The 72,089-nt window shown below is 43.5% G+C and overlaps 1 protein-coding gene across 1 annotated transcript; it reads right to left on the reverse strand.

The window, feature by feature from the left end:
* Positions 1 to 15,545: 15,545 nt before the first annotated feature.
* On the reverse strand, positions 15,546 to 45,033 carry LOC142656977 (uncharacterized). The gene is made up of 2 exons (XM_075832028.1): positions 44,992 to 45,033; positions 15,546 to 16,361 (listed from the first exon to the last, which is right to left on the reverse strand). The coding sequence occupies exons 1-2, from the start codon at positions 45,031 to 45,033 to the stop codon at positions 15,546 to 15,548; spliced, it is 858 nt and encodes a 285-aa protein (XP_075688143.1).
* Between the last annotated feature and the right edge of the window lie 27,056 nt (positions 45,034 to 72,089).

Consider the following 72,089-nt stretch of genomic DNA (forward strand, 5'->3'; position numbering starts at 1 on the left):
TCTGCGGGGCGATACGATTACGGCGATACCAGATGTTTATAGTTTTTTTTTATGTCTTATGGCGTTTGCACAATAAAATACATTTTGTAAAGTATAATTTACTTTTTGTGTTACCTTATTCTAAGAGCCATAACTTCATAACATCAATAAAGCCGTGCGAGGACTTATTTTTTGCGTAACGAACTGTAGTTTCAATCAGTACCATTTTTAGGTACATGCGACTTTTTGATCTCTTTTTATTCCATTTTTTGGGAGATGAAGTGACCAAACAATTGTGATTGTGGTACGGTTTATTATTATTTTCTTTTACGGCGTTCACCGCGCGGGATAAATAATTACATCGTTTTGTAGTTCAGGCCGTTACGGACGCGGCGATACCAATTATGTATAGTTTATTTGTTTATTTATATATTTTTATTAATAATAAAGGACTGATAAGGGAAAAAGGGGGATTTTTACTTTTAGCACTTTTAAAACTTTTATTTTCTTATTTTTACACAACTTCTTTTTACTTTTTTACACTTTTGTTACTTTGTCCCACTAGGGGACATGAGGGCAGGAGACTCTGATCGCTATTCTAATACACTGCACTACATACATAGTGCAGTGTATTAGAGCTGTCAGCTGTTCGCTGACAGCAAGCATAGTGGGTCCTGACTTTGTCAGGACCCACTAGGCTTCCGTCGATGGCGTAGCCAGAGTCCATTGTTAGGATTCTGGTTGCCATAGTAGCCATCGCGGCCCGCTATCGTGTAGCAGGCCGGCGATGGCAGCTTAACCCCTAAGAAGCCGCGATCGCTATTGAACGCGGCTTCTAAGGGGTTAATCGGCGGGGACCACCGCGATCGGTCCCTGCACACTAAGCTGTGATAGCCTGCTGTCGGAAACAGCAGGTATCACAGCTCAGACACGCGCCGGGGAAAGATGGCGCCGTGTTAACTCAGGTCAGTACTATTACTGAGCTGAGCGCGAACGATGCGCTCAGCAGGACGTAATAGTACTGACCTGAGCACGAAGGGGTTAAGGCCCAAACTAGGCTGCATCATTAATGGGTTAAAGTGGTTTTACATCTCATAAAGTGGGGGGAATACTATTAGGATATGTCATCACTTTCTGATCGTGGAGTTCTAACTGCCATGACTACTTGATGTTTAGTAAAGCCAATCCCTGTCTTTACAGTTTACCAAATGGGCCATCAATTGTCTTAGAAATGACCCAGATGAAGAGACTATGAAGGAATTCTTCAGTTCTCTAGACTATAAATGCAGCAGAGATTGTGGTATCCATAAAAATATAATGCAGCCGTTTTTAATGAATACATATGGTTGTTGGCCTTCTACCCTCTCTGGTAGGCCTATGATATGTATAATTTATGCTGCATTCGTTCACATCAGGTATGACCGTCTTGTCTCAGGATGCCTAGATCGATTCTTACCACCTCTATTACCTTTCCAGGACATGGTACATGAGGTAATGGCTGCCCACAGCTGTTCTGATGCCTATTACAAGCTGGTAGGGGAATTGTGAAGCAGTATGTATTCAGGATTGTAAGGAGTAAGAGGGCTGAGCACAGGAGATGCAGCATGTAGCGTGTTCTTACTGGTGCAGAGTCACATCCTCTAATTGGGGTCTTTAGGGTTTATTAAAATTCAAAACTAAAATTATATATTTTAAGATAATATAAATTATTTCCCCCATGTCACACAGACAGAAATGATCATTTATCACCTATAAAGAATTCATCAGAGAACGTTCCCATTAAAAACTTTAATTTTATTATTTTCAATAAAAAAAATACTCTATACAGTAAAGCAATTGATGAAAACACCCGGAAAAATTACAGATCACACTAAACTTTTCTAGAGGTACAAATCATACAGTATCATCAAATTCATATTCCCAATGGTAAAGCCATACTGATATGTGTAAATTATGGGTGAGGTCAAAAAAGCAGCTCAAACCGGTTATAGCTATTGTGATGTCACAGAGCTTGGGTATAAACAATGATGTTGGTCACAGAGCTGTCACTATCAGTTGGATGTGACCGGTAAGTAATCTATCAATGCTACATCTGTACTTCACACTAATTAATTTGTTTTATTAGGAACATTGAATTATTCCATCTCTAGAAGATATTGTGTGATAGTGGTAGTAATATGGTATTAGTATTAGTGTGCAATTAAATTGCTCAAGTATCTTAGATTTGCAGGGTAAGTGGCCAAAATTTGAGCTCCCTTATTATCATTATGTTTACCACTTGTAAAAGAGAAATTTCAATATGCTCATATTAGAGGACTGTATATTAGGGGACTATAATTCCTTATATTATTTAGGTTCACCAGAAATAATTACAATTGAATTCAATTCTGAATTTTGATCAATTGATATAAACATTATTAGTGGGAAATTGATACTGGTCTGGGGCTATTTATCATGGTTTGGGCTAGGCCCTTTATTTCCAGTGAATGGTAATGTAAAGACTATTTAGACCATTGCATGCTTCCGACTTTGTGAGACTAGTTTGGTAAAGACCCTTCCCTGTTTCTGTATGACGTTGCCCCTTTGCACAAAGCAAGGTCCATAAAGACATGGAGTGATAAGTTTGGTGTGGAGGAACTTGACACTCTGCACAGAGCCCTGACCCCAACATCAGAGCCTGAACTCACAAATGCTCTTTTAATTAAATGGGCAAAAATTCCAACAAACACGCTACAAAATCTTGTGGAAAGCCTTGTCAGAAGAAGTTATAGCCACAAAAGGGGGCCCAACTTCATATTAACATCCATGGCTTTGTAATGGGAAGTACCACAAGCTTATAATGGTGTAAAGGGTCAGCTGTCCACATCTTTTGGCCACATAGTGTATTTTGGGCTTATGTATTGTGATGTCACTACTATTAAAAATAATGATAAATCCATATTGAAATATGCAAATTATGGGTGAGGTCATAAAAGCAGCTCACCCCGGGTATAGCTATTGTGATGTCACAGAGCGTGGGTGTATACTATGGTGCTGGCCACAGAGCTGTCACTCATCAGTTGGATGTGACCGGTAAGTACTCTGTCAGCACTACGTCTCTAGATGAGTCTCATCTATCAGTTTCTTTATGAATATTTTATTCTTAGGTATAATTCTGCTGTGTCTGCCATTTAAAGTTTAGTTTATATTTGGAATAGTTATACTAATATACTAAGAAGTTGCTAAATGGCAATATGGCGGCCTGTGACTTCTGCTCCAGAGACAGAATGCAGCTTGCAGACAAAAATTGCCATCTGTATTCTGCTGGTAAATTGATAAAGCAACCTCAAAGAAAAGGAATGTGAATGTCCTGCAGCCCTGAGAACTTATTATTGGAACCCTTCAGTTTATAACAGGAGTAATTCACGTAATAAATATTTACTAGGGAATTACTAATTATGCATTTGAGGTTTTCTATTTGTGTAAAATACACAATTATTATTATTATTATTAATAATAATAATTACTAATATAAAAATGTTAGGGAAGTGATTTCTTAACAACAGCCCTGACCCCATAATCCTGTATCCTCAAAAGCAATTGTCATTTTTCATTAATATATGTATATATACATATATATATATATATATATATATACATATATATATATATATATATATATATATATATATATATATATATATATATATATATATATATATATATATATATATATATATATATAAAATGTAATAATGTCTATAACAAACTGCAGAGGTTCTAAATTATGGTTAGTATCTCATATAAAAATTACATAAAATATCTAACCGTATGGTCAATTCAACAACCAATACATTGTTCCAGAATCCAAACCCCAAGCAATCTCATTCACAGGGGGTCCAAGCCCCAAGACCCCAAGCAATGTGATCTTCAAACACTTCTGATTGTCTAGATCCTGTACTTGGAATACCCCTTTTATAACTAATTTCTCCAGCTGGTTTTCTTTAAGTTTTCCCTAACTACTTCTTTTTCTGGTCATTCTAGATCTTGCTGTTGGATTGACACTGTTGGATTACTGTGTTGCTTTTACGGTCAGCGATTTGTCCTATTTTCAGAGAACTAGAGGCGATTAGTTAAATTCAATCTTTACTGTCGCCTGGTTTTCTACCACGGACATTGGTGCAGTTTTGCACCCGGGTTATTAACCAACCATGCCCTTTTGGAAAAAATCAAAAAAATATCATGTGTCTCAGATTCCTGATAATGGAAATCTGATGAAAGAGATACCAACTATGGAGGAACCTAACATCTCACTCCAGAAGTTTTCCAACATCAAAGATATGCCAGCCGAAAAATGCAGCGATCCAAGTCACAGCAAACCTTGTGACATTGGCTCAAAGAACGCCAAGAAGAGCGCAATCAGGAGCTTGGGCAGCAGCGCTGTGATTGGCGCTAAAGAACTGGATCGCTGTTTCCCAAATAGACGGCTGAGATTATACGTTGCCACCTGGAATATGGAGGGAAAGGTGAGAAGTAATATACAATATCTATTGTGAACCATGAGTGTATCTGATCTAAGGCTATGTTCACACTGAGTATTTTGCCGAGTTTTTTTACGTGGAAACCGCGTCACAAAACTCGGCAAAAACGGCCCGAAAATGCATCCCATTGATTTCAATGGGAGGCGTTGGCGTCTTTTTCCCGCGAGCAGTAAAACTGCCTCGCGGTAAAAAGAAGCGGCATGCCCTATCTTTGGGCGCTTCCGCCTCTGACCTCCCATTGACTTCAATGGGAGGCAGATAAAGCGTATTTCGCAGTGTTTTATGCCCGCGGTGCTCAATGGCCGCGGGCGAAAAACGCAGCGAAAAACTCTGCGAAAATCGGCGTGCAGGGAGAGGAAAATCTGCCTAAAACTTCCAAACGGAATTTTGAGGCAGATATTCCTCCTGCAATATACTCCGTGTGAACATAGCCTAAAGTTGGATAAATTTGCAGTTGGATATGAGATAGACATATTATATACTACCCTAGGACTAAATTTTCTAAACATTTGGGCCAATCAATGTTGCTGCACACACTGCAAACTGTCAAACTAATAATCTATGTCATTGGAATGGCAATGCCTCTGATCCTAAGACTGCAGCACTGGCCATAGTCTATAAAGACTAAAATCCAATTCGATCAGATATAATTTTTTGTAGGTGATATAGAAGATGTCAGTTTGGTTGGTGCTCTGTGTATACATTATTAATATCTTCATATTTTGAGCAGGAGTTCCCACAAAATCTAGAGGATCTGCTGTTGCCATCAGATGACACCAAAGATATTTACGTAATTGGCGTTCAGGAAGGATGTCCAAACAGGTAAGTCTTCTCAGGTTGTCTTACAACAGTCTATGTCTGCAGATGGACTACAGGTCGGCTGATTGAAATTCTCTCTTGACCTACTACTTATTGTAGGATCACTCCTAAATTTTCCTATTTAACCCCAGAGGTTATAATATTGATTATTTAATAAATGAGTTCAATATTTTAATCTGGTGTCATTTATTAATATGTAAACTTGAAATTGTGTCTTCTTGTAGACGGGAATGGGAGATAAAATTACAAGAGACTCTTGGTGCACACTACGTGCTATACCATTCATCCGGGCTCGGAGTCCTGTATCTCACCATCTTTATTCGACGGGAACTGATCTGGTTCTGCTCAGGTAAGATTCACTTTCTTACATTTACATAATAAGTCCTAATTGAAGTCATTAGTTTGAACTTATTATTTAGTCATTAGAACTAGATGTCTAAGAACCCAACTCTCAGATTCTTCACTGTGGAGTATTGGAGATCTGATAGTTTACTCCACAGTTACAAAGTGTGAAATGGTGTTGTAGTAATATTTCCGGTACTTAATAGGAAACTATCTCTGTTTCATTGTTGCATGTTATACTATTAACCACTAACCCTTCTTCTTGTCTTTCATTTCTTATACAGAGGTAGAGCACACCCATGTAACAACCAGGCTATTCCACCATGTCAAAACTAAAGGAGCCTTGGGTGTTGCCTTCACCGTCTTTGGGACATCATTCCTGTTTATTAATTCCCATATGAGATGTAAGTATGTCTGTTTTTAATATAAGACTATGTACAGTGTTATTGTGTATAAAAGTGCTGCTGTTTAATAATAATAATAAGCTGGAATATATGAGATGACATGAAAAGATCTACATGTACTATTGATGTTTTGGTGTAAAATTAAAAGTTCTTCCTCATTTGGTCAAACTTCTTCTAATCCATCAAACTTATTCTATATAATGAGAGAATAATAGTGGTAGGATAAACGGCCTAATGTCCTCTACAGACTGCTATAGAAATACATTATCCTCTGTCATGAAAATGATTGTGTCTTAGATTTACAGTAACAGAAATATCAGTGTGTCTGGTGTACAGAGTGCGGACCCAGATCATGGAACTCCACCAGTCTCATCTTCTAAAATGTCAATAGAAATCCAATTAATATAAATACTATTTGTAAAAAATTGATTGTTGAGGGAACATTCAGACTACACAGCCCAAGAAGTAGATATAATACCTAGATAATATAAGATAAAGAAACCTATTGTCAAAGAAAACTTAAATATGGTGGTTGTCCTAAATTCCAGGAGGTCACATTTACTGATATGTATATTTTTGTTGGCAGTTGGGGCAGTCTACAAGAGGATCCAGGACTATAAAACTATCACCGAGGGTCTCCGTCTGCCTCAAATTATTCCGGAAAGAATAAACTCCAATGCCTGTGAGTATTACTTATGTGGTTGAACCTATCGATTCCTTTATCTCTCTATTTATCTCCATTGACTCTAATGCAGTCACGTCGTCTAACTGTGTCCTGTGTTTATCTCATTCTACAGTGGACGTCACCAGCCGCTTTGATCGAGTTTTTTGGTTTGGGGACCTCAATTTTCAACTGAAAGAGGACAGAAAAAACGTGGAATCTCTTCTGAAGAACATTAAAGGAAGAGATATGTCCAGTCTCCTCAAACATGACCATCTGAATGAAGCCAAGAACAACGGTACATTTACTAGTAGACAGATCTCTATCACTTCTCAGCCTGTATTATTACCACATACACCTCGACAGATCAATACAAATCACTGTCATGATGGTTGATATGTTCTCCACATTCTTATATAGCCCTACATCTCTTGCACATGTTTTTAATACTGACATGTTTTTTTTTCTTTTAATTTAAGGGTCCATATTTGTAGGGTTTAAGGAGCACACCATTGAATTCCTTCCTACATATAAGTTCGACATTGGCACAGACACCTACGATACATCAGAAAAGCAGAGAGTCCCATCATATACGGTAAGATATCTTATTTCCAGGTCTACAGAGCTAAAGAGAGAATACATTTCATGATTAGATTTTCATATAATAAATCCCCTCGCCCAAGGTAATGAATTGTTATTATAGATGGAGGAATAATTCTTAAGAACAAAGCATCCAGTCCATTTTACTTGTAGTGAGTTTGTCATCGTCTCCCAGTGTAATATGTCTTCGCCTAGCATGGCTCAAAGATACTTATTTCATTAAATCTGTGTGACCAAGTCAAACCTTAAATGCAAGAAAGTCTCAAAATGTATATTTCTTAAATAAAATAGGCCGAAATGTTCAGTCTATGATGCTATGAGGTTTATCAATAAATTATAATATGATTGCACTGATGATATTTGTTATTTTTATGACCTCTACAGGACAGGGTGTTGTTTAAAAGCCAATACGAGGGAGATGTGCGAGTCCTGAAATACGACTCTTGCCCTGTTTTGAAGACCTCAGACCACCGACCCGTTTTTGGTATCTTTGAAGTAAAGCTCAGACCTGGTTCAGATAAGTAAGTCATGATTTCCTCCATGTTGTTGGTATGATCCTTTCAGTAGCCGCCATTACTACATGGGCCTTATAGCCAGAGCTCACAATTTGGGGCAGGTGGCTGTATACCTGGGTGACAGTACTGGAGTAATCTAGGATGTGAAACAAAACAATTATTGTGTGGTTACCTGCTAACATTATCATATGTCTTACATCAATATATTTCTCATTCCAGCATCCCATTGGCTGGTGGACGCTTTGACCGCAAGATCTATTTGAAGGGCATTAGGAGGTTAGGACAAAAAAAGTAGCTGCGTCTGTTCATGTCCTTACAGCACATAAGGTGAGAGCATTGTACTTGTCTATTATGTTTGCTGTGAGAATGTTCTTCCATCTCTTAAGTCTTCCTCTGTATCAGTAATTTATTTTATCAACCAACATAAAGAAATTGTAAATAAGTCATTCTATCTTCTAGTTCAATTTTCTTGTATTCAGATATTTATTTAATTTCTAAATGAAGGTTATGGGTTTTAGAAGAAAACTGAAAGCATGTATGTAGTATAATAGATTGGTGCGAATTCATTAAGACTGACGTTTCATACACCGGTCTTAATATAAAAAAACTTGGAGTAAAATGTGCCTAATTTATTAAAAGGCACACACCTTAATAACTAATAATCAATGTTATTATGATAAATGTGTTGGCTGCTGGTGGCTCTGCTGCTTCAGCTACTCTCTGTACACTTTTTTAGAAAAGTGCCGTAAGCGGCAGAAAATACATGATAGATACAAGGAACATTGTTATTGATGTAAGACATTACTTGGCATCTTGCAGGACTCCTAAGGAACATTTACCATCTTAGGTGCATAAAACAATGATTCCACCTTTGCGAACATCAGAAAGTTCCTGTAACATCCTGAACAGCGCAGCTTTAGATCAAACCCATCGCTTGGATCAATCATCTTCAAGGTTTGTAGTGTAACCCCTAGGATCAAATAGGAAAATCCACCATAAAACCTCTTCTAGATTTTGTCACTGCCAAGAAACACACATTAGTAGAGCATTAATAGCAAATATTTCTCTTGCAGCATAAACATCAATTCCGCAGTATATCTGGCGAGAACTGCGCTCCCTGTGACCGGAGGAGCCGTCATCATTGCTGATAGAAAGGTAAGTTCCTCTAGATATGTCCCCTCTATATTTGGCAAGCAGCCTGAATGATGAATATTTAATAGGATTGTGTGCTTCTCCCCCCAGAAAAAGTCAGCAGATACAAACAGACCATCAACATCAATGCCAATAACAACCGAGGGCAGAACCCGCCATCTTACAAGTATTCCAATGGCGAGACTTAAAATTTTCTACATCTGTCACAGAAGAGACCTCAGTGTGGTTACCGGTGCATCAATGTTACCCAGAAGACCAGGCCCAGAACAGGAGAACATGTCATCTCTTCCTGTGTCTCTGGAATACAGATTTCCCACCACTTACTGATACTACAGTATATACTGTGACATCTTCCATTGTTTTTGCTGGATCTTGTATAACATCATCTTTACCATTATATATTTTGATCCACATAAACCTTAAATAAATCTTTAACATCAATTCATAAGTGTGACTGGTATTTATTAGTGTGTTCAGTGCCCGGCTACAACTTACAACAGTGTATACAATTCACTTATCCGACCCTTCACAGCGCTATTTGTGTGACATCGCGTTTAATCCAGTGGTAGGTGACGGGACTTTGTATCATATGTACACAATACAGAGAGTATGGAACGTGCCGCCATATGTACTGGATTAGATCCTGTGTTGGACAAAAAGTGACAGGAGATGTAAAATATTGATATATTTGATAGTTGTTTAAATTTCAGTTCCATAAAATGTAATGTTGGGCTCTCTTTACAAGTGGAGACAATCTCATTAAGCAGGGAAGCCGCTAGGGTGACACAATCCCCACAGATCTCAGATTGGACAAACGGGCATGGTGAGAGCTGCCAGTTGAGATTGCCAGTTAGGGCAGAAGTTACAAAGTGACTGATCAACCAAAAATACTTTGTATTGCTAGCCTGAATGGCGTATCGCTAGCTCAGCATTTCATATGAGAACAAAGACCCTCTGCAGCACAAGTTTAAGTTGAGACTGAGCCATAGCAAACACATTGTCCCATTCTCACAAGTTAAATCAGAAACCGCCAAGTATAGAGCCTATTTATTAGTGAAACCGTCAAGCTTATGTACTAAATATTATAACTGTGAAGACTGTGCCTCTGTTGGAGTAAAGTTCTGTTCAGCATCTTATACCTGTGTCGTCTGAAGTTTTTGCTGTGCAATTTCCTCTGCGGGGCAGTAACCCTCCTAAACCCCCTCCCACCTGTTACATTTGTCCATACTAAAGTCCATTACTCCATTGAAGTCGCCAATTAGTAGCAGTGGATAATCTGCAAGGGCTTTTTATCAATAAACTCCTGTACCACACCCAAGACAGAAGGATTAAAGGGTGGCGGTAAATAAATTGAGACAATGATACATTGAAGATTTTGTATTGTACAGTCCAGGAGCACAAACTTTCCTTCTTTTTCTCCCCAATATGTATGGCAGGTTAATTTGCAGTTAGGGTATGTTCACACGCAAACTCAAAAACGTCTGAAAATACGGAGCTGTTTTCAAGGGAAAACAGCTCCTGATTTTCAAACGTTTTTTAAGCCACTTGCGATTTTCGCTGCGTTTTTTACGGCCGTATTCGGAGCTGTTTTCAATAGAGTCTATGTAAATGGCTCCAAAAACGTCCCAAGAAGTGACCTGCACTTCTTTTTCGCTGCCGTTTTTAAAAAAAATGGCCCGTCGGAACAGACGTTTTTCCTATTGAAATAAATGGGCAGATGTTTGAAGAAGAGGACTTACTCCTAAAGCGAAGCAGGGATGAGTTAAAGCTCCGTCCAACAAACAAAAGAAGCTGGTGTGCCACCCATGCCGCATTGCGCCATTATTTGTGTAATGTTTGAAAGAGATTGTGCCTCTTTTTTGTAGAGTAGTGTTTACATCCCCTTGTGGATGTTTATACACCACTGGTCAGTAAAGAATTTGTTGTTTGCATTACTTGGGTCTACTGTATTTTATTGCTTGCGACTAACCCTGCGGTCCTTGCCGGTACTTGGCCTTACATAGGGATACATTCTATAGACACGGTGAATGCTAACACTCAATTGCTATTTAGGCTAGGACTTCACAGAGACTGATTGATTTTAATTGATCTTATTTTTAAATTCTATTACTTATTTAAGGGTTGCATGCGACTCAATGTATAGCTTTGTACTGCGGCTGTTGATTTGTAGCTAAAATCAATTAGTTGCATGCTAATGCGTTTCCATGATGGCCTTATTTTCACATTTCCAGGAAAAATAACAGAAGACCATCACAACACAGAGTTCTGAGTAAAGATGCTCCATATAAGGAGAGCTGACAGGTCCACCTTAAAATGGGTAAATCACAGGTGACGTCTTTTCTGATTGTAGACTTTCTCTTTCCATTTTATCTCCACCCAGCCAGGACCGCTATGATGGCTTCTCCTGACATAACATTACAGAGTTTGCTGCTGAGATATCTTTAGTTCTTCACTTCTGCAGCCATCTTCAGCTTCTAGAGCAACGTAAAGAATTCAGACCACAAAATAGACCCCTTAATTCATGCAGACCCCAGACCAGACCACCAAATAAATTTAGACACCAGCCTAAACCCGTATATAAATTCAGACCCTAGACCAGACCCCAGAACAGACCCAATTAACTGCAGACCCCAGGCAAGACTCCAAAATGTAAACCCCAAAACAGAGTAAATAAAATGAATGCAGACCCTAGACCAGACATCTAAATAATGTCAGACCTCAGACCAGACCCCTCAATTAATTGCAGACCACAGACCAGACCGCTAAATTCAGACCCCAAACCAGAGTAAAGAAAGTGGATTTAGATACCTGACCAAGACCTCTAAATAAATTCAAATCCCAGAACAGACCCTTAAATTCATGCAGATCCCAGATAAATGAGTTGGTCGATTGCAAGCAGCTTGTAATGAGGGCGAGCCGTATAACCTCCATTTCCAGCTTATAAACTGATCATGTTATTAAATTGGTTGCCTGTTTCTTTATATTAACTGTTTAGGTGCTCACTGTTAATGTATATTTGTGTATCTGTTGTGTTTCACTGTATAGAAGGTTTTGTCTTACAGGTTGGCAGGAGGACAGGCCGCAGTTCCCAGTGGCACTGTCTTATGTGCGGTGCTGTCACTGTACATAGCAATGAGAGGCTGCTGGACAGTCACAGGGGAGGTACAGGGGGTTTGGAAAGAAAGAGCCTGGTGCTGGCTGGGATCAGAGTGTAATGGCAGTGATGCGCTGCGCCACCATGAAGTCAGGTGAGACGGTGAGAGTCAATAACAAAGCAGAAAATAAGCTAAAAAAATGACCTCTTATGGTCTGTAGGCTGATAGAGAAGGCCTATCCTACGTAGGGGTAGGCCTATAAGTGTAGGCTGTCACTGAAACCGTCAGCCTAGAGTGGTTCGCTCTGAGGAGTCTACTGGGGCTGTGAGAATAGTCAGCCTGGCATGGGAACCAGTGGTCAGTAGAGCAGTACTGTGCTCAAACCCAGGAGAGGCTGTAACTAGGTCCTGATTAGGATAAAGAACATTCCATGTATTAGAGGGCCGCTTAGATAGCTGCAGTGATGAATGGTTGCCCTGCAGGCCTGAGATGTGGCCTAGTAGTACACTCCTGAATTGTACTGGACTGGGTGCAGTAGTCACTATGACGAGTGGTGTGGTAGGAGCCCTTCAGCGTCAGGACCCTAGTAAGAGTGCATAGGAGCAGATATTTAATATAGTAAAAAGTATTAAAACTTATAAAACCCACTGTGTCAGTTGTATCGGGGCAGTCCCCTTCATCAGGAATACTATGTTTCACAGCATTTAAACAATTTAAATGTCTCTATATTATATAAACAAACCTTTCTACGTTTACTCACGCAATACTGTAAGTGACGTTCCGAACTCTAAGGCCCTGTTCACACAGAGTTTTTTTGCAGGCAGAAAAATTTTGAGGCAGACTTTGACCTGCCTGCGATTTGCGCAGCATTTACCATTGCGGTTTTCGCCGGTGGCCACTGCGCGCCGCGTGCAAAAAACACTGTGAAAAACACTTTCTCTGCCTCTCATTGATTTCAATGGGAGGTCAGAGGCGGAACTGCGAGCCGCTAAAAGCTGCTGCAGAAAAGAAACGCCTCCGCCTTCCATTGAAATTAATAGAAGACAGTTTTGGCCGTTTTTTGGTGCTGATTCCAATGCGGTTTCCGTGTCAAAATCAGCGTAAAAAACTCAGTGTGATCTGGGCCTAAATCTCTTTATACTTCCTATAATGGACATATCTCTCTATGGCAGATGTTTCGGAAGAGGTTCTTTCTCGCTCTTTTACCCTTTCTATTCCTCTAATGCTTCATCCCAATTACATTATTTAATACAGGGAATTTCTTATATTTCTTTTTCCATGCAAAAATACATATATTAATAAAATAGGATAAAAACAACCAATATGAATCTATGGGGAATAGTAAAGACTCATGACTTGCCTAAGTAGAGTCGTGTGCTATTGAACCTTCACTTTATCCCTTCTTTTCCCCCACCCCTACCTTTGAGAAAAGACACGTGACACCGAGGTTGGATGTGAAATGGCCACAGCAGCCGTTTATTAATTTTCATAGTTTTATAAAATGCAATTTTGATCCGAAACATTCGGATAACTAATTAGGAATCCAACCAGAGATTTCCTCCTAATAATTCACATGACCCAACATGGGTCAGAATCATAAATAACAATTAACGTTAACATTAATCCTAGCAGGGGAAGTCCTTGAAGCCATTTTTAGATATTCCTTTTTTTCCTCGAGTTAGCCATCTGCAACACCACCAACACATTACCTCCAGCCGTAAACCAGCTCGGAGGCACCGCTCACCTCTGAAGATGGCTCCAACCACCAGAAGACCACTTCAAAGGGATAACACCCTATGAAGTCTTCAAACCATGTACCTTTTTTGGGGGACGCATACCCCCGATGCGACCCCCCCACCACTTCGTACTGACCGACCTCAAGGACTCCCCCCGCCAGCTGCTATGACACCTGGACCTGCTCCGAATAAAAATAAAACAATATGTTAGATAAGCACACAGTAAAACAACACAATCATAGACGAACCCACATAAAGACCACAAGAGACAAACCAAACAAAGGGCGGGAGGGTGGGAGCTTATGAAAATAAGTGTTTCTCCTCCCGCTGCTTCCGGCTCAATGCCGAAAACAGCGGGAAGACTAGTAACGTCCCCTAACTCCTCCCTACCTCTCGTCTACCTCCCCCTGCATCTCCCTCTTGTTAACCCTTTCCCTCCTAGGTCCCGTCATGGAGGCTTCCCCCTGAAGCCCTGCGGGCTGCGTCCAGCCTCTTCTTGACTTGCCTAAGTAGAGTCGTGTGTTATTGAACCTTCACTTTATCCCTTCTTTTCCCCCACCCCTACCTTTGAGAAAAGACACGTGACACCGAGGTTGGATGTGAAATGGCCACAGCAGCCGTTTATTAATTTTCATAGTTTTATAAAATGCAATTTTGATCCGAAACATTCGGATATTTAATTAGGAATCCAACCAGAGAATTCCTCCTAATAATTCACATGACCCAACATGGGTCAGAATCATAAATAACAATTAACGTTAACATTAATCCGAGCAGGGGAAGTCCTTGAAGCCATTTTTAGATATTCCTTTTTTACCTTGAGTTAGCCATCTGCAACACCACCAACACATTACCTCCAGCCGTAAACCAGCTCGGAGGCACCGCTCACCTCTGCAGATGGCTCCAACCACCAGAAGACCACTTCAAAGGGATAACACCCTATGAAGTCTTCAAACCATGTACCTTCTTTGGGGGACGCATACCCCCGATGCGACCCCCCCACCACTTTGTACTGACCGACCTCAAGGACTCCCCCCGCCACAGCGAAACAGGCCTTGACCACCTTAAGCCTGTGAGTTCCGCCACACCACCACCGCCCTTTCAATTCCTTCTGCTATTGCCAGACTCCACAGATCAATCCCAACCTCGGTCAGATGAACCCCATCACTCCTCCAGTAGTTCCCCACTCCTGACTCCAAATCCCTGTGCCGCACACAAATGCCCCCATTCTTGGCCACAAAACGGGACACCGCCCGATTTACTTTGATGCAAGCCTTATTGACCCTCTCCACTGACCTAGCCAACCGCCTATGCTTCCTCGGAACAATGTCAGACCACACTATCACTAAGCCGGGATAAGAAACCCACAAACACAACATATCGTGTTTGATATCCCGCACCAACTCACGAAAAGGGCGAACCCCCAAGTCATTTCCACCCACGTGCAACACCAAGACTTCTGGAACCCTATCCAGACGAGAGTATGTCTGAAATTCCGCTAACACCCTGCTCCACAACATACCTCTAAATCCCAGCCAATGCAAAACCTCGTCCTGCCGCAGAATGCGCAACTGGCGACCGTCAGGGCGGACGTCCGCCCTCAAAGCCCCCCAATGCACGTAAGAGTGGCCCAACAACCACACAAGACACGGAAGCTGATCTGAAACGGAAAAGAAAGTTAAATACAAGCACACAAACGTTTTCGCCCACTAACAATATGACTCATAACAAATGGGGGCGCATGTAGGACCTAAACCTGTTGGACTCCCAACGGCCAATGCGCCGCACCCCCTCGTCATCCAGCCCCCAGCGCCCCGCCTCGGTTGCTGCGCCAATCCTGAAGGAATGAGATGAGTAAGGGCCCACCGCGATGCCGACCGCCGCCAAGCATTTTTTAAATACTGAGCCAAATTGAAATCTGGACAAGAATGACCCATCCTCGTGACATAGCAACGGCAACTCGGGAGACCCCACTTGTGGTTTAAAAACACGCATGCAAGCGACCGGACACATCGCCGATCCCGGGAGGGCAAACAAAACTATCCGCTTTCCTTTACCCAGTTGGTCAGTTTTTGACCGCCGCAACCATACCTCGAGCCTATCCCCATATAGGCTCACCCCCTCCAGTCTCAACCCCCCTGCCCGCTTGGTACTAGGTGAAACCAGCTCGCCAATTCTAAGTGCCCCAAAGAACGCTAAGGAAAATGCTAACTGAAATAACTCCACCTCGGACGAAGAACGACATACAGACACTAGCGATACGCCCAAAGAGATGAGAAGAGAAAACGACACGGGCCTTCTACAATCCGCTTCGACCCTACCTCGACGCAGACCCTTTAAAGCCTGTTCCACTAAAAATTTGTTAGACACATCCCGAAAGCCCCGCAACTTAAAACCAAAAGCCAACGCAGAAATGAAACGATTGACCTTTGCCAACGAAAACCCCGCCTCCCAGGCGTCCCCCAACCAGTACAAAAGTGCCACCAACCTGTCTTGATCCGTGCTGACGTTACCCAACTCTCTTACCCACTCATCCCACTGCTTACAACAAGCAGAATAAGCACTCCACGTCGTACGTGCCAATGACCTTTCCACCAATCGCTCTACGGGACCGAAACCAGATCCCAGAGATGTTCCGGACAAGCCAAACCGAGACGCTCCGCTCCCGGTGCCAATTGACGAAATCGATCCCACTGCGTGCGAGAAAGAGCATCAGCGATACAATTCCGTACCCCCGGCACATGTACCGCCACCACCCACGCGTTCAAAGACAAACACACCAAAACCAAATGTCGCAACAACTAAACTACCGGAGGAGAGGATGCAGTGATGTTATTAATGGCCAGCACCACCCCCATGTTGTCGCAGTAAAACCGAACCTTCTTATCCCTGAGCCTGTCCCCTCAAATGGTCGCCGCAACCACGATAGGGAACAGCTCGAGCAGGGCCAGATTCCGCGTGAGTCCACTGGACACCCAGCTAGCCGGCCAGTTACCTGCACACCAAGGACCACCCCCGTACGCTCCAAACCCACCTGCACCAGCCGCATCCGTAAAAATTTGTAAGTCACTCGTATCCTGCGCTGGAGCCATCCATAGCGAGCGACCGTTATACTGACCCAAAAATTCGTCCCAAACCTGCAGATCAGCCCGATGCTCTTCCCTGAGCCGCACAAAGTGATGTGGCGCATGAACGCCCGCCGTCGCCGCCGCCAGACCTCTACTAAAAACCCTCCCCATTTGCATAATCCGGCAAGCGAAATTCAACTTCCCCAGCAGCGACTGAAGATCGCGCAACGTAATTTTTTTTAACCTACAAGCCCGACGTACCTCCTGATTCAATGACCCTAGCTTATCCGCAGGGAGACGACATTCCATTGCCACCGAATCAATTTCAATTCCTAAAAAACAAATGGTCGATACCGGGCCCTCAGTCTTTTCTGGCGCCAAGGGGATCCCAAAATCCCTCACAACCTTCTGCAATGAATGAAGCAAATTACCGCAAATAGGCGAACCCCCCGGGCCGACGCACAAAAAATCATCCAGGTAATGTATCAAAGAGTCGACCCCGGCTACTCCCTTCGTCACCCATTCCACGAAGCTACTAAATGCCTCGAAATACGCGCAAGAAAGGGAACACCCCATCGGAAGACACCTATCCACATAAAAAGCCCCATTCCAAAAACAACCCAACAACCGTTGGCTTTCTGGATGAACCGGCAACAACCGGAAAGCCGCCTCAATGTCGGTTTTTGCTAACAGCGCACCGGGCCCCGCAGCGCGAACTAGCCCCACCGCCTTGTCGAATGATGTATACACAACGGAGCACAACTCGTGATCAATCCCATCATTCACCGACGGACCCTTGGGAAACGATAAAAGCTGAATGAAACGAAATTTTCGAGGCTCTCGCTTTGGCACAATACCCAATGGGGACACCACTAAATCCTTTATTGGCGGATCAACAAAAGGCCCCGCCATGCGACCCAGCGAAACTTCTTTAAACAGTTTTTCCGACACGACCTCGGCATGCAAGTAAGCCGACTTAAGATTGCGCCGCGTCACCGGAACCTCATAAGGAGGCGGAGGAATAATGAAACCAACACAAAAACCTTCATAAATTAACTTGGCCGCAACCTTATCTGGATACTCATTTAGATACGGGACCATCCTTTCCAACCTCACCGGCGACAACCCCTTGACCAGCCGAGGAGGACTGGTTCCCTGACCGCTTCTTCCGCATACATTTTGCAGCCCCGTGGGATGAACCATTACATTCTGAACACACGTGCTTGAACTTACACGTGGCCCCGAACTTACACTGGCCATCGTTAAATTGCCAGCAGAATCCCAGTTTTGCCCCTGAGCCTTGCCCGGCCTGGCTGGACTGACCTCCTTGGCCAACGCTCCCGGGAAAGGACTGCTTCACAGGAGCCGTAACCCTCAACCAAAGCGCAATATCCTTCTGGTCCCACCGAATCGCCGGCCGAACCGCCTTTCGCTGACGGAATTGCTCATCATACCTTAACCACGCCTGCCCCCCGTATGCCCTGTGAGCTTCCCCGATGGCATAAAAATAGCAAAATAACGCCGAACAATTTTCCGGCGCCTTCTCTCTGATCACGCTGGCTAATATGGCAAACGCCTGCGACCAATTGACGAACGTCTGCGGGATAAGCCTATACTGCCGACGTTCCTCCTCCTCCTTCTTACTCTCGTCCCGCTTGCCTTTATCCAAATTGAATTTAGCAAGCGGCAGAAGAGAAAAAATCTCCACACACTCGTCCTTCCAGATCCGCTCGCGTACCTCCTGTTTTAAGTGCGCCCCCAACGGACCTTCGAAGCAAACATACACCTCGCCGCGAGCACGATCGTCAAGACGCACCCTATCGCCATCTTTTTGCGCCTCGGTCTAAACTGATACCGCGACCGCCTCCTTAGACGCCGCCAGCCCTTCCACAATCCCGGGACGTGACTGTAACGATCCAACCTCCCGGGGACCTTCCCAAACCACCGCAGGGGACACCGCCGTACTTACCGGCGCCGCCGCCCTATCTAGACGCCCGACCAGCTCCCGCAAGCAACCTACTAAATTAGCTAAGCCCGCGCCGTCGCGCCCTACCGCGCCGCTACCGGCAGCCGATGCCACGCTTGCTGCCCCCCCACTGACACCCGACATAAAAATCGCTGGATATGGCAAAGAAGGAGTTATGCACTCACCGGGCTGCACAGGCGCTGTGTTCCCGTCAGCCGGACCATCCTGACCTCGCCGAAAATCGTCCAATTCGCCTTCTTCCAAATCCTCTCTCGCAGACGACTGGCCATCCCACCGACATCTCCTAAACGGGGACAACGACGTGCTGACAGATGGGCCGGCCACCTGCCGCCCGACCGCGGGGACCCATACTTCCGACCGGACCTGTTGCCTCGTCGCCGCTGCAGATCAAGGCGTCCTCCTCGACGGTCTTGAGGAAGCTTGCCCCCTGGCCGGAACATCACCATGTGGGGCGGCCGTAGACTGTTCTCCCGTTCTTGCATCCGATGGAGGAGGGGTGACAGGGAGCCCGGCCTGCGACCCCCTGTTTACCGCCGAACCTCGTCGCGGCTGGGGATTCCTGCCAGGACGCAGGGCCTGGGAAGAGGCGGCCCTCCCAGCTGCCTGGCCTGCATCGTCCTTTGAAGGTCTCCCCTTGCGACGCCGTGCCCGCGGGACCACCTCCGGGCTGAGGCGTTCTGGAGGGCGGGACCGCCGGGAGCGATGGGGAGACCCGGCCCGAGCTACCGTCGCCCCTGACGACGCTCTCTGCCTCATGCGAGCAGGAGCGCATATTGCCAACTCCCCCCCCGCCGCCACAGTACTAGCACTAGGGAGGGGGCCGGGGGAGGGGAGCCTGTCCCCCTGAGCAACAGACCTCGAGCGCCAGGCTTGACGTGGAGACGATTCAGCCCCCGGGATCCTTGCCAGTGCAGCCACGGTCTCCTCTAGCCAGCCGGGACCGTGGAATGCAGCTGCCGCACGCAGCTGCTCGAGCATGCCGACCTCCGACATGGCAGGTAAGCACAGAGCGGGGCAGTAGTGGGAGCTTATGAAAATAAGTGTTTCTCGTCCCGCTGCTTCCGGCTCAATGCCGAAAACAGCGGGAAGACTAGTAACGTCCCCTAACTCCTCCCTACCTCTCGTCTACCTCCCCCTGCATCTCCCTCTTGTTAACCCTTTCCCTCCTAGGTCCCGTCATGGAGGCTTCCCCCTGAAGCCCTGCGGGCTGCGTCCAGCCTCTTCTTTTACTTTACTCGTTCTCAAACTCTAATATTATTCCCAAACCCTATTCCTTTCTTTAGTATTTCTTATTTTTTGGATAGGATGGTGTGACTATATCATTTATTATCCTTGGTCTTTTTACGATCATTTGTGGGGCCCTTCTTCCTTCATCTTTCAAAAACAGATCACTTAATAGTATTTCCCAATTTCTCTTTAGGATTCTTTTAATTTCTTCAATATTACCATTATATTTAGCAAAATAATGTCAGTCCAAATTTATCTTTCTCTTTTTTCCATCTTGCTTTTTTACAAGGTATAACTTTTCCCTGTTCCTTGTTATCTAGGAAGTCTTTCTGTTTCGTTTTTGACACCTTTTTCTTTACTCCCTCTATAATATATTTTTTGCTATTTTACGCAAGCATACATCATAAGCACAAGAAAATAGACAAACGCACAAAAATCAAACCCAATCCCGAAAGACACAACCCAATTTTAGCTAACTTTTTTAACTGTTATTCCTCCCGCTGCTTCCGGCTCAATGCCGAAAACAGCGGGAGGAACAGATACCGAACCCCAACTCCTCCCCTCTCCATCTCCTCCCTCTCCCTGCCTCCACTAACCCTTTCCCCCCTGATTGGCTAACCTTCCCTCCTATGGCAGTCATGGAGGCTTTCCCTTAAGCCCTCCGTGCTGCCGTCCAGCCTCGTCTTGACTGGCCTAAGTAGGGTCATGTGCTATTTTACCTTTTATTCCCCTTTTCCACCCATCCACCAAATAAGGATATGTGACAACCGAGATTGGATGTGAAATGGCCACAGCAGCCGTTTATTAATTTACATTATTTTTTAAATACAATTTAATCCAAAACATTCGGATAACTACTTTAGGAATTCGACCAGAGAATTCCTCCTATAATTCACATGACCCAACATGGGTCAAAATCATAAATAACAATCAACATTTCAACACTAAACAGAGCAGGGGAAGTCCTTGAGGCCAGTTTTTTTTACAGATTTTCCTTTTACGTTAGCCATCTGCAAACCACCAACAACTATTTACCTCCTGCCGTAAACCAGCTCGGAGGCACCGCTCACCTCTGCAGATGGCTCCATCCACCAGAAGACCACTTCAAAGGGTTAACACCCTATGAAGTCTTCAAATTATATACCTTTTTGGGGGACGCATACCCCCGATGCGACCCCCCACCATTTTGTACTGACCAACCTCCAGGACTCCCCCTGCCACAGCGAAACAGGCCTTGACCACCTTAAGCCTGTGAGTCCCTCCAAACCACCACCGCCCTCTTAATTCCTTCTGCTAAGGACAGGCTCCACAAATCAATTCCAACCTCGGTCAAATGTACTCCATCCCTCCGCCAATATCTTCCAATTCCTGACTCCAAATCCCTGTGTCGAACACAAATGCCCGGACACATCGCCGACCCCGGGAGGGCAAACAACACTATCCGCTTACCCCGTCCTACTTGATCAGTCTTGGACCGCCACAAAAACAACTCGAGTCTATCCCCATATAGACCCACATCCGCCTGTCGCAATCCCCCAGCCCTCACCGCACTAGGATAAACCAACTCACTAATTCTGAGTGCTCCAAAAAACGCTAGAGAAAAAGCCAAACGAAACAACTCTACCTCATAAGGCGAATTACAAACAGCCCCCAGCAATGCGCCCAACGAACCAAGAAGGGTAAAAGACACGGGTCGCCTCTGATCTGCTTCAGCCCTGCCGCGACGCAAACCCTTCACAGCTTGCCTTACCAAAAAATTCTTGGACACATCCTGAAAACCCCGTAATTTAAATCCAAACGCCAACCCAGCAATGAAACGATTCACCTTAGCCAGAGAAAACTCTGCCTCCCAAGCATCCCCCAACCAGTATAACAATGCCACCAACCTGTCTTGATCCGTGCTGACGTTACCCAACACTCTTACCCACTCTTCCCACTGCTGCCAACAAGCCGAATAAGTACTCCAAGTCGCACTAGCCAACGACCGTTCGTTCAACCGTTCCACGGGACCGAAACCAGATCCCATAGATGTTCCGGGCAAGCCAAACCGAACAGCTCCGCTCCCGGTGCCAATTGACGAAATTGATCCCACTGCGAGTGAGAAAGAGCATCAGCGATACAATTGTAAACCACCGGTACATGCACCGCAACCACCCACGTGTTTAAGGACAAGCACACCAAGACTAAGTGACACAACAACTGAACCACATGTGGAGAAGATGCTGATACGTTATTAATCGCTAACACCACTCCCATGTTATCGCAGTGGAAACAAACCTTTTTATCCCTGAGAATGTGCCCCCAAATGGTCGCCACAACCATGATGGGGAACAGCTCGACGCCGTGCCTGCGGGACCACCTCCGGGCTGAGGCGTTCTGGAGGGCGGGACCGCCGGGAGCGATGGGGAGACCCGGCCCGAGCCACCGTCGCCCCTGACGACGCTCTCTGCCTCATGCGAGCAGGAGCGCATATTGCCAACTCCCCCCCCGCCGCCACAGTACTAGCACTAGGGAGGTGGCCGGGGGAGGGGAGCCTGTCCCCCTGAGCAACAGACCTCGAGCGCCAGGCTTGACGTGGAGACGATTCAGCCCCCGGGATCCTTGCCAGTGCAGCCACGGTCTCCTCTAGCCAGCCGGGACCGTGGAATGCAGCTGCCGCACGCAGCTGCTCGAGCATGCCGACCTCCGACATGGCAGGTAAGCACAGAGCGGGGCAGTAGTGGGAGCTTATGAAAATAAGTGTTTCTCGTCCCGCTGCTTCCGGCTCAATGCCGAAAACAGCGGGAAGACTAGTAACGTCCCCTAACTCCTCCCTACCTCTCGTCTACCTCCCCCTGCATCTCCCTCTTGTTAACCCTTTCCCTCCTAGGTCCCGTCATGGAGGCTTCCCCCTGAAGCCCTGCGGGCTGCGTCCAGCCTCTTCTTTTACTTTACTCGTTCTCAAACTCTAATATTATTCCCAAACCCTATTCCTTTCTTTAGTATTTCTTATTTTTTGGATAGGATGGTGTGACTATATCATTTATTATCCTTGGTCTTTTTACGATCATTTGTGGGGCCCTTCTTCCTTCATCTTTCAAAAACAGATCACTTAATAGTATTTCCCAATTTCTCTTTAGGATTCTTTTAATTTCTTCAATATTACCATTATATTTAGCAAAATAATGTCAGTCCAAATTTATCTTTCTCTTTTTTCCATCTTGCTTTTTTACAAGGTATAACTTTTCCCTGTTCCTTGTTATCTAGGAAGTCTTTCTGTTTCGTTTTTGACACCTTTTTCTTTACTCCCTCTATAATATATTTTTTGCTATTTTACGCAAGCATACATCATAAGCACAAGAAAATAGACAAACGCACAAAAATCAAACCCAATCCCGAAAGACACAACCCAATTTTAGCTAACTTTTTTAACTGTTATTCCTCCCGCTGCTTCCGGCTCAATGCCGAAAACAGCGGGAGGAACAGATACCGAACCCCAACTCCTCCCCTCTCCATCTCCTCCCTCTCCCTGCCTCCACTAACCCTTTCCCCCCTGATTGGCTAACCTTCCCTCCTATGGCAGTCATGGAGGCTTTCCCTTAAGCCCTCCGTGCTGCCGTCCAGCCTCGTCTTGACTGGCCTAAGTAGGGTCATGTGCTATTTTACCTTTTATTCCCCTTTTCCACCCATCCACCAAATAAGGATATGTGACAACCGAGATTGGATGTGAAATGGCCACAGCAGCCGTTTATTAATTTACATTATTTTTTAAATACAATTTAATCCAAAACATTCGGATAACTACTTTAGGAATTCGACCAGAGAATTCCTCCTATAATTCACATGACCCAACATGGGTCAGAATCATAAATAACAATCAACATTTCAACACTAAACAGAGCAGGGGAAGTCCTTGAAGCCAGTTTTTTTTACAGATTTTCCTTTTACGTTAGCCATCTGCAAACCACCAACAACTATTTACCTCCTGCCGTAAACCAGCTCGGAGGCACCGCTCACCTCTGCAGATGGCTCCATCCACCAGAAGACCACTTCAAAGGGATAACACCCTATGAAGTCTTCAAATTATATACCTTTTTGGGGGACGCATACCCCCGATGCGACCCCCCACCATTTTGTACTGACCAACCTCCAGGACTCCCCCTGCCACAGCGAAACAGGCCTTAACCACCTTAAGCCTGTGAGTCCCTCCAAACCACCACCGCCCTCTTAATTCCTTCTGCTAAGGACAGGCTCCACAAATCAATTCCAACCTCGGTCAAATGTACTCCATCCCTCCGCCAATATCTTCCAACTCCTGACTCCAAATCCCTGTGTCGAACACAAATGCACGGACACATCGCCGACCCCGGGAGGGCAAACAACACTATCCGCTTACCCCGTCCTACTTGATCAGTCTTGGACCGCCACAAATACAACTCGAGTCTATCCCCATATAGACCCACATCCGCCTGTCGCAATCCCCCAGCCCTCACCGCACTAGGATAAACCAACTCACTAATTCTGAGTGCTCCAAAAAACGCTAGAGAAAAAGCCAAACGAAACAACTCTACCTCATAAGGCGAATTACAAACAGCCCCCAGCAATGCGCCCAACGAACCAAGAAGGGTAAAAGACACGGGTCGCCTCTGATCTGCTTCAGCCCTGCCGCGACGCAAACCCTTCACAGCTTGCCTTACCAAAAAATTCTTGGACACATCCTGAAAACCCCGTAATTTAAATCCAAACGCCAACCCAGCAATGAAACGATTCACCTTAGCCAGAGAAAACTCTGCCTCCCAAGCATCCCCCAACCAGTATAACAATGCCACCAACCTGTCTTGATCCGTGCTGACGTTACCCAACACTCTTACCCACTCTTCCCACTGCAGCCAACAAGCCGAATAAGTACTCCAAGTCGCACTAGCCAACGACCGTTCGTTCAACCGTTCCACGGGACCGAAACCAGATCCCATAGATGTTCCGGGCAAGCCAAACCGAACAGCTCCGCTCCCGGTGCCAATTGACGAAATTGATCCCACTGCGAGTGAGAAAGAGCATCAGCGATACAATTGTAAACCCCCGGTACATGCACCGCAACCACCCACGTGTTTAAGGACAAGCACACCAAGACTAAGTGACGCAACAACTGAACCACATGTGGAGAAGATGCTGATACGTTATTAATCGCTAACACCACTCCCATGTTATCACAGTGGAAACAAACCTTTTTATCCCTGAGAATGTGCCCCCAAATGGTCGCCACAACCATGATGGGGAACAGCTCGAGCAGGGCCAGATTCTGTGTAAGACCACTGATCACCCAGCTGTGTGGCCAGTCCCCCGCACACCATTTACCTCCTGCATACGCACCAAAACCACCGGACACCTCCACGTCAGTAAACAGCTCCAACTCGCTCATATACTGTACCGGCGATATCCACAACGATCTAACATTATATTGCCCGAGAAACGCGTCCCAGACCTGCAGATCCGCCCTGTGTTCCACCATAATCCTCACGAAATGAGGGAATGCCCGGATACCCGCCGTCGCTGCCGCCAATTGCCTACTAAAATCTCTACCCATTGGCATAATCCGACAGGCAAAGTTCAACTTCCCCAGCAGAGACTGGAGATCGCGCAAAGTGATCTTCTTCAATCGGCAGGCACGCCTCACCTCTTAACGCAATGACAGTAATTTATCCTCAGGAAGCCTGCACTCGAATTGCACTCGAATTGCATTGCAACCGAATCAATTTTGATACCTAAAAAACAGATGGTAGGGACAGGGCCCTCAGTTTTACCAGGCACCAGAGGAATTCCAAGATACGTCGCAACCTTCTGCAAGGAATACAATAAATAACCGCAAATAGGGGAACCGCTAGGGCCGACGCACAAAAAATCGTCAAGATAATGTATTAACGAATCCACCCCAGCTACGCCCTTCGTCACCCATTCCACAAAGCTACTAAATGCCTCGAAGTATGCGCAAGAAAGGGAGCACCCCATTGGAAGACACCTATCGAAATAAAACCCCCCGTTCCAGAAGCAACCTAACAGCCGTTGGCTCTCCGGATGGTCCGGCAGCTAGCGAAAAGCCGCCTCAATGTCAGTTTTTGCCAACAACGCCCCAGGCCCCGCCTCACGCACTAACACCTCCGCTTTGTCAAATGACGTGTAAACAACCGAGCATAAATCGTGATCTATCCCATCATTTACCGACGACCCCCTGGGAAAAGACAAATGCTGAATCAAACGGAATTTATGGGGCTCCCGCTTCGGCACAATTCCCAAGGGGGATACCACTAGATTCTCTATCGGCGGCTCGACAAAAGGCCCGGCCATGCGACCCAACGAAACTTCCTTCAAAAGTTTTTTTGAAACGACCGCCGAGTGCAAATAAGCCGACCTAAGATTGCGCCGTGTAAGCGGAACCTCATACGGAGGAGGGGGAATAACAAAACCAAACAAAAAACACTCATAAATTAACTTGGCTGCAACCCTATTCGGATATTCATTTAGATACGGGGCCATCCTTTCCACCCTCACCGGCGACAGCCCCTTGACCAACGGAGGAGGACTGAGTGCCTGAACGCTTCCCTTTTCGCATACATTTTGCAGCCCCATGCGAGGAGTCGTTGCACTCCGAACAGACATGCTTAAATTTACAAGTGGCCCCGAACTTACACTGGCCATCATTGAATTGCCAGCAGTACCCGAGTATTGACCCAGAGCCCTGTCCGGACTGACTAGACTGACCTCCTTGGCCAATGCTTCCGGGAAAGGACTGCTTAACCGGGGCCGTCACCCGCAACCAAAGCGCAATATTCTTCTAATCCCACCGAATCGCCGGCCGGACCGCATTCCGCTGGCAAAACTGCTCATCATACCGCAACCACACCTGACCCCCGTACACCCGATGAGCCTCCCCGATGGCATCGAAATAGCAAAACAACGGTAAGCAATTTTCAGGCGCCTTTTCCCCAATCACACTCGCCAAAATAGCAAAAGCTTGCGACCAATTCACGAACGTCTGCGGGATAAGCCTATACCGCCGACGCTCCTCTTCCTCCTTCTTACTCTCATCCCGCTTGCCCTTATCCAAGTTGAACTTCGCAAGCGGCAGAAGAGAAAAAATTTCCACGTACTCGTCCTTCCAAATCCATTCCCGAACCTCCTGTTTAAGGTGGGCCCCTAAAGGACCCTCAAAACAGACATAAACCTCGCCCCGAGCACGATCATCAAGCCAAATTCTATCCCCGTCCTTCTGCGCCTTGGTTTGAACAGACACTGCCACTGCTTCCTTGGATGCCCCCGAAACTTCCCCAAACAGGGACCGCGGCTGTACATCACGAGGACCTTCCCAGACCACCGCCGGGGACCCCGCCGGAACTGCAGGTGCTGCAGCCCTATCTAAGCGCCCGACTAACTTGCGCTAAATACCCACTAAATCCGATAAGCCATCGCGCCCGGCAACGCCACTACCAACAGCCGATACTTCCGCGCTCGCTGCCCCACCCCCAACACCCGACATGAAAATTGCTGGATACGGCAAAGTAGGAGTTACGCACCCACCAGGCTGCCCAGGCGCTGTGTTCCCGCCAGCCGGAAAATTCTGACCGCGCTGCGACTCGTCCAGCTCTCCATCTTCCAGATCCCCTCTCGCTGACGACTGGCACTCACACCAAAATCTCCGACACGGGGACCCCGGCATGCTGACAGAGGGGCCGGCGACCTGCCGCCTGACCGCAAGGACCCAGACTTCCGACCGGACCTGTTGCCTCGTCGTATTCGCTGTTCTTGGCATCCTCACCGAAGCCTGCCCCCTGGCCGGCACATCATCATGCGGGGCGGCCGTGGACTGCACCCTGGACACTGCATCTGAAGGCAGTGGCGTAACAGGGAGCCCGGCCTGCGACTCCCTGTGAACCGCCGAGCCCCGTGACAGCTAGGGATTCCTGCCAGGACGAAGGCCCTGGGAGGAGGCGGCCATCCCAGCAGCCGGCCTACAGTGTCCTTAGAAGGGCTCCCCCTGTACGTCGAGCCCGCTGGACCACATCTGGACTCAACCGTTCAGGTGGGCGGGACCGCCGGGAGCGGCGGGGTGACCGAGCCTGAGCAACCGCCACTCCCGACGATGCCCTCTGTTTTATTTCAGCAGGGGCAGCAATTAGCAACTCCCCCCCCCCCACCACCATGTCACCAGTGCCAGAGAGAGGGGCGGGGGAGGGGAGCGCATCCGGGCTAGCAGCCGACACAGAGCGAAGACGGGCCCGTCTGAGGTATCCTCGCCAGCGCTGCCACCATCTCCTCCAACCACCCCGGACCGTGGAACTCAGCTGCCGCTCGCAGCTGATCAAGCATGCTGACTGGAGATGCCATACTCGCAGGTAAGCAGGGCAGTGGGAGCTAACTTTTTTACCTGTTATTCCTCAAGCTGCTTCTGGCTCAATGCCGAAAACAGCGGGAGGAACAGATACCGAACCCCAACTCCTCCCCTCTCCATCTCCTCCCTCTCCCTGCCTCCACTAACCCTTTGCCCCCTGATTGGCTAACCTTCCCTCCTATGGCAGTCATGGAGGCTTTCCCTTAAGCCCTCCGTGCTGCCGTCCAGCCTCGTCTTTACTTTGTGACTTTTGCCTGATCAAACCGAGTTGTGATTCATTGTTTGCTCCATATAAATAACTATATATTTGATGTTGTGTATTTTCTGACCACCACTGCAATCCTTTGTTTTAGATGATTTTAACAGTTTTTATGAGATTATATTATTTTGTCTGTATTTATTGCACTAATAAAGATATTTTGTTATTGACCATGTGTCGTTTTGCTATATGGTTTTGTGGTATACATTTGTAGCTATTTGACAGGTATAATATGCTGCAATACATAAGTATTGTAGGATATTATAACAGCGATCGGACAGTTGGACCTTCAAGTCCCTAGTGAGACGAAAAAAACATTTTAAAAAAAAGTTTAAAAAAATGTTATACAAAAATAAAAAAAGTAAGAATTTAAAGTAATACATTTAAAACTCACCCTTTTTCCATTATCAAGAACTTAATTATTAGAAAAAATAATAAACTATACAGAATTGGTATTGCCGCATCCGTAATGGCCTGAACTATAAAAATATGATGTCATTTATCCAATGCAGTGAACACCATAAAAATAAATAATAAAAAAACAATACCAGAATTGCTATGTTTTTGGTCACCTTAGAATAAAAAGTGATCAAAAAGTTGCATGTATCCAAAAATGGTACCAATAAAAAAACATATAGCTCGTCTTGCAAAAAACAAGCCCTCATACAGCTCTGTCGACCAAAACATTTTTTTAAAGTTGTGGTTCTCAGATTGTGGCAACAGAAAAAATACATTATTTTTACAAAATAAATGTTATTGTGCAAATAGTTGTAAAACATAAAAAAGCAATATAAATTTGGTATCGCCAAAATCGTACTGACCCACAGAATAAATTAAAAATATGTCAATTATAGTACACGGTGAACGCTGTAAAAAAAAGGATAAAAACAATAGCAGAATTGCTGTTTTTTTGTCACCACGCTTCTCAAAAAATAGAATAAAAAGTGATCAAGAAGTTGCATGTATCCAAAAATGGTGCCGATAAAAACTACAGACTGTCCCGCAAAAAACAAGCCCTCACACCGCTCTGTCACAAAAAAAAAGTTATGGCTCTCAGAATATGGCGACACAAAATGTGCAGAGTGCGATCCAAAAGGGGAATAAGATCGGGCACCATTTATCAGTGCGACACAGGCCACAGAACTGCGGATTATTATTTATTTACCACATTATTATATCCTCTTATTATCTACTGATGTACTCCGCACAGTTTACATATGCCCCCAGATTATAAACTGAAATACCAGCAAAACCCCAAACAGAAAAATGAACAAGCAAAATCTGTGCTTTATAAGCCAAATGGCGCTCCCTCCATTCTGAACCCTTCAGTGTGCACAAACAGCAGTTTACATCCACTTATATGGCATCGCCATACCCGGGAGAACCCGCTTAACAGTTTATGATGTATTTGTCTTCAGGGGCACAATCTGGGTATAACATATTGTGCACTTAAATGGCATATCAGCGGAAAATCCACTGCACATTTTTCTAGTAAAAATAGTAGTATTGGGTCATACGCACTGCACCCTTTAATAAATGCCTTGAGGGGTATATTTTAAGAAATGGGGTCACTTCTTGGAAGTTTTTGCTTTACTATTTGACCTCAGAGTCCTGCAATTGGGGGCAAATGCTATGGAAAAATCACTAAAATAGACCTCAAATGCGCATGGTGCTCTTTCACTCCTTTAATCTAACACCAATCCAGCAAAATCTGCGCTCCTACAGACAAATGACGCTCCTTCTATTCAGAGCCCTGTCATGTGCCCAAACAGCTGTTTAGGGCCACATATGGGATATTGCTGTACTCAGGAGAAATTGAGTAAAAAATTGTGTGGTGTTTTTTTCTCCAATTACCCCTTGTAAAAATAAAACATTTAGAGCTAAAACAGCATTGTTTTGGGAAAAATTTAATTTGTCATTTTCACTGCCTAATTCTAATAAAATCTATGAAACAGCTGTGGGGTCAAACTATTCACTACCCCCCTAGTGAATGCCTTGAGGGTTTTATTTTCCAAAATGGAGTCACTTCTCAAGAGGTTTTTACGGTACTGGTACCTAAAGAATTCTGCAAATACGACATGCCACCTTTAAGCCAAACCAGCAAAATCTGCATGCCAAACGGTGCTCCTGCCATTCTGAGCCCTACCGTGTGTCCAAACAGCAGTTTATGACAACATATGGGGTATTATCGTATTTGAGAGAACTTGATTTACAAATGTTGGTGTTCTTTTTCTCTTTCATTCTTTGTGAAAATGAAAAAAAATCGGAGCTGAAACTACTTTTTGTGTGAAAAATGTTTCGATTTTAATTTCTATGACCTAATTTCAATAAATTCAGCAAAACACCTGTGGTGTTAAAATGCTTACTATGCCCTTAGATTAATTCCTTGGGAGTGTAGTCCCGAAATGGCGTCTTTTTGGGGATTTTTCCTATGTTTTGGCACCACAAGACCTCTTCAAACATGACATGGTGCCTAAAATATATTCTAATAAAAAGGAGGCCCCAAAATCTAGTAGGTGCTCCTTTGCTTCTGAGGCCTGTGCTTCAGTCCACCAGGGCCACATGTGGGACATTTTTAAAAGCTGCAGAATCTGAACAATAAATATTGAGCTGAGTTTCTCTGCTAAAACCGTCTGTGTTACAGAAATAAAATGGATTATAATGGAATTTCTTAAAAAAAAAATAATATATATATATTTGTAAATTTCACCTCCAAAATGTTAACTAGTAACTATTTTGTGTTGTATTACTATCTGTCTTACAAGCAGATACACTCAAATTTAGAAAAATCAAAAATTTTCAAAAATGTCTCTAAATGTAGGTGTTTTTCACAAATAAACACTAAAGGTATTGACCAAATTTTACTATTAACATAAAGTACAATGTGTCACGAGAAAAAATTCTCAGAATCGCTTGGATAAAAGAATAGCATTCCAAAGTTATTACCAGGTAAAGTGACACAGGTCAGATTTGAAAAATTGTGTCTGAGCCTTAAGGCCCAAACTAGGCTGCATCATTAATGGGTTAAAGTGGTTTTACATCTCATAAAGTGGGGGGAATACAATTAGGATATGTCATCACTTTCTGATCGTGGAGTTCTGACTGCCATGACTACTTGATGTTTAGTAAAGCCAATCCCTGTCTTTACAGTTTACCAAATAGGCCATCAATTGTCTTAGAAATGACCCAGATGAAGAGACTATGAAGGAATTCTTCAGTTCTCTTGACTATAAATGCAGCAGAGATTGTGGTATCCATAAAAATATAATGCAGCCATTTTTAATGAATACATATGGTTGTTGGCCTTCTACCCTCTCTGGTAGGCCTATGATATGTATAATTTACGCTGCATTCGTTCACATCAGGTATGACCGTCTTGTCTCAAGATGCCTAGATCGATTCTTACCACCTCTATTGTCTTTCCAGGACATGGTACATGAGGTAATGGCTGCCCACAGCTGTTCTGATGCCTATTACAAGCCGGTAGGGGAATTGTGAAGCAGTATGTATTCAGGATTGTAAGGAGTAAGAGGGCTGAGCACAGGAGATGCAGCATGTAGCGTGTTCTTACTGGTGCAGAGTCACATCCTCTAATGGGGGTCTTTAGGGTTTATTAAAATTCAAAACTAAAATTATATATTTTAAGATAATATAAATGATTTCCCCCATGTCACACAGACAGAAATGATCATTTATCACCTATAAAGAATTCATCAGAGAACGTTCCCATTAAATACTTCAATTTTATTATTTTCAATAAAAAAATATTCTATACAGTAAAGCAATTGATGAAAACACCCGGAAAAATTACAAATCACACTAAACTTTTCTAGAGGTACAAATCATACAATATCATCAAATTCATATTCCCAATGGTAAAGCCATACTGATATATGTAAATTATGGGTGTGGTCATAAAAGCAGCTCAAACCGGTTATAGCTATTGTGATGTCACAGAGCTTGGGTATAAACAATGATGTTGGTCACAGAGCTGTCACTATCAGTTGGATGTGACCGGTAAGTAATCTATCAATGCTACATCTGTACTTCACACTAATTAATTTGTTTTATTAGGAACATTGAATTATTCCATCTCTAGAAGATATTGTGTGACAGTGGTAGTAATATGGTATTAGTATTAGTGTGCAATTAAATTGCTCAAGTATCTTAGATTTGCAGGGTAAGTGGCCAAAATTTGAGCTCCCTTATTAGCATTATGTTTACCACTTGTAAAAGAGAAATTTCAATATGCTCATATTAGAGGATTGTATATTAGTGGACTATAATTCCTTATATTATTTAGGTTCACCAGAAATAATTAAAATTTAATTCAATTCTGAATTTTGATCAATTGATATAAAAATTATTAGTGGGGAATTGATACTGGTCTGGGGCTATTTATAATGGTTTGGGCTAGGCCCTTTATTTCCAGTGAATGGTAATGTAAAGACTATTTAGACCATTGCATGCTTCCGACTTTGTGAGACTAGTTTGGTAAAGACCCTTCCCTGTTTCTGTATGACGTTGCCCCTTTGCACAAAGCAAGGTCCATAAAGACATGGAGTGATAAGTTTGGTGTGGAGGAACTTGACACTCTGCACAGAGCCCTGACCCCAACATCAGAGCCTGAACTCACAAATGCTCTTTTAATTAAATGGGCAAAAATTCCAACAAACACGCTACAAAATCTTGTGGAAAGACTTGTCAGAAAATGTTATAGACACAAAAGGGGGCCCAACTTCATATTAACATCCATGGCTTTGTAATGGGAAGTACCACAAGCTTATAATGGTGTAAAGGGTCAGCTGTCCACATCTTTTGGCCACATAGTGTATTTTGGGCTTATGTATTGTGATGTAACAACTATTAAAAATAATGATAAATCCATATTGAAATATGCAAATTATGGGTGAGGTCATAAAAGCAGCTCACCCCGGGTATAGCTATTGTGATGTCACAGAGCGTGGGTGTATACTATGGTGCTGCCCACAGAGCTGTCACTCATCAGTTGGATGTGACCGGTAAGTACTCTATCAGCACTACGTCTCTAGATGAGTCTCATCTATCAGTTTCTTTATGAATATCTTAGGTACAATTCTGCTGTGTCTGCCATTTAAAGTTTAGTTTATATTTGGAATAGTTATATTAATATACTAAGAAGTTGCTAAATGGCAATATGGCGGCCTGTGACTTCTGCTCCAGAGACAGAATGCAGCTTGCAGACAAAAATTGCCATCTGTATTCTGCTGGTAAATTGATAAAGCAACCTCAAAGAAAGGGAATGTGAATGTCCTGCAGCCCTGAGAACTTATTATTGGAACCCTTCAGTTTATAACAGGAGTAATTCACGTAATAAATATTTACTAGGGAATTACTAATTATGCATTTGAGGTTTTCTATTTGTGTAAAATACACAATTATTATTAGTATTATTAATAATAACAATTACTAATATAAAAATGTTAGGGAAGTGATTTCTTAAGAACAGCCCTAACCCCGTAATCCTGTATCCTCAAAAGCAATTGTCATTTTTCATTAATATATATATAAAATGTAATAATGTCTATAACAAACTACAGAGGTTCTAAATTATAGTTAGCATCTCATATAAAAATTACATAAACCCCCGGAAATGTCATACCGTATGGTCAATTCAACAACCAATATATTGTTCCAAAATCCAAACCCCAAGCAATGTCATTCACAGGGGGTCCAAGCCCCAAGACCCCAAGCAATGTGATCTTCAAACACTTCTGATTGTCTAGATCCTGTACTTGGAATACCCCTTTTATAACTAATTTCTCCAGCTGGTTTCCTTTAAGTTTTCCCTAACTATTTCTTTTTCTGGTCATTCTAGATCTTGCTGTTGGATTGACACTGTTGGATTACTGTGTTGCTTTTACGGTCAGCGATTTGTCCTATTTTCAGAGAACTAGAGGTGATTAGTTAAATTCAATCTTTACTGTCGCCTGGTTTTCTACCACGGACATTGGTGCAGTTTTGCACCCGGGTTATTAACCAACCATGCCCTTTTGGAAAAAATCAAAAAAATATCATGTGTCTCAGATTCCTGATAATGGAAATCTGATGAAAGAGATACCAACTATGGAGGAACCTAACATCTTACTCCAGAAGTTTTCCAACATCAAAGATATGCCAGCCGAAAAATGCAGCGATCCAAGTCACAGCAAACCTTGTGACATTGGCTCAAAGAACGCCAAGAAGAGCGCAATCAGGAGCTTGGGCAGCAGCGCTGTGATTGGCGCTAAAGAACTGGATCGCTGTTTCCCAAATAGACGGCTGAGATTATATGTTGCCACCTGGAATATGGAGGGAAAGGTGAGAAGTACTGTACAATATCTATTGTGACCCATCAGTGCGTCTGATCTAAAGTTGGATAAATTGGGTCAGTAATCATGTCTCTTTAGTTTGTAGTTGGATATCACATAGACATATTATATCCTACCCTAGGCCCAAATTTTCTAAACATTTGGGCCAATCAATGTTGCTGCACACACTGCAAACTGTCAAAATAATAACCTATGTCTTTTGAATGGCAATGCGTCTGATCCTAAGATTGCAGCCCTGGCCATAGTCTATAAAGACTAAAATCCAATTCGATCAGATATAATTTTTTGTAGGTGATATAGAAGATGTCAGTTTGGTTGGTGCTCTGTGTATACATTATTAATATCTTCATATTTTGAGCAGGAGTTCCCACAAAATCTAGAGGATCTGCTGTTGCCATCAGATGACACCAAAGATATTTACGTAATTGGCGTTCAAGAAGGATGTCCAAACAGGTAAGTCTTCTCAGGTTGTCTTACATCAGTCTATGTCTGCAGATGGACTACAGGTCGACTGATTGAAATTCTCTCTTGACCTTCTACTTATTGTAGGATCGCTCCTTAGTTTTCCTATTTAGCCCCAGAGGTTATAATATTGATTATTTAATAGATGAGTTGAGTATTTTAATCTGGTGTCATTTATTAATATGTAAACTTGAAATTGTGTCTTCTTGTAGACGGGAATGGGAGATAAAATTACAGGAGACGCTTGGTCCGCACTACGTGCTATACCATTCATCCGGGCTCGGAGTCCTGTATCTCACCATCTTTATTCGACGGGAACTGATCTGGTTCTGCTCAGGTAAGATTCACTTTCTAACATTTACATAATAAGTTCTAATTGAAGTCATTAGTTGGAACTTCTTATTTAGTCATTAGAACTAGATGCCTGAGATCTCGATTCTCAGATTCTTGGCTATGGAGTATTGGAGATCTTGGAGATCAATCCACAGCTACAAAGTGTGAAATGTTGTTGTAGTAATATCTCCAGAGTTTTAGAGGAATCTATCTCTGTTTCATTGTTGCATGTTGTACTATTAACCACTGAACCTTCTTCTTGTGTTTCATTTCTTATACAGAGGTAGAGCACACCCATGTAACAACCAGGCTATTCCACCATGTCAAAACTAAAGGAGCCTTGGGTGTTGCCTTCACCGTCTTTGGAACATCTTTCCTTTTTATTAATTCCCATATGAGATGTAAGTATGTCTATTATTAATATATGATTATGTACAGTGTTATTGTGTATAAAAATATCTGCTGTTTAATAATAATAAGCTGGAATATATGAGATGACATGAAAAGATCTGTACTATTGATGTTTTGGTGTAAAATTAAAAGTTCTTCCTCATTTGGTCAAACTTCTTCTAATCCATCAAACTTATTCTATATAATGAGAGAATAATACTGGAAGGATAAACGGCCTAATGTCCTCTACAGACTGCTATAGAAATACATTATCCTCTGTCATGAAAATGATTGTGTCTTAGATTTACAGTAACAGAAATATCAGTATGTGTGGTGTACAGAGTGCAGACCCAAATCATGGAACTCCACCAGTCTCATCTTCTAAAATGTCAATAGAAATCCAATTAATATAAATACTATTTGTAAAAAATTGATTGTTGAGGGAACATTCAGACTACACAGCCCAAGAAGTAGATACGATACCTAGATAATATAAGATAAAGAAACCTATTGTCAAAGAAAACTTAAATATGGTGGTTGTCCTAAATTCCAGGAGGTCACATTTACTGATATGTATATTTTTGTTGGCAGTTGGGGCAGTCTACAAGAGGATCCAGGACTATAAAACTATCACCGAGGGTCTCCGTCTGCCTCAAATTATTCCGGAAAGAATCAACTCCAATGCCTGTGAGTATTACATATGTGGTTGAACCTATCGATTCCTTTATCTCTCTATTTATCTCCATTGACTCTAATGCAGTCACGTGGTCTAATTGTGTCCTGTGTTTATCTCATTCTACAGTGGACGTCACCAGCCGCTTTGATCGAGTTTTTTGGTTTGGGGACCTCAATTTTCAACTGAAAGAGGACAGAAAAAACGTGGAATCTCTTCTGAAGAACATTAAAGGAAGAGATATGTCCAGTCTCCTCAAACACGACCATCTGAATGAAGCCAAGAACAACGGTACATTTACTAGTAGACAGATCTCTATCACTCCTCAGCCTCTATTATTACCACATACACCTCGACAGATCAATACAAATCACTGTCATGATGGTTCATATGTTCTCCACATTCTTATATAGCCCTACATCTCTTGCACATGTTTTTAATACTGACATGTTTTTTTTTCTTTTAATTTAAGGGTCCATATTTGTAGGGTTTAAGGAGCACACCATAGAATTCCTTCCTACATATAAGTTCGACATTGGCACAGACACCTACGATACATCAGAAAAGCAGAGAGTCCCATCATATACGGTAAGATATCTTATTTCCAGGTCTACAGAGCTAAAGAAAGAATACATTTCATGATTAGATTTTCATATAATAAATCCCCTCGCCCAAGGTAATGAATTGTTATTATAGATGGAGGAATAATTCTTAAGAACAAAGCATCCAGTCCATTTTACTTGTAGTGAGTTTGTCATCGTCTCCCAGTGTAATATGTCTTCGCCTTTCATGGCTCAAAGATACTTATTTCATTAAATCTGAGTGACCAAGTCAAACCTTAAATGCAAGAAAGTCTCAAAATTTATATTACTTAAATAAAATAGGCCGAAATGTTCAGTCTATGATGCTATGAGGTTTATAAATAAATTATAATATGATTGCACTGATGATATTTGTTATTTTTATGACCTCTACAGGACAGGGTGTTGTTTAAAAGCCAATACGAGGGAGATGTGCGAGTCCTGAAATACGACTCTTGCCCTGTTTTGAAGACCTCAGACCACCGACCCGTTTTTGGTATCTTTGAAGTAAAGCTCAGACCTGGTTCAGATAAGTAAGTCATGATTTCCTCCATGTTGTTGGTATGATTCTTTCAGTAGCCGCCATTACTACATGGGCCTTATAGCCAGAGCTCACACTTTGGGGTAGGTGGCTGTATACCTGGGTGACAGTACTGGAGTAATCTAGGATGTGAAACTAAACAATTATTGTGTGGTTACCTGCTAACATTATCATATGTCTTACATCAATATATTTCTCATTCCAGCATCCCATTGGCTGGTGGACGCTTTGACCGCAAGATCTATTTGAAGGGCATTAGGAGGTTAGGACAAAAAAAGTAGCTGCGTCTGTTCATGTCCTTACAGCACATAAGGTGAGAGCATTGTACTTGTGTATTATGTTTGCTGTGAGAATGTTCTTCCATCTCTTAAGTCTTCCTCTGTATCAGTAATTTATTTTATCAACCAACATAAAGAAATTGTAAATAAGTCATTCTATCTTCTAGTTCAATTTTCTTGTATTCAGATATTTATTTAATTTCTAAATGAAGGTTATGGGTTTTAGAAGAAAACTGTAAGCATGTATGTAGTATAATAGATTGGTGGGAATTCAGTAAGACTGACGTTTCATACACCGGTCTTAATATAAAAAAAACTTGGAGGAAAATCTGCCTAATTTATTAAAAGGCCCACACCTTAATAACTAATAATCCATGTTATTATGATAAATGTGTCGGCCTTTGGTGGCTCTGCTGCTTCAGCTACTCTCTGTCCACTTTTTTAGAAAAGTGCCGTAAGCGGCAGAAACTTCATGATAGATACAAGGAACATTGTTATTGATGTAAGACATTACTTGGCATCTTGCAGGACTCCTAAGGAACATTTACCATCTCAGGTGCATAAAACAATGATTCCACCTTTGTGAACATCAGAAAGTTCCTGTAACATCCTGAACAGCGCAGCTTTAGATCAAACCCATCGCTTGGATCAATCATCTTCAAGGTTTGTAGTGTAACCCCTAGGATCAAATAGGAAAATCCACAATAAAACCTCTTCTAGATTTTGTGACTGCCAAGAAACACACATTAGTAGAGCATTAATAGCAAATATTTCTCTTGCAGCATAAACATCAATTCCGCAGTATATCTGGCGAGAACTGCGCTCCCTGTGACCGGAGGAGCCGCCATCATTGCTGATAGAAAGGTAAGTTCCTCTAGATATGTCCCCTCTATATTTGGTAAGCAGCCTGAATGATGAATATTTAATAGGATTGTGTGCTTCTCCCCCCAGAAAAAGTCAGCAGATACAAACAGACCATCAACATCAATGCCAATAAAAACCGAGGGCAGAATCTGCCATCTTACAAGTATTCCAATGACGAGACTTAAAATTTTCTACATCTGTCACAGAAGAGACATCAGTGTGGTTACCTGTGCATCAATGTCACCCATAAGACCAGGCCCAGAACAGGAGAACATGTCATCTCTTCCTGTGTCTCTGGAATACAGATTTCCCACCACTTACTGATACTACAGTATATACTGTGACATCTTCCATTGTTTTTGCTGGATCTTGTATAACATCATCTTTACCATTATATATTTTGATCCACATAAACCTTAAATAAATCTTTAACATCAATTCATAAGTGTGACTGGTATTTATTAGTGTGTTCAGTGCCCGGCTACAACTTACCACAGTGTATACAATTCACTTATCCGACCCTTCACAGCGCTATTTGTGTGACATCGCGTTTAATCCAGTTGTAGGTGACAGGACATTGTATCATATGTACACAATACAGAGAGTATGGAACGTGCCGCCATATGTACTGGATTTGATCCTGTGTTGGACAAAAAGTGACAGGAGATGTAAAATATTGATATATTTGATAGTTGTTTAAATTTCAGTTCCATAAAATTTAATGTTGGGCTCTCTTTACAAGCGGAGACAATCACATTAAGCAGGGAAGCCGCTAGGGTGACACAATCCCCACAGATCTCAGATTGGACAAACGGGCATGGTGAGAGCTGCCAGTTGAGATTGCCAGTTAGGGCAGAAGTTACAAAGTGACTGATCAACCAAAAATACTTTGTATTGCTAGCCTGAATGGCGTATCGCTAGCTCAGCATTTCATATGAGAACAAAGACCCTCTGCAGCACAAGTTTAAGTTGAGACTGAGCCATAGCAAACACATTGTCCCATTCTCACAAGTTAAATCAGAAACCGCCAAGTATAGAGCCTATTTATTAGTGAAACCGTCAAGCTTATGTACTAAATATTATAACCGTGAAGACTGTGCCTCTGTTGGAGTAAAGTTCTGTTCAGCATCTAAACCTGTGTCGTCTGAAGTTCTTGCTGTGCAATTTCCTCTGCGGGGCAGTAACCATCCTAAACCCCCTCCCACCTGTTACATTTGTCCATACTAAAGTCCATTACTCCATTGAAGCCGCCAATTAGTAGCAGTGGATTATCTGCAAGGGCTTTTTATCAATAAACTCCTGTACCACACCCAAGACATAAGGATTAAAGGGTGGCGGTAAATAAATTGAGACAATGATACATTGAAGATTTTGTATTGTACAGTCCAGGAGCACAAACGTTTCTTCTTTTTCTTCCCAATATGTATGGCAGGTTAATTTGCAGTTAGGGTATGTTCACACGCAAACTCAAAAACGTCTGAAAATACGGAGCTGTTTTCAAGGGAAAACAGCTCCTGATTTTCAAACGTTTTTTAAGCCACTTGTGATTTTCGCTGCGTTTTTCGCAGCGTTTTTTACGGCCGTATTTGGAGCTGTTTTCAATAGAGTCTATGTAAATGGCTCCAAAAACGTCCCAAGAAGTGACCTGCACTTCTTTTTCGCTGCCGTTTTTTTACGCGGCCGTTTTTCAAAACGGATGCGTTAAAAAAAACGGCCTGTCGGAACAGAACGCCGTTTTTCCTATTGAAATAAATGGGCAGATGTTTGAAGAAGAGGACTTACTCCTAAAGCGAAGCAGGGATGAGTTAATGCTCCGTCCAACAAACAAAAGAAGCTGGTGTGCCACCCATGCCGCATTGCGCCATTATTTGTGTAATGTTTGAAAGAGATTGTGCCTCTTTTTTGTAGAGTAGTGTTTACATCCCGTTGTGGATGTTTATATACCACTGGTCAGTAAAGAATTTGTTGTTTGCATTACTTGGGTCTACTGTATTTTATTGCTTGCGACTAACCCTGCGGTCCTTGCCGGTACTTGGCCTTACATAGGGATACATTCTATAGACAAGGTGAATGCTAACACTCAATTGCTATTTAGGCTAGGACTTCACAGAAACGGATTGATTTTAATTGATCTTATTTTTAAATTCTATTACTTATTTAAGGGTTGCATGCAACTCAATGTATAGCTTTGTACTGCGGCTGTTGATTTGTAGCAAAAATCAATTAGTTGCATGCCAATGCGTTTCCATGATGGCCTTATTTTCACATTTCCAGGAAAAATAACAGAAGACCATCCCAACACAGAGTTCTGAGTAAAGATGCTCCATATCAGGAGAACTGACAGGTCCGTCTTAAAATGGGTAAATCACAGGTGACGTCTTTTCTGATTGTAGACTTTCTCTTTCCATTTTATCTCAACCCAGCCAGGACCGCTATGATGACTTCTCCTGACATAACATTACAGAGTTTGCTGCTGAGATATCTTTAGTTCTTCCCTTCTGCAGCCATCTTCAGCTTCTAGAGCAACGTAAAGAATTCAGACCACAAAATAGACCCCTTAATTCATGCAGACCCCAGACCAGACCACCAAATAAATTTAGACACCAGCCTAAACCCCTATATAAATTCAGACCCTAGACCAGACCCCAGAACAGACCCAATTAACTGCAGACCCCAGGCAAGACTCCAAAATGTAAACCCCAAAACAGAGTAAATAAAATGAATGCAGACCCTAGACCAGAAATCTAAATAATGTCAGACCTCAGACCAGACCCCTCAATTAATTGCAGACGACAGACCAGACCGCTAAATTCAGACCCCAAACCAGAGTAAAGAAAATGGATTTAGATACCTGACCAAGACCTCTAAATAAATTCAAATCCCAGAACAGACCCTTAAATTCATGCAGATCCCAGATAAATGAGTTGGTCGATTGCAAGCAGCTTGTAATGAGGGCGAGCCGTATAACCTCCATTTCCAGCTTATAAACTGATTATGTTATTAAATTGGTTGCCTGTTTCTTTATATTAACTGTTTAGGTGCTCACTGTTAATGTATATTTGTGTATCTGTTGTGTTTCACTGTATAGAAGGTTTTGTCTTACAGGTTGGCAGGAGGACAGGCCGCAGTTCCCAGTGGCACTGTCTTATGTGCGGTGCTGTCACTGTACATAGCAATGAGAGGCTGCTGGACAGTGATAGGGGAGGTACAGGGGGTTTGGAAAGAAAGAGCCTGGTGCTGGCTGGGATCAGAGTGTAATGGCAGTGATGCGCTGCGCCACCATGAAGTCAGGTGAGACGGTGAGAGTCAATAACAAAGCAGAAAATAAGCTAACAAAATGACCTCTTATGGTCTGTAGGCTGATAGAGAAGGCCTATCCTACGTAGGGGTAGGCCTATAAGTGTAGGCTGTCACTGAAACATGCGTGGCTGAAGAGTACCGTCAGCCTAGAGTGGTTCGCTCTGAGGAGTCTACTGGGGCTGTGAGAATAGTCAGCCTGGCATGGGAACCAGTGGTCAGTAGAGCAGTACTGTGCTCAAACCCAGGAGAGGCTGTAACTAGGTCCTGATTAGGATAAAGAACGTTCCATGTATTAGAGGGCCGCTTAGATAGCTGCAGTGATGAATGATTGCCCTGCAGGCCTGAGATGTGGCCTAGTAGTACACTCCTGAATTGTACTGGACAGGGTGCAGTAGTCACTACGACGAGTGGTGTGGTAGGAGCCCTTCAGCATCAGGACCCTAGTAAGAGTGCATAGGAGCAGATATTTAATATAGTAAAAAGTATTAGAACTTATAAAACCCACTGTGTCAGTTGTATCGGGGCAGCCCCCTTCATCAGGAATACTATGTTTCACAGCATTGAAACAATTTAAATGTCTCTATATTATATAAACAAACCTTTCTACGTTTACTCACGCAATACCGGAAGTGACGTTCCGAACTCTAAGGCCCTGTTCACACAGAGTTTTTTTGCAGGCAGAAAAATTTTGAGGCAGACTTTGACCTGCCTGCGATTTGCGCAGCATTTACCATTGCGTTTTTCGCCCGTGGCCACTGCGCGCCGCGTGCAAAAAACACTGTAAAAAACACTTTCTCTGCCTCTCATTGATTTCAATGGGAGGTCAGAGGCGGAACTGCGGGCCGCTAAAAGCTGCTGTAGAAAAGAAACGCCTCCGCCTTCCATTGAAATTAATAGAAGATAGTTTCGGCCGTTTTTTGGTGCTGATTCCAATGCGGTTTCCGTGTCAAAATCAGCGTAAAAAAACGCAGTGTGATCTGGGCCTAAATCTCTTTATACTTCCTATAATGGACATATCTCTCTATGGCAGATGTTTCGGAAGAGGTTCTTTCTCGCTCTTTTACCCTTTCTATTCCTCTAAGGCTGGGTTCACACGACCTATCTTCAGACGTAAACGAGGCGTATTATGCCTTGTTTTACGTCTGAAAATACGGCTCCAATACGTCGGCAAACATCTGCCCATTCATTTGAATGGGTTTGCCGACGTACTGTGCAGACAACCTGTAATTTACGCGTCGTCGTTTGACAGCTGTCAAAAGACGACGCGTAAAATGACAGCCTCGTCAAAAGAAGTGCAGGAGACTTCTTGGGATGTTTTTGGAGCCGTTTTCTCATAGACTCTATATAAACAGCTCAAAAAACGGCCGAAAAAACGGCACGAAAACGCCGCCAAAACGGCGCGGAAAACGCAGCGAAAAACGTGAGTTGCTCAAAAAACGTCTGAAAATCAGGTGCTGTTTTCCCTTGAAAACAGCTCCGTATTTTCAGACGTTTTTGGCTCAGCGTGTGAACATACCCTAAGGGTATGTGCACACACACTAATTACGTCCGTAATTGACGGACGTAATTCGGCCGCAAGTACCGGACCGAACACAGTGCAGGGAGCCGGGCTCCTAGCATCATACTTATGTACGATGCTAGGAGTCCCTGCCTCGCTGCAGGACAACTGTTCCGTACTGTAATCATGTTTTCAGTACGGGACAGTCGTCCTGCAGAGAGGCAGGGACTCCTAGCATCGTACATAACTATGATTCTAGGAGCCCGGCCCCCTGCAGTGTGTTCGGTCCGGGTCTTCCGGCCGAAATACGTCCGTCAATTACGGACGTAATTAGTGTGTGTGCACATACCCTTATACTTCATCCCAATTACATTATTTAATACAGGGAATTTCTTTTATTTCTTTTTCCATGCAAAAATACATATATTAATAAAATAGGATAAAAACAACCAATATGAATCTATGGGGAATAGTAAAGACTCATTTAAGAAGGGAAGAAGTAGGATCCAGCGCTGAGTCGAGTTTAAAATGGATTTTCTGTTCCAAGTTTATTGGAATGGGTTAAAAGGAAGTCCAGTTGTATGTAGTCCTGGGTGTGTAAGAAGTGGAGGTAAGTGTCCTCCGGGCCTACGCGTTTCGGACCACTGCCGCGTCCTTAAACTTGGCTGTAGTGATTTTGAATATCGCGCGCTGTCAGATTTTATACTGAGTCAGTGAGATCAGCTGATTGTTAATTGCGTGTTATCGTCTGTGTTGCGTTGGACCGCAAGCCGGAAATGGTCATCAGGTCCCGTATTGTGATCATAAAACTTACATGTAAGTATTGATATTGTTAAAGGAATTTCTTTACCTAGATTAAATAGTCTGTACAGTGTATTTGTCCGTATCTATGACATATTCTGCTGTTAATTTGTGTTTATATTTTGATTTGTTTTGACGTTTCAGATTTCTATTGAGGGTATCAGACAGCGACGGTGGCCGGCTTAGTTGATTACCCGAGCCTGATGTGTCTCCCAAGAAACATCATAAACGTTCATGTTTGAAGGTAAGTAATATAAAATGATGAACACTGATCGTATAACAAAGGTTATGTATATACACTGTAGTTATATGGAAACTGAGGGTGTTTCGATAGAGCCCTTGTTGGAATATCAAAAAATATGGAAATGACTGTTGGGACTGAATTGTGGCAGCTGCGAATATTTTGATATGGGTATGTGTGATGACTGTCGGTATATTAATATGTGGCAACGCGCTCTATGTATGGGATGAGGATCTCGTGGGGAAAGTGCAGGTAGGACACAACTGAATCTCTTGGGGGATTCGGAAACATGTGGTGGGACAAACGAGACTGGGTAATGTGTGAGTTAAAATGTGTACATGACAAAAAGCAAATATTATGCATGCAACACTTGATAGGTTTGTATACCTTGGATGATATTATATGATTGGTTGGATCATGTTAATTTATGTGCCATAACTAGGTCATGCGTTTTACTCATGTGAAGCTGATAATGCTGTTTATGATTAACTACTTAGTATTGATACATTAATTCTTTTCTTAAGTTTAAGCCTTTTGGATATCTTGTGTTTAATCTGTAAATCCAGTAGGCTTCCCTGAGATGGGTTTTGTGTTTTATATCACCTCCCCGTTTGCAGGGATGAATCTTTTCAATAGCATAACAGCGAAAGGATTTGGTTGATCTATTGTGTTGGGAAATAAAGTGTTTAGATGCATTTGATATATTCAAGATATTTTCGTTTCTCACGTAGCTGAGGTGTTCCAGAATTCTTATTTTAAATTTCCGATTGGTGCAGCCTACGTATTTCAGGTTACATTCTATGCACTCGATGATGTAAATAACAGATTCGGAATTGCAGTTGATGTAATTTTGTATATTAAAGTTGTCGACTTGTGTAGAGTCACTAAAGGTTTTAGTGGTCTGGACGTGGGAGCAAACTTTGCAGGGATGCTGGCCACACTTGTAGAAACCTATGGTCTCTAACCACGTTGTTTTTGTTTTCTCATTGGCAGTGAATAAGGATGGAGACAAAGCATTGCCTAGAGAGGAGGCTTTCCTTGCCACTATTCTGCAACCTCCAGCCAACACCGTGCGCAAAGTGTCATCCTCCATGAGGATAGGTAAGTAGTTGGTTACTATTTTTTTGATTTGCGTAAACTGATTGCTCTGTTGTAAAATCAACGTAGGTTGGTTGTCAGTGGATTGGGTATTATGTAATGTGTCTGCTGTTCTGTTATGGTGACCCAGAAGTTGAGTTCTAGATTTCTACCATTATATATTTTGATCCACAAAAACCTTAAATAAATCTTTAACATCAATCCATAAGTGTGACTGGTATTAATTAGTGTGTTCAGTGCCCGGCTACAACTTACCACAGTGTATACAATTCACTTATCCGACCCTTCACAGCGCTATTTGTGTGACATCGCGTTTAATCCAGTGGTAGGTGACAGGACATTGTATCATTTGTACACAATACAGAGAGTATGGAACGTGCCGCCATATGTACTGGATTAGATCCTGTGTTGGACAAAAAGTGACAGGAGATGTAAAATATTGATATATTTGATAGTTGTTTAAATTTCAGTTCCATAAAATGTAATGTTGGGCTCTCTTTACAAGCAGAGACAATCACATTAAGCAGGGAAGCCTCTAGGGTGACACAATCCAAAACAGATCTCAGATTGGACAAACGGGCAGGATGAGAGCTGCCAGTTGAGATTGCCAGTTAGGGCAGAAGTTACAAAGTGACTGATCAACCAAAAATACTTTGTATTGCTAGCCTGAATGGCGTATTGCTAGCTCAGCATTTCATATGAGAACAAATACGTTCTGCAGCACAAGTTTAAGTTGAGACTGAACCATAGCAAACACATTGTCCCATTCTCACAAGTTAAATCAGAAACCGCCAAGTATAGAGCCTATTTATTAGTGAAACCGTCAAGCTTATGTACTAAATATTATAACCGTGAAGACTGTGCCTCTGTTGGAGTAAAGTTCTGTTCAGCATCTTATACCTGTGTCGTCTGAAGTTCTTGCTGTGCAATTTCCTTTGCGGGGCAGTAACCATCCTAAACCCCCTCCCACCTGTTACATTTGTACATACTAAAGTCCATTACTCCATTGAAGTCGCCAATTAGTAGCAGTGGATAATCTGCAAGGGCTTTTTATCAATAAACTCCTGTACCACACCCAAGACATAAGGATTAAAGGGTGGCGGTAAATAAATTGAGACAATGATACATTGAATATTTTGTATTGTACAGTCCAGGAGCACAAACTTTCCTTCTTTTTCTTCCCAATATGTATGGCAGGTTAATTTGCAGTTAGGGTATGTTCACACGCAAACTCAAAAACGTCTGAAAATACGGAGCTGTTTTCAAGGGAAAACAGCTCCTGATTTTCAAAAGTTTTTTAAGCCACTTGCGATTTTCGCTGCGTTTTTCGCTGCGTTTTTTACGGCTGTATTTGGAGCTGTTTTCAATAGAGTCTATGTAAATGGCTCCAAAAACGTCCCAAGAAGTGACCTGCACTTCTTTTTCGCTGCCGTTTTTAAAAAAAACAGCCTGTCGGAACAGAACGCCGTTTTTCCTATTGAAATAAATGGGCAGATGTTTGAAGAAGAGGACTTACTCCTAAAGCGAAGCAGGGATGAGTTAATGCTCCGTCCAACAAACAAAAGAAGCTGGTGTGCCACCCATGCCGCATTGCGCCATTATTTGTGTAATGTTTGAAAGAGATTGTGCCTCTTTTTTGTAGAGTAGTGTTTTCATCCCCTTGTGGATGTTTATACACCACTGGTCAGTAAAGAATTTGTTGTTTGCATTACTTGGGTCTACTGTATTTTATTGCTTGCGACTAACCCTGCGGTCCTTGCCGGTACTTGGCCTCACATAGGGATACATTCTATAGACAAGGTGAATGCTAACACTCAATTGCTATTTAGGCTAGGACTTCACAGAGACTGATTGATTTTAATTGATCTTATTTTTAAATTCTATTACTTATTTAACCCCTTCCCTCTTTAGCCACTTTTGACCTTCCTGACCGGGCCTCATTTTTCAAATCTGACATGTGTCAATTTATGTGGTAATAACTCCGGAATGCTTTTACCTATCCAAGCGATTCTGAGATTGTTTTCTCGTGATACATTGGACTTTAAGTTACTGGCAAAATTTGCTCGATATGTTCAGTATTTAATTGTGAAAAACACCAAAATTTAGCGAAAAATTGCAAAAATTAGCATTTTTCCCAATTTAAATGTATCTGCTTGTAAGACAGGCAGTTATACCACACAAAATTGTTGCTAATTAACATCCCCCATATGTCTACTTTAGATTGGCATAGTTTCTTGAACATCCTTTTATTTTTCTATGACATCACAAGGCTTAGAACTTTAGCAGCAATTTCTCACATTTTCAAGAAAATTTCAAAAGGCCATTTTTACAGGGGCCAGTTCAGTTGTGAAGTGGTTTTGAGGGCCTTATATATTAGAAACCCCCAAAAAGTAACCCCATTTTAAAAACTTCACCCCTCAAAGTATTCAAAACAGCATTTAGAAAATGTCTTAACCCTTTACACATGTCACAGGAATTAAAGCAAAGTAGAGGTGAAATTTACAAATGTCATATTTTTTTGCAGAAATAAATTTATAGTAAAATTTTTTTTATAACGCAGAAGGTTTTACCAGAGAAATGCAACTCAATATTTGTTGCCCAGTTTCTGCAGTTTTAGGAAATATCCCACATGTGGTCGTAGCATGCTACTGGAATGAAGCACCGGCCTCAGAAGCAAAGGAGCACCTAGTGGATTTTGGGGCCTTATTTTTGTTAGAATAAATTTTAGGCACCATGTCAGGTTTGAAGGGCTCTTGCAGTGCCAAAACAGTCAAAATCCCCCAAAAGTGACCCCATCTGGGAAACTACACACCTCAAGGAAATTATCTAGGGGTACAGTGAGCATTTTGACCGCACAGTTTTTTTTACAGAAATTATTGGAAGTAGGCCGTGAAAATTAAAATCAACATTTCTTCAAAGAAAATGTAGATTTAGCGATTTTTTTTCTCATTTCCACAAGGACTAAAGGAGACAAAGCACCGTAAAATTTGTAAAGCAATTTCTCCCGAGTAAAACAATACCCCACATGTGGTAATAAACGGTTGTTTGGAGACACGGCAGGGCTGAGAAGGGAAAGAGCGCTATTTGGCTTTTGGAGCTCAAGTTTAGCAGGAATGGTTTGCGGAGGCCATGTCACATTTTCAAAGCCCCTGAGGGGACAAAACAGTGGAAACCCCCCACAAGTGACCCCATTTTGGAAACTACACCCATTGAGGAAATTATCTAGGGGTATAGTGAGCGTTTTGACCCAACAGGTTTTTTGCATAAATTATTGGAAATAGGCCCTGAAAATGACAATCTAAATTTTTTCAAAGAAAATGTAGGTTTAGCTAATTTTTTCTCATTTCCACAAGGACTGAAGGAGAAAAAGCACCGTAAAATTTGTAAACCAATCTCTCCCGAGTAACACAATACCCCACATGTGGTAATAAACGGTTGTTTGGAGACACGGCAGGGCTGAGAAGGGAAAGAGCGCTATTTGGCTTTTGGAGCTCAAGTTTAGCAGGAATGGTTTGCGGAGGCCATGTCACATTTACGAAGTCCCTGAGGAGACAAAACAGTGGAAACCCCCCACAAGTGACCCCATTTTGGAGACTACACCCATTGAGGAAATTATCTAGGGGTATAGTGAGCGATTTGACCCCACAGGTTTTTTGCAGAAATTATTGGAAGTAGGCCCTGAAAATAAAAATCAACATTTTTTCAAAGAAAATGTAGGTTTAGCTTATTTTTACTCATTTCCACAAGGACTGAAGAAGAAAAAGCACCACAAAATTTGTAAAGCAATTTCTCCCGAGTAAAACAATGCCCCACATGTGGTAATAAACGGCTGTTTGGAGACACGGCGTGGCTTAGAAGGGAAAGAGCGCTATTTGGCTTTTGGAGATCACATTGAGCAGGAATGGTTTGCGGAGGCCATGTCACTTTTGCAAAGCCCCTGAGGGGAAAAAACAATGAAAACGCCCAAAAAGTGACACCATTTAGGAAACTACACCTCTTGAGGAATTCATCTAGGGTCGTAGTGAGCATTTTGACCCCACAGATGTTTCATAGAATTGATTAGAATTGGGCAGTGAAAATAAAAACAATCCTTTTTCTTCAATAAGACGTAGCTTTAGCGCAAATTTTTTCATTTTCGCAACAAATAAAGGAAAAAAAAGAACCCAACATTTGTAAAGCAATTTCTACCGAGTACGGCAATACCCCATATGTGGTCATAAACTACTGTTTGGGCACACGGCAGGGCTCAGAAGGGAAGGACCGCCATTTGGAGTGCAGATGTTGCTGGATTGGTTTTTGGGCGCCTGTGGGCCCAAAACAGTGGAAACCCCCCAGAAGTGACCCAATTTTGGAAACTACACCCCTCAATGCATTTACCTAGGGGTGTAGTGAGCATTTTAACCCTGCAGGTGTTTTGTAGAAATTAGTGTGAACTCGATGTTGCAGAGTGAAAATGGGATTTTTTCCACAGATATGTGGACAATATGTGGTGCCCGGCTTGTGCCACCATAACAAGACAGCTCTCTAATTATTATGCTGTGTTTCCTGGTTTTAGAAACACCCTACATGTGGCCCTAATCTCTTGCCTGGACAGTCGACCAGGCTCAGGAGTGAAAGCGTACCATGTAAAATTGAGGAATAATTTGGCGATTTACAAAGTATTGGTTCACAACTGCAGAGGCTCAGATGTGAAATAATAAAAATAAACCCCTGAGAAGTGACCCCATTATGGAAACTGCACCCCTCAAGGCATTTATTAAGGGGTGTAGTGAGCATTTTCACCCCACAGGTCTTTTCCATAAATGAATGCGCTGTGGATGGTGCAAATTAAAAATTTATATTTTTCCCTAGATATGCCATTCAGTGGCAAATATGTCGTGCCCAGCTTATGCCACTGGAGACACACACCCCAAAAATTGCTAAAAGGGTTCTCCCGGGTATGACGGTGCCATATATGTGGAAGGAAACTGCTGTTTGGGCACACTGTAGGGTTCAGATGGGAGGAAATGCCATTTGGCTTTTGGAGCGTGGATTTTGCTTGGTAATAGTGTTGTTTGGAGTCTTACTGGTGTTTCCGTTTATAATGTAGGGCATATGTAAGCCGGGCGGAGTATATAAGGGGCATAGTCAGGTGGTATAATAATGGGGTAAAAAAAAACAATCAAATAATCCATAGATGTGTGTTACGCTGTGACACAATCCTTTCTGCACAGGCCGGTGTCGCACTGATAAATGGCGTCCTTTATTATCCCCCTTTTGATCCACACTCCGCACCTTTTGTAGTTTGGGGAATTTTGCTAGGAAGTGTTGTCCTGGTATAATACGGGCACCGTCGCTTCCAGCAGATATGTTTGGGCCCTCCCTTTCCTGGTTCCCTAATTTTAGGTCCTTGATAAATCGCCTCTTGAAACAGAAGAAATGTTCCCCTCGGGCACAACTGCATATTTTTTTATTTCCTGACTTATTGGAGCCATAACTAATTTTATTTTTCATAGACGTAGCGGTATGAGGGCTGGTTTGTTGCGGGACGAGCTGTAGTTATTATTGGTACCATTTTGGGGTACATGCAACTTTTTGATCACCTTTTATCCTATTTTTTGGGATGCCAGGTAAACAAAAAAACGCAATTCTGGCACAGCTTTTTTTGTTTTTTTTTATACAGTGTTCACCACGCATTATAAACTACATGTTAACTTTATTCTGTGGGTCAGTACGATTCTGGCGATACCTAATTTATAGCACTTTTTTATGTTTTAAACTTTTTGCACAATAAAATTACTTCTGTAAAAAGAATGTATTTTTTCTGTCGCCAAGTTGTGAGAACCATAACGTTTTAATTTTTTTGTCGACGGAGGTGTATGAGGGCTTGTTTTTTGCGGGACGAGCTATAGTTTTTATAGGTACCATTTTTGGATACGTGCGACTTTTTGATCACTTTTTATTCTAACATTTGTAGGGCAAAGTGACTAAAAAACAGAAACTCTGGTAACGTTTTTTACGGTTTTTTTTACGCTGTTCACCGCGTGCAATAAATAATATAATATTTTGATACCTCAGGTCGTTACGGTCGCGGCGATACCAAATACATATGGTTTATTATTATTTTTCAATAATAAAGGACTTGATAAGAGTAAAAAGGGGATTGTGTTTTATTTGATTACTTGAAACTTTTATTGTTTTCAAACTTTCATTATTTGCACTTTTTTTTACACTTTTTTATACTTTTTCTCAAGTCCCACTAGGGGACTTGAAGGTCCAACGGTCAGATTTATTTTTTTCTAATACATTGCACTACCTATGTAGTGCAATGTATTAGATCTGTCAGTCATTCACTGACAGCAAGCCGATTAGGCTTCGCCTCCCGGCGGGGCCAAAATCGGCTTCCGTAATGGCAGAGCAGGAGACCATTGTGTCTCCTGTTGCCATAACAGCAGTCGCCAGTCCTGATTGCCTGTCAGGGCTGGTGATCTGCTAGTAACCGCTACGATGCAGCAATCGCTTTCGATTGCAGCATCGAAGAGGTCAATGGCAGGGATTGGAGCTAGCTCCGGTTCCTGCCGTTACAGGTGGATGTCAGCTGTACAGTACAGCTGACTTCCACCGCTGATGACGCCGGATCAGCTCCTGACCCGGCGCCATCTTGCCGGCAGCTACGGAAGCCGATCAGGCTCCGCCGCCGGGCGGAACTTGACCGGCTTCGGTGCTAGGCAGACCGGGAGGCCAGTATTAGGCCTCCGGTTGCCATTGCAGCCACCGGAACCCCGGCAATTTCATTACTGGGGTTCCGATGAGCTGCAAACACCTTAAGTGCAGCGATCGCGTTTGAGCGCTGCACTTAAGGGGTTAATGGCGGGGATCGAAGCTAATTTCGGTCCCCGCCGTTACAGCCGGATGTCAGCTGTAAGATACAGCTGAGATCCGGTGATGATGGCACCGGCTCAGCTTCTGAGCCGGTCCCAAACATTCGGCGTACATGTACGGCAAGATGCGGGAAGTCAATGCTTTCCATGACGTACATGTACGGCAAATGTCGGGAAGGGGTTAAGGGTTGCATGCAACTCAATGTATAGCTTTGTACTGCGGCTGTTGTTTTGTAACTAAAATCAATTAGTTGCATGCCAATGCGTTTCCATGATGGCCTTATTTTCACATTTCCAGGAAAAATAACAGAAGACCATCCCAACACAGAGTTCTGAGTAAAGATGCTCCATATCAGGAGAGCTGACAGGTCCGCCTTAAAAAGGTTAAATCACAGGTGACGTCTTTTCTGATTGTAGACTTTCTCTTTCCATTTTATCTCCACTCAGCCAGGACCGCTATGATAACTTCTCCTGACATAACATTACAGAGTTTGCTGCTGAGATATCTTTAGTTCTTCCCTTCTGCAGCCATCTTCAGCTTCTAGAGCAACGTAAAGAATTCAGACCACAAAATAGACCCCTTAATTAATGCAGACCCCAGACCAGACCACCAAATAAATTTAGACACCAGCCTAAACCCCTATATAAATTCAGACCCTAGACCAGACCCCAGAACAGACCCAATTAACTGCAGACCCCAGGCAAGACTCCAAAATGTAAACCCCAAAACAGAGTAAATAAAATGAATGCAGACCCTAGACCAGACATCTAAATAATGTCAGACCTCAGACCAGACCCCTCAATTAATTGCAGACCACAGACCAGACCGCTAAATTCAGACCCCAAACCAGAGTAAAGAAAATGGATTTAGATACCTGACCAAGACCTCTAAATAAATTCAAATCCCAGAACAGACCCTTAAATTCATGCAGATCCCAGATAAATGAGTTGGTCGATTGCAAGCAGCTTGTAATGAGGGCGAGCCGTATAATCTCCATTTCCAGCTTATAAACTGATCATGTTATTAAATTGGTTGCCTGTTTCTTTATATTAACTGTTTAGGTGCTCACTGTTAATGTATATTTGTGTATCTGTTGTGTTTCACTGTATAGAAGGTTTTGTCTTACAGGTTGGCAGGAGGACAGGCCGCAGTTCCCTGTGGCACTGTCTTATGTGCGGTGCTGACCCTGTACATAGGAATGAGTGGCTGCTGGACAGTGACAGGGGAGGTACAGGGGGTTTGGAAAGAAAGAGCCTGGTGCTGGCTGGGATCAGAGTGTAATGGCAGTGATGCGCTGCGCCACCATGAAGTCAGGTGAGACGGTGAGAGTCAATAACAAAGCAGAAAATAAGCTAACAAAATGACCTCTTATGGTCTGTAGGCTGATAACGAAGGCCTATCCTACGTAGGGGTAGGCCTATAAGTGTAGGCTGTCACTGAAACATGCGTGGCTGAAGAGTACCGTCAGCCTAGAGTGGTTCGCTCTGAGGAGTCTACTGGGGCTGTGAGAATAGTCAGCCTGGCATGGGAACCAGTGGTCAGCCGAGCAGTACTGTGCTCAAACCCAGGAGAGGCTGTAACTAGGTCCTGATTAGGATAAAGAACGTTCCATGTATTAGAGGGCCGCTTAGATAGCTGCAGTGATGAATGGTTGCCCTGCAGGCCTGAGATGTGGCCTAGTAGTACACTCCTGAATTGTACTGGACTGGGTGCAGTAGTCACTACGACGAGTGGTGTGGTAGGAGCCCTTCAGCGTCAGGACCCTAGTAAGAGTGCATTGGAGCAGATATTTAATATAGTAAAAAGTATTAAAACGTATAAAACCCACTGTGTCAGTTGTATCGGGGCAGCCCCCTTCATCAGGAATACTATGTTTCACAGCATTTTAAATGTCTCTATATTATATAAACAAACCTTTCTACGTTTACTCACACAATACCGGAAGTGACGTTCCGAACTCTAAGGCCCTGCTCACACAGAGTTTTTTTGCAGGCAGAGAAATTTCGAGGCAGACTTTGACCTGCCTGCGATTTGCGCAGCATTTGCCATTGCGTTTTTCGCCAGTGGCCACTGCGCGCTGCGTGCAAAAAACACTGTGAAAAACACTTTCTCTGCCTCTCATTGATTTCAATGGGAGGTCAGAGGCGGAACTGCGAGCCGCTAAAAGCTGCTGCAGAAAAGAAACGCCTCCGCCTTCCATTGAAATTAATAGAAGACAGTTTCGGCCGTTTTTTGGTGCTGATTCCAATGCGGTTTCCGTGTCAAAATCAGCGTAAAAAACTCAGTGTGATCTGGGCCTAAATCTCTTTATACTTCCTATAATGGACATATCTCTCTATGGCAGATGTTTCGGAAGAGGTTCTTTCTCGCTCTTTTACCCTTTCTATTCCTCTAATACTTCATCCCAATTACATTATTTAATACAGGGAATTTCTTATATTTCTTTTTCCATGCAAAAATACATATATTAATAAAATAGGATAAAAACAACCAATATGAATCTATGGGGAATAGTAAAGACTCATTTACTTTACTCGTTCTCAAGCTCTAATATTATTCCCAAACCCTATTCCTTTCTTTAGTATTTCTTATTTTTTGGATAGGATGGTGCGACTATATCATTTATTAGCCTTGGTCTTTTTACGATCATTTGTGGGGCCCTTCTTACTTCATCTTTCAAAAACAGATCACTTAATAGTATTTCCCAATTTCTCTTTAGGATTCTTTTAATTTCTTCAATATTACCATTATATTTAGCAAAATAATGTCAGTCCAGATTTATCTTTCTCTTTTTACCATCTTGCTTTTTTACAAGGTATAACCTTTTTCTTTACTCCCTCTATAATATTTTTTTTGCTATTTTTTATCCTTCTGTCTGCCTGATATAACCTCCTTTGACTTATACAGTATCAGCATCCCCATGATATGCTGAGAGTATATTTCCAAGTTTCTATAACACTTATTTGTGAAATAAAAGTAAACCAATATATATTAGTCCATAATGAAAAGATTGTGGTATGCGACGTGAGCATTTACCGATGCACATGCCAATTGTGCACTGCAAATGCAGTGTGAATGGACCTTTAGACAACCTACTTACACAACCAATCAGTTGGCTAAAGCAGAAAGTCAGTGTAAGGAGCGACTCTACCTTTGCAGGACTTTTCATATTTGTGTCATACACTGACGGCCCATTTGCTGTCCGATTCCCCCATTTGATAACAGCAGATTGTGGTAGAAGCTCGACAGAAGGCCCCCTGTGATTAGCACATTGCTGAGGTTGTCCTTAACCCCTTCCCGCTCCGCTCATTACTATTACAACGAGCTGAGCACATTGTTCGTGCTCAGCTCAGTAATAGTATGGTGCAGCTGAAATCCAGCGCCATTCCCAACCCCCGACACATTTATGAGCTGTGATAACTGCTGTATCGTACAGCAGTTATCACAGCTCATACCTCCGGGACCGATCGCAGTGGTTTACGCCGATTTACCCCTTAAATGCAGCGGTCAATAGCGATCACCACACTTAAGGGGTTACAACTCCATTGGCGACCTTGCGACGCAATCGCAAGGTGCCGATGGTTGCTATGGTAACCGGAGGCCTAACAATAGCCACCGGGTCTGACATCTACAGAAGGCGATTACATAAGTATTGCAGGATTATATAACAGAAATCGGACAGTTGGAACTTTGGGGTCCTGTGGTGGTGGTGGTTATTTGTTGTTGCTGTATCTTGGACCGTTTATGGGTCAGTTTAGTGGTGCTTTTTACTCCATGTGTCCTTAGGACATGTTTATTATATCATTACGAACTTGAGGTTTGTGTCCCATATTTTTTGTGAAGGTTTTTTCTTTAGTAGTGTATCCAGTCTTATAGGGGATCTTGTTCCCAGTAAAATATGTTTTTGTCCCACTTGGGAAATCTCTTGATTGGCCTAAGTAGAGTCATGTGCTATTTTACCTTTTATTCCCCTTTTCCACCCATCCACCAAATAAGGACACGTGACAACCGAGATTGGATGTGAAATGGCCACAGCAGCCGTTTATTAATTTACATTATTTTTTAAATACAATTTAATCTGAAACATTCGGATAACTACTTTAGGAATTCGACCAGAGAATTCCTCCTATAATTCACATGACCCAACATGGGTCAGAATCATAAATAACAATCAACATTTTAACACTAAACAGAGCAGGGGAAGTCCTTGAAGCCATTTTTTACAGATTTTCCTTTTAAGTTAGCCATCTGCAAACCACCACCAACTATTTACCTCCAGCCGTAAACCAGCTCGGAGGCACCGCTCACCTCTGCAGATGGCTCCAACCACCAGAAGACCACTTCAAAGGGATAACACCCTATGAAGTCTTCAAATGATATACATTTTTGGGGGACGCATACCCCCGATGCGACCCCCCCACCATTTTGTACTGACCAACCTCAAGGTTTCCCCCCGCCAGCCGCCATGACACCTAGACCTGCTCCAAAGAAAAGAGAAACACAAGTTACGCAAGCATACATCATAAGCACAAGAAAATAGACAAACGCACAAAAAACAAACCCAATCCCAAAAGACACAACCCTATTCAGGGCGGGAGGGTGGGAGCTAACTTTTTTACCTGTTATTCCTCCCGCTGCTTCCGGCTCAATGCCGAAAACCGCGGGAGGAACAGATACCGAACCCCAACTCCTCCCCTCTCCATCTCCTCCCTCTCCCTGCCTCCACTAACCCTTTCCCCCCTGATTGGCTAACCTTCCCTCCTATGGCAGTCATGGAGGCTTTCCCTTAAGCATTCCGTGCTGCCGTCCAGCCTCGTCTTGACTGGCCTAAGTAGGGTCATGTGCTATTTTACCTTTTATTCCCCTTTTCCACCCATCCACCAAATAAGGACATGTGACAACCGAGATTGGATGTGAAATGGCCACAGCAGCCGTTTATTAACTTACATTATTTTTTAAATACAATTTAATCCAAAACATTCGGATAACTACTTTAGGAATTCGACCAGAGAATTCCTCCTATAATTCACATGACCAAACATGGGTCAGAATCATAAATAACAATCAACATTTTAACACTAAACAGAGCAGGGGAAGTCCTTGAAGCCAGTTTTTTTTTACAGATTTTCCTTTTAAGTTAGCCATCTGCAAACCACCAACAACTATTTACCTCCAGCCGTAAACCAGCTCGGAGGCACCGCTCACCTCTGCAGATGGCTCCAACCACCAGAAGACCACTTCAAAGGGATAACACCCTATGAAGTCTTCAAATTATATACACTACCGTTCAAAAATTTGGGGTCACCCAGACAATTTTGTGTTTTCCCTGAAAACTCACACTTATATTTATCAAATGAGTTGCAAAATGACTAGAAAATATAGTCAAGGCATTGACAAGGTTAGAAATAATGTTTTTTATTTGAAATAATTATTTTCTCCTTCAAACTTTGCTTTCGTCAAAGAATGCTCCATTTGCAGCAATTTCAGCATTGCAGACCTTTGGCATTCTAGCTGTTAATTTGCTGAGGTAATCGGGATAAATGTCACCCCATGCTTCCAGATGTCCCTCCCACAAGTTGGATTGGCTTGATGGGCACTTCTTGCGTACCATACGGTCAAGCTGCTCCCACAACAGCTCTATGGGGTTGAGATCTGGTGACTGCGCTGGCCACTCCATTACAGATGGAATACCAGCTGCCTGCTTCTTCCCTAAATAGTTCTTGCATAATTTGGAGGTGTGCTTTGGGTCATTGTACTGTTGTAGGATGAAATTGGCTCCAATCAAGCGCTGTCCACAGGGTATGGAATGGCGTTGCAAAATGGAGGAACAGCCTTCCTTATTCAAAATCCCTTTTACCTTGTACAAATCTCCCACTTTACCAGCACCAAAGCAACCCCAGACCATCACATTACGTCCACCATGCTTGACAGATGGTGTCAGGCACTCTTCCAGCATCTTTTCAGTTGTTCTGCCTCTCACAAATGTTCTTCTGTGTGATCCAAACACCTCAAACTTCGATTCGTCTGTCCATAAAACTTTTTTCCAATCTTCCTCTGTCCAATGTCTGTGTGCTTTTGCCCATATTAATCTTTTCCTTTTATTAGCCAGTCTCAGATATGGCTTTTTCTTTGCCACTCTGCCCTGAAGGCCAGCATCCCGGAGTCGCCTCTTCACTGTAGACGTTGACACTGGCGTTTTGCGGGTACTATTTAATGAAGCTGCCAGTTGAGGACCTGTGAGGCGTCTATTTCTCAAACTAGAGACTCTAATGTACTTGTCTTGTTGCTCAGTTGTGCAGCGGGGCCTACCACTTCTCTTTCTATTCTGGTTAGAGCCTGTTTGTGCTGTCCTCTGAAGGGAGTAGTTCACACCGTTGTAGGAAATCTTCAGTTTCTTGGCAATTTCTTGGAATAGCCTTCATTTCTAAGAACAAGAATAGACTGTCGAGTTTCACATGAAAGCTCTCTTTTTCTGGCCATTTTGAGAGTTTAATCTAACCCACAAATTTAATGCTCCAGATTCTCAAGTAGCTCAAAGGAAGGTCAGTTTTATAGCTCCTCTAAACCGCAAAACTGTTTACAGCGGTGCTAACATAATTGCACAAGGGTTTTCAAGTGTTTTCTAATCATCCATTAGCCTTCTAACACAGTTAGCAAACACAATGTACCATTAGAACACTGGAGTGATGATTGCTGGAAATGGGCCTCCATACACCTATGTAGATATTGCATTAAAAACCAGACGTTTACAGCTAGAATAGTCATTTACCACATTAACAATGTATAGAGTGTATTTCTGATTAATTTAATGTTATCTTCATTGAAAAATACTGTGTTTTTCTTGCAAAAATAAGGACATTTCTAAGTGACCCTAAACTTTTGAACTGTATTGTACCTTTTTGGGGGACGCTTACCCCCGATGCGACCCCCCACCATTTTGTACTGACCAACCTCCAGGACTCCCCCCGCCACAGCGAAACAGGCCTTGACCACCTTAAGCCTGTGAGTCCCTCCAAACCACCACCGCCCTCTCAATTCCTTCTGCTAAGGACAGGCTCCACAAATCAATTCCAACATCGGTCAAATGTACTCCATCACTCCGCCAATATCTTCCAACTCCTGACTCCAAATCCCTGTGTCGAACACAAATGCCCGGACACATCGCCGACCCCGGGAGGGCAAACAACACTATCCGCTTACCCTGTCCTACTTGATCAGTCTTGGACCGCTACAAAAACAACTCGAGTCTATCCCCATATAGACCCACATCCGCCTGTCGCAATCCCCCAGCCCTCACCGCACTAGGAGAAACCAACTCACCAATTCTGAGTGCTCCAAAAAACGCTAGAGAAAAAGCCAAACGAAACAACTCTACCTCATAAGGCGAATTACAAACAGCCTCCAGCAATGCGCCCAACGAACCAAGAAGGGTAAAAGACACGGGTCGCCTCTGATCTGCTTCAGCCCTGCCGCGACACAAACCCTTCACAGCTTGCCTTACCAAAAAATTCTTGGACACATCCTGAAAACCCCGTAATTTAAATCCAAACGCCAACCCAGCAATGAAATTATTCACCTTAGCCAGAGAAAACTCCGCCTCCCAAGCATCCCCCAACCAGTATAACAATGCCACCAACCTGTCTTGATCCGTGCTGACGTTACCCAACACTCTTACCCACTCCTCCCACTGCTGCCAACAAGCCGAATAAGTACTCCAAGTCGCACTAGCCAACGACCGTTCGATCAACCGTTCCACGGGACCGAAACCAGATCCCATAGATGTTCCGGGCAAGCCAAACCGAACAGCTCCGCTCCCGGTGCCAATTAACGAAATTGATCCCACTGCGAGCGAGAAAGAGCATCAGCGATACAATTGTAAACCCCCGGTACATGCACCGCAACCACCCACGTGTTTAAGGACAAGCACACCAAGACTAAGTGACGCAACAACTGAACCACAGGTGGAGAAGATGCAGATACGTTATTAATCGCTAACACCACTCCCATGTTATCGCAGTGGAAACAAACCTTTTTATCCCTGAGAATGTGCTCCCAAATGGTCACCACAACCATGATGGGGAACAGCTCGAGCAGGGCCAGATTCCGTGTAAGACCACTGATCACCCAGCTGTGTGGCCAGTCCCCCGCACACCATTGACCTCCTGCATACGAACCAAAACCACCGGACACCGCCACGTCAGTAAACAGCTCCAACTCGCTCATATACTGTACCGGCGACATCCACAACGATCTACCATTATATTGCCCGAGAAACGCGTCCCAGACCTGCAGATCCGCCCTGTGTTCCACCACAATCCTCACGGAATGAGGGGATGCCCGGATACCCGCCGTCGCTGCCGCCAATCGCCTACTAAAATCTCTACCCATTGGCATAATCCGACAGGCAACGTTCAACTTCCCCAGCAGAGACTGGAGATCGCGCAAAGTGATCTTCAATCGGCAGGCACGCCTTACCTCTTGACGCAATGACAGTAATTTATCCTCAGGAAGCCTGCACTCGAATTGCATTGCAACCGAATCAATTTCGATCCCTAAAAAACAGATGGTAGGGACAGGGCCCTCCGTTTTACCAGGCGCCAGAGGAATTCCAAAATCCGTCTCAACCTTCTGCAAGAAATACAACAAATAACCGCAAATAGGGGAACCGCTAGGGCCGACACACAAAAAATCGTCAAGATAATGTATTAACGAATCCAACCAACTACGCCCTTCGTCACCCATTCCACAAAGCTACTAAATGCCTCGAAGTATGCGCAAGAAAGGGAGCACCCCATTGGAAGACACCTATCGACATAAAACCCCCCGTTCCAGAAGCAACCCAACAGCCGTTGGCTCTCCGGATGGTCCGGCAGCTAGCGAAAAGCTGCCTCAATGTCAGTTTTTGCCAACAACGCCCCAGGCCCCGCCTCACGCACTAACACCTCCGCTTTGTCAAATGACGTGTAAACAACCGAGCATAAATCGTGATCTATCCCATCATTTACCGACGACCCCCTGGGAAAAGACAAATGCTGAATCAAACGGAATTTATGGGGCTCCCGCTTCGGCACAATTCCCAAAGGGGATACCACTAGATTCTCTATCGGCGGCTCGACAAAAGGCCCAGCCATGCGACCCAACGAAACTTCCTTCAAAAGTTTTTTCGAAACGACCGCCGAGTGCAAATAAGCCGACTTAAGATTGCGCCGTGTAAGCGGAACCTCATACGGAGAAGGGGGAATAACAAAACCAAACAAAAACCCCTCATAAATTAACTTGGCTGCAACCCTATTCGGATATTCATTTAGATACGGGGCCATCCTTTCCACCCTCACTGGCGACAGCCCCTTGACCAACGGAGGAGGACTGAGAGCCTGACCGCTTTCCTTTTCACATACATTTTGCAGCCCCATGCGAGGAGCTGTTGCACTCCGAACAGACATGCTTAAATTTACAAGTGGCCCCGAACTTACACTGGCCATCATTGAATTGCCAGCAGAACCCGAGTATTGACCCAGAGCCCTGTCCGGACTGACTAGACTGACCTTCTTGGCCAATGCTTCCGGGAAAGGACTGCTTAACCGGGGCCGTCACCCACAACCAAAGCGCAATATTCTTCTGATCCCACCGAATCGCCGGCCGGACCGCCTTCCGCGGGCGAAACTGCTCATCATACCGCAACCACACCTGACCCGCGTACGCCCGATGAGCCTCCCCGATGGCATCGAAATAACATAACAACGCTGAGCAATTTTCAGGCGCCTTTTCCCCAATCATACTCGCCAAAATAGCAAAAGCTTGCGACCAATTCACGAACGTCTGCGGGATAAGCCTATACCGCCGACGCTCCTCTTCCTCCTTCTTACTCTCATCCCGCTTGCCCTTATCCAAGTTGAACTTCGCAAGCGGCAGAAGAGAAAAAATTTCCACATACTCGTCCTTCCAAATCAATTCCCAAACCTCCTGCTTAAGGTGGGCCCCTAAAGGACCCTCAAAACAGACATAAACCTCGCCCCGAGCACGATCATCAAGCCAAATTCTATCCCCGTCCTTCTGCACCTTGGTTTGAACAGACACTGCCACTGCTTCCTTGGATGCCCCCAAAACGTCTCCAACCAGGGACCGCGGCTGTACATCACGAGGACCTTCCCAGACCACCGCCGGGGACCCCGTCGGAACTGCAGGCGCCGCAGCCCTATCTAAGCGCCCGACTAACTTGTGCAAAATACCCACTAAATCCGATAAGCCATCACGCCCGGCAACGCCACTACCGACAGCCGATACTTCCGCGCTCGCTGCCCCACCCCCAACACCCGACATAAAAATTGCTGGATACGGCAAAGTAGGAGTTACGCACCCACCAGGCTGCCCAGGCGCTGTGTTCCCGCCAGCCGGAAAATTCTGAACGCGCTGCGACTCGTCCAGCTCTCCATCTTCCAGATCCTCTCTCGCTGACGACTGGCGCTCGCACCAACATCTCCGACACGGGGACCCCGGCATGCTGACAGAGGGGCCAGCGACCTGCCGCCTGACCGCAAGGACTCAGACTTCCGACTCGTCGTCGTCGCTGTTCTTGGCATCCTTACCGAAGCTTGCCCCCTGGCCGGCACATCACCATGCGGGGCGGCCGTGGACTGCACCCTGGACACTGCATCTGAAGGCAGTGGTGTAACAGGGAGCCCGGCCTGCGACTCCCTGTGAACCGCCGAGCCCCGTCACGGCTGGGGATTCCTGCCAGGACGCAGGCCCTGGGAGGAGGCGGCCGTCCCAGCAGCCGGCCTACAGTGTCCTTAGAAGGGCTCCCCCTGTACGTCGAGCCCGCTGGACCACATCCAGACTCAACCGTTCAGGTGGGCGGAACCGCCGGGAGCGGCGAGGTGACCGAGCAACCGCCGCTCCCGACGATGCCCTCTGCTTTATTTCAGCAGGGGCAGCAATTAGCAACTCTCCCCCCCACCACCATGTCACCAGCGCCAGAGAGAGGGGCGGGGGAGGGGAGCGCATCTGGGCTAGCAGCCGACACAGAGCGCAGGGCTCGGCGAGAAGACGGGCCCGCCTGAGGTATCCTGGCCAGCGCTGCCACTGTCTCCTCCAACCACCCCGGACCGTGGAACTCAGCTGCCGCGCGCAGCTGATCAGGCATGCTGACTGGAGACGCCATACTCGCAGGTAAGCAGGGCAGTGGGAGCTAACTTTTTTACCTGTTATTCCTCCCGCTGAACTCCTCCCCTCTCCATCTCCTCCCTCTCCCTGCCTCCACTAACCCTTTGCCCCCTGATTGGCTAACCTTCCCTCCTATGGCAGTCATGGAGGCTTTCCCTTAAGCCCTCCGTGCTGCCGTCCAGCCTCGTCTTTACTTTGTGACTTTTGCCTGATCAAACCGAGTTGTGATTCATTGTTTGCTCCATATAAATAACTATATATTTGATGTTGTGTATTTTCTGACCACCACTGCAATCCTTTGTTTTAGATGATTTTAACAGTTTTTATGAGATTATATTATTTTGTCTGTATTTATTGCACTAATAAAGATATTTTGTTATTGACCATGTGTCGTTTTGCTATATGGTTTTGTGGTATACATTTGTAGCTATTTGACAGGTATAATATGCTGCAATACATAAGTATTGTAGGATATTATAACAGCGATCGGACAATTGGACCTTCAAGTCCCTAGTGAGACGAAAAAAAAATGTTAAAAAAAAGTGTAAACATTTTTTAGACAAAAATAAAAAAGTAAGAATTTAAAGTAATAAATTTAAAACTCACCCTTTTTCCATTATCAAGAACTTAATTATTAGAAAAAATAATAAACTATACAGAATTGGTATTGCCGCATCCGTAATGGCCTGAACTATAAAAATATTATGTAATTTATCCAATGCAGTGAACGCCATAAAAATAAATAATAAAAAAACAATTCCAGAATTGCTATAGGTTTTTGGTCACCTTAGAATAAAAAGTGATCAAAAAGTTGCATGTATCCAAAAATGGTACCAATAAAAAAAACATATAGCTCGTCTTGCAAAACACAAGCCCTCATACAGCTCTGTCGACCAAAACATTTTTTTAAAGTTGTGGTTCTCAGATTGTGGCAACAGAAAAAATACATTATGTTTACAAAATAAATGTTATTGTGCAAATAGTTGTAAAACATAAAAAAGCAATATAAATTTGGTATCGCCAGAATCGTACTGACCCACAGAATAAAGTAAATATGTCAATTATAGTACACGGTGAACGCTGTAAAAAAAAAGGATAAAAACAATAGCAGAATTGCTGTTTTTTGGTCACCACGCTTCTCAAAATTAGAATAAAAAGTGATCAAGAAGTTGCATGTATCCAAAAATGGTGCCGATAAAAACTACAGACTGTCCCGCAAAAAACAAGCCCTCACACCGCTCTGTCACAAAAAAAAAGTTATGGCTCTCAGAATATGGCGACACAAAATGTGCAGAGTGCGATCCAAAAGGGGAATAAGATCGGGCACCATTTATCAGTGCGACACAGGCCACAGAACTGCGGATTATTATTTATTTACCGCATTATTATATCCTCTTATTATGTACTGATGTACTCCGCACAGTTTACATATGCCCCCAGATTATAAACTGAAATACCAGCAAAACCCCAAACAAAAAAATTACCAAGCAAAATCTGTGCTTCATAAGCCAAATGGCGCTCCCTCCATTCTGAACCCTTCAGTGTGCCCAAACAGCAGTTTACATCCACTTATATGGCATCGCCATACCCGGGAGAACCCGCTTAACAGTTTATGATGTATTTGTCTTCAGGGGCACAATCTGGGTATAACATATCGTGCACTTAAATGGCATATCAGCGGAAAATCCACTGCACATTTTTCTAGTAAAAATAGTAGTATTGGGTCATACACACTGCACCCTTTAATAAATGCCTTGAGGGGTATATTTTAAAAAATGGGGTCACTTCTTGGAAGTTTTTGCTTTACTATTTGACCTCAGAGTCCTGCAATTGGGGGCAAATGCTATGGAAAAATCACTAAAATAGACCTCAAATGCGCATGGTGCTCTTTCACTCCTTTAATCTAACACCAATCCAGCAAAATCTGCGCTCCTACAGACAAATGATGCTCCTTCTCTTCAGAGCCCTGCCGTGTGCCCAAACAGCTGTTTAGGGCCACATATGGGATATTGCTGTACTCAGGAGAAATTGAGTAAAAAATTGTGTGGTGTTTTTTTCTCCAATTACCCCTTGAAAAAATAAAACATTTAGAGCTAAAACAGCATTGTTTTGGGAAAAATTTAATTTGTCATTTTCACTGCCTAATTCTAATAAAATCTATGAAACAGCTGAGGGGTCAAACTATTCACTACCCCCCTAGTGAATGCCTTGAGGGTTTTATTTTCCAAAATGGAGTCACTTCTCAAGAGGTTTTTACGGTACTGGTACTGTTTTGGCACCACCTCTTCAAATATGACATGGTGCCTAAAATATATTCTAATAAGGGGGCGTGGCTTGGACCTGCATGAGGACGGACGTGTGACCGGGAGCTCCGTGACTAAGAAGCCCAAACCGGCTTAAATAAACCTAACTGACACCAGGAAAAGACGTCTCCCGGCAGAGGAACATACCCTAAGCCCGGAGGGAGCAGTGAGGTCGGAGAAGCAGCTGGGTAACGGAGGAGACTCGGCTCAAAAGTCAGAGCAGCGTGGGGGAGGGGAGTCACGAGGCACGGCTTCCCGGGCTAAAGCGCCCTACAGACAACTCGTGTGTGGATCATCAGCAGCGGTCAGGAGTTGCAGGAGGCCAGAGTCCAGGAGAGCAGTGAGGATTCTGCGAACGGAGGTGAGGAGGGGAGTCACCGCAGCCCACGGAGGGTCGGTAGCACTGCAGGAGAAAGAGGGGAAGGAGGGGAGCGGCCTAGAAGGGAAGAAACTTCATTTCTGGAGGTACACAACAGGTCAGTGCAAACAGTGGAAAGAAGGTTGAGCAAAGTCACAGACTTTCACAAGCTCTCCTCCACTTGATATCATTTCCACCACAGCAAAGAGAATATAGGAGGAACTAAAAGAGAGTCTGCTTGGGCAGGAGCAGTCGCCATTTCCCTTCCCCCCCCCATAGCAGGATACATCACAATACGCAATACGGTACAAGGATATATCTACAGTAACTGGCAGAGATAAATAAAGTACACAGTTACTTGCATTGAACGTTTATTATAATCTTCTCGCTAGGCCTCATGCACACGACCGTAAAAACTCCCGTTATTACGGGTCGTAATTACGACCCCTAATAACGGGCTCATAGACTTCTATTGGCGACGGGTGCCTTCCCGTTTTCTCACGGGAAGGTGCCCGTGCCGTTGAAAAAGATAGAACATGTCCTATTTCAGGCCGTAATAACGGCACGGACAGTCCATAGAAGTCTATGGAGCTCTCGTAATGACGGGTGGCTACATGTGTGCACCCGTCATTACGGCAGCGTTGCTAAGCGACGTCAGTAAATAGTCACTGTCCAGGGAGCTGAAAGAGTTAACTGATCGGCAGTAACTCTTTCAGCACCCTGGACAGTGACTACCGATCAGTATAAATCTGTAAAAAATAAAAATAAAAGACGTTTATACTTACCGACAACTTCCTGCTTCCTCCAGTCCGGTCTCCCGCCCGTTGCCTTGGTGACGAGTCTCTCTCGACATCCGGCCCGACGTCCTGGATGACGTTTCAGGCCATGTGACCGCTGCAGCCAATCACAGGTCAATCACAGGCTGCAGCGGTCACATGGACTGCCGCGTCATCCAGGGATGTCGGGCTGGCTGTGAAGAGAGGGACGCGTCACAAAGACAACGGCGGGTAAGTATGAATTTCTTTAACTTTTATTACAGAAAAGGCTGTCCCTTCTCTCTATCCTGCACTGATAGAGAGAAGGGGCTGCCGATTAGTGCAGTGCTATTTTGCCGCCAAAAACGTGCTCGTAAATACGGGTGGAATACGTGTGACACCGGACCCATATTTACGAGCACGGGTTCGTAAATACTGGTGCAAAACGGGTGGAATACGTGTGACACCGGACCCGTATTTACGCCAGTATTTACGGGTGGGAAAAAATACGGTCGTGTGCATGAGGCCTTACCGTGTGTATCATACTTTACAATGGGCGGCACTACAAAAAAGAAAGACCAAAAAGCGAAACCTACTAAACTCACAGAGTTTTTTGCCACCTCTCCCTCTAGACAGGCTGGAGCAAAGAGACGGTTATCACTCCCTCCGTCGTCTCCTACATCTTCTTCCAGAGCAGAGTCTTTAAACAATGATATGGGGGAAGAATCTGACTTACACCCAGTTTCGGAAACCACAATTAAAAAATTACTGAACTCTTTGAGAGACTCTCTATAGTCCGATTTCAAAAGTATTGTTGGGGAGCTGAAAACGGATATTCTGGCTATTGCGTCGCGCACGGATCATATTGAGCACAAATTTGAATCCTTTGCCAAATCGCATAATTTGTTAATTGATGCGAACTCTACGCTAGAGGAGGAGATTCAAAGGTTATCAAACAAAGTGTTAGATCTTGAGGACAGATCGCGCAGGAATAATGTCAGAATCAGGGGCATTCCGGAATCAGTGACTCCGGACCAGCTTGCTCCATATCTTACAGACCTATTGAGCGTGGTACTACCTCAAAAATCCAACTTGGATATGACAATAGACAGGATCCATAGAATTCCAAAACCGCGGCATATTGCACCTCACCTCCCGAGAGATTCTATAGCCAGGATCCACTTTTATCATATTAAAGAGGAATTCCTTAGGGCTTTGAAAAGCTCTCCAGAATTACCGGAACGTTTTAAAGATATTGCGATCTACCCTGACCTGTCAGCAGCTACTATGTTAAAACGTAGAGAATATATGCCTCTCACAAGAATCTTGAGAGATAAAGGAATACTTTACAAATGTGGATTTCCGGTGAAGCTGATTGTATCCAGGAACGGCAGTGTTCACGTGTGTAATTCACCGGAAGCAGCGAAGGAATTACTTCAAGAATGGGGACTTATTACATCACCGTCTCAAAGTCCTCTACGCAGGGAAGAGGTTCGTCCAGAAGTGATCACCCCATTGTGGTCAGAAAAAATAAGCAGATCCAGGAAGAAAACGGGAGACTGATATAAATGTATAATTGTTTAAGAATATGGTGCTACATATATAATGGCTTCAAGTGTCATAGTCATTTAAGGAGGCTGCTTGGGGAGGTAGTCATGGTTACTTTGGGAAAGGCAGGTCCTACTGACGTTGCCTCCTTTTCTTCCCTGAAAGAGGGAAATAACATGTTGTTGGGTTCTTCAAACGATCCGCTAAGTTGGAAAGTGATGTGTTGTTATGTTAAAGTTTGTTTTGCTTTAAGGTTGCTTTATGGCCTCTCCTCTGGTATGATTAAAGCTAAACGAAAGTCAAGCCTTTATAGTCAAGATGGGTCTTAAATTTGTATCGCTCAATGTAAACGGTTTGAACTCACCTTCTAAAAGGTCTATGTTGTGGAAGGAAGCTAACAAATCTGGGTGTGATGTATTATGCATTCAAGAATCACATATGCGCACAAAAGATGTCCATCTTCTTAAACATCCAAAATTTTTAAATATTATTTCAGCTACTACCAATGTGAAAAAAGCAGGAGTTACTATTGCAATCAACAACTCAGTAGTGTTTGAAAAAATTGCGTCATTAATAGACCCTCAAGGTAGATATATAATCCTGGTATGCAAATTGGATTTAGTTCTGTACACTATTGTGTCTTTAAATGCACCTAATAAACGGCAAATTCCGTTTATCACTAAAATTCTTACTAAAACTAAAAAGATACAGCAAGGGGGCTTGCTGATTTGTGGAGATTTTAATACGGTTATGTTTAATAGGCTAGATAGATCTAACCCGGAAAGGGGCAGAGGTTTAGACATAGAATCTCTGATAGCAGGGGAATATTTACACGATGTATGGCGTTACCAACACGCATCCGAAAGAGATTTCAAATTTTTTTCTGCACCTCATACAGCGTATTCCAGGATAGATTTTTTTCTCGTGGACAGAGAGATCCTTCTAAACTCGGAGAATTCAGAAATAGCGGTTAGTACTTGGTCGGATCATGCCCCCATATCCTTAACACTGAAGGCACAATATAGTTTCCCTCCAAGAGCCCCTTGGAAATTAAACACGTTTCTTTTGAAGTCTCAGCCCGTTCAAGACTCTATACGAGCAGCTTTAAAAGAATTTTTTGACATAAATTCCCTATCGGCTACTCCAGAAATGGTGTGGTGCTCCCATAAAGCTTTCGTGAGGGGTCTCTTTATTCAACAGGCGGCTAGGGCAAAGAGAGTTAGGAACAAAAAAATGGAAGAAGTGTTATTGGCTATTAAAGTCAAGGAATCCTTAATGAAATCAAATCCTACAAGGGCTACAGGGGAGGTTCTCAGAGAGTTGCGGGATAAACTACAGGTTGTGAATTTGGTCCAATACGATAAATATTTGAAACGCCTTAAATTGAATTTTTATGTACAAGGGGATAGGCCAGGTAAACTCTTAGCGAAAAGGGTGAGAGTTCAAACAGCTAGGTCTAAAATACCATATTTAGCTCGTTCAAATGGACAAAAGGTATATGATCCCCAAATGATCGCAGATTCCTTTGCAGATTATTATAGCCGATTATACAATCTGAAGGAAGACCCTTCACTAACCCACGCATCTTCAGACCGAATTAAAGAGTTTTTATCGCAAATAAAGCTCCCACAGCTTTCTGAGTCTCAACTACTTAGCTTAAATGCGCCAATTTCAGAGATAGAGCTACGAAAAATATTGAAGGGTTTAAAATTAAATAAAGCTCCGGGCCCAGATGGACTCCCAAATGAGTATTTTAAAATATTTGAAGAAATACTTACTCCATTCATGACGAATACATATAATGGGTTGGTAGCCAAACAATCTCCTCCCTCAGAAATGTTACAGGCGATGCTGATAACTCTCCCTAAACCTGGGAAAACAGCGGACAGACCAGAGAATTTCCGTCCAATCTCGCTATTGAATAGCGATATTAAAATCTTCTCAAAATTATTAGCTATGCGAATAAATGAGTGCCTACCTTCCTTGATCTCACTGGATCAAGTAGGATTTGTGAAAGGTCGTCAGGCCAGAGATGGCACCAGAAGGATGTTAGACTTGATCCAGATTGCATATGACTCGTTAGATCCCACGGTAGTTCTCTCTTTGGACGCGGAAAAAGCTTTCGACCGAGTACATTGGCGTTTCCTAGAAGCGATATTAGACAAATTTGGCTTTCACTCTTTTATTAAAAGTGTGGTTCTTTCCCTGTATACATCCCCTTCAGCTCTGGTATACACATCTGGGTTTTTGTCCAAAACGTTTCTCATAAGCAATGGAACTCGCCAGGGCTGCCCTCTCTCCCCCCTAATTTTTGATTTGTGTATGGAACCATTCGCGGAAATGATTAGAGCATCCTCACTTATTTCAGGAATTATAGTAGGGGGAAGGGAACATAAAATTGGTCTTTACGCAGATGATGTGGTATTAATTTGTAAATCGCCCATGTCTTCCTTGACGGAAATAACTAGGATTATAGCGTGTTACTCTGAAATGTCATACTACAAACTGAACGTAGCAAAATCCCTGATAATGCCCATTCATATCCCTCCAATAATGAAACCACTTCTCTCTAGCTTTAATTTCATATGGGCGAATGAGGGGATATCATATCTAGGTATAATGTTGACTCTTCACCCATCTATGGTTATGAATAAAAACTACATGACGCTCTTATCTCAAATAACGAAAGATTGCAATAGATTGGATACATTTCAACTATCTTGGATGGCCAGGATTAATATAGTAAAAATTTTACTATTGCCCAAATACCTATACTACTGCAGGACGTTACCCTATTTAATATCGACCTCATTATTGTCCAGATTACAAACAGTAATTATGAGATTCATTTGGAACAATAAGAGAGCAAGAGTAGCTAAACATTTACTGTTTCAGAGAGGGAAATATGGAGGTTTGGGCGTTCCAAACTTAAAAGCCTACAATGTAGCGGCTATAATGGATCAGA

The sequence above is a fragment of the Rhinoderma darwinii genome, chromosome 7 (genome assembly GCF_050947455.1).
Source record: "Rhinoderma darwinii isolate aRhiDar2 chromosome 7, aRhiDar2.hap1, whole genome shotgun sequence".
Classification (NCBI taxonomy): Eukaryota; Metazoa; Chordata; class Amphibia; order Anura; family Rhinodermatidae; genus Rhinoderma; species Rhinoderma darwinii.

What these genes read in the sequence shown, in the direction of transcription:
- LOC142656977 (XM_075832028.1), bottom strand. Translation starts at nt 45,033, where the DNA reads ATGAACGTTTATGATGTTTCTTGGGAGACACATCAGGCTCGG. An exon ending in GGGAGACACATCAGGCTCGG is followed by an intron (nt 16,362 to 44,991) that starts GTAATCAACTAA and finishes TGTTGTAAGCAG; the next exon opens with TGGGATGAGTGGGTAAGAGA.